Consider the following 72,089-nt stretch of genomic DNA (forward strand, 5'->3'; position numbering starts at 1 on the left):
GGAGTATGCATCAGTAGTCTGGAGTCCTCATCTCAAAAAACACATAGACAAGATTGAAAAAGTACAAAGGGCCGCTACAAGATGGGTACCAAGCTTATGGGATCTAAGCTAAGAAGAAAGACTAGAGAAACTGAATCTACCAACACTACAGGATAGAAGGAAAAGAGGTGACATGATTATGCTATATAAGTGGATGTCAGGGAAGGAGAAAATAGACATAAATGATTACATAACCTATGGGGATGCATCAGCAAGAGGACAATGCAAAAAACTGCATAAAAAGAGAGGCGATAAAGACATAAGGAAATTTAGTTTCCCAAATAGAGCAATTAATCAGTGGAATGCACTACCGAATGAAATAGTGTGTGCCAAAACAATTAACAAATTTAAGGATATGTACGATAAATATGGTTTAAGACACGGGACAGTACGAGCTTGACTCATTCCTGTAAAGATAAAATTAGGTAAGAACAATCAGGTAAGAAAACACACACACACACACACACACACACACACACACACACACACACACACACAGGGTAAGGCACAAACACTAAGAAACACGGAACACGGGCAGACACAGGCACACGCAAAGACACACGCACACACACAGACACGCATGCACACAGACATACGCTCACACATGTTCACAGACACATGCACAGAGACAGACAGACAGACACACACACACACACACACACACACACACATACACACACACACACACACACATATGGAAACACAGTCATACGTGCACGTCGAGCAAAATATTATTTTGTTCGCGCTTTCGTTTCCGTATGTGATATCATGAGAAGATGACTAGAGGGGACCCAGTGGGCAAATGTCACATTTTTCACGTGGAAAAGATGTGGACTGGAGATGTCTAAAAGCTGTGGATATCTGATCTTTTTTGATAGTTCGTTTCACGAGAATTTAAACACGTGTAATAGACGTGCTGACATACACGAGTAATACACAGTAATATCTGGTGGAATAAATCACATGCATGCAAATTAGAAAGGCTCTCTAGAAGCCAAATGGATAAAAAAAATATATATACATTCACTCCCTAACTCCAACAAGTTCTTCCTATGCTGAATAAAAGTAATAATTTAGCCAGTATAAATTGTCAAATTCATCAATCATCAAAGCATTGTTAGCTTATAAGTCGATTAACTCATACAGACTATAATCAGTTCAGCTTGGGAAGAACTTGTGGGATCTAGGGATTGAATGTAAATTATTTTTATCCATTTGATTTCTAGAGAGCCTTCCTAATTTAAGTCGTATAAACTTGTCTAATGATAGATTAAATAAACAGTCAAGATGCATCATAATCATCAATGGGTTAATTTTCAATAATGTGCAAACTATATAAATGTCCTGCAAGATTCATATACTGCATACAATACTGTAACTACATCAATATAGTTAAGGAATAGTTAATGGTGAACGGAACCCATGAAACTTGTTGTGACTATAAGGTGCAATACATCAATAGTCTGCTCAAGATTGGACACTAATGAATATAGGTATGTTTTAAATTAATACACAGAGTAGTTGTTTAATTTATATATTGTGTGTTACAGAAAAATCATTCACATTGCTATCTTAAAGAGTTGATGAGGTGCAAAGCTTTGGATTCCACCTTCTGCAGAAGAGCTCAATGTGATAAAAAGAAAGTAATTAATCAGAGATATTAATTGAAGCAACTCATTAGGAAAAAAATAATATGCCATAGGGGAACTTAACGGTATACTAAAGGTTAACAGGGGATCAGATAGGACGGTAAGGATAGCAGACAACCAACAACCATCAGCACATTCAGCAGCGTGTTCGTTTCAGTAGCCAGATCCATTGCTCCTCGTAGAGTACAAAAGAAAATATAAAGACTACAAACAATTAATCAGAAACCCTGGGAGCACAGTGAAAAACAAAACCGTACTTAGGTGCTACCACCAAGAATAATAATGTGCAGTGTAGATTCTGTGTGACAAATGGAGAAGCTGTCCACCATCCTCTTACAGTATTGGCTGCGTGGTATGTGTGTAATGCCACAAATTTAGAATTCATGTACTATATGTTTAGAGGTACTGTAATTTCTAAGTTAGAGTGTAATCTGAATACTAGTCTATAAGGCTCCTGTTCTAAGTAGTAGTTCATGTGTTAATAATCGATATAGGGGCAACTTTATTTTTGTATGTATATATCTCTGTATCTATGCATAGGTAGTGTAACTGGAAGTGTTGAGCTATGGGAGTTCCCCCCCATCTGGTTGTTAACGAATAACAGATGCGGGCAACGTCCCCCCTTTCTTGTGGTGCGTCGTTGCTGGGCTCCAAGTTTAAACCTTAAACAGAATAATAACGAGTATGCAATTCTTTCCGTATCATTGTTGTGAAATGCTTACTAATGAAGCTGCTAGAACCCAAATATGTGAAATTAATAGTCAAAAAGGCCAAGATAATGTAATTTGTGAGGACCAAATAGTCCCGCTTGCCTTAGCCGTCACTATGTGGCATGAGCTACCCCAAACTCAAGGCGGGATGGCAGTAAATTCAGTATTTAAATGTAGTAAGGAATGAATCTCAAATTTTCCCCAATTCAATCAAAAGTCCTAACGTCATGTGTACTCTACTATATAAATAGTGAAGAGAATTAAAACCCACCATATCGCAAAAGCACAGTCTCATTTGATCTAGCAGTAGCGTCCCTACGTGCCCGACAAGCCACATTGGCTACCCAGAAGTTGTGGATAACAGACTTTGATTCAGGTGAGCTGTATACATTCCTCCTTTCTTCCCCCCTTGCTTGTTTTAATTCTTGCTTGTCGTGAACAATATGAAGTAATGTTGTTGAAAGCTTAATGTAAACATTGGCTACCCAGACGTTGTGGATAACAGACATTGATTCAGTTCACAGACACCGTGACTTTGGGGCGTGCAGGAGGCCATCATGTGATATTGCCCATAGACTTGATGTACACACACACTTACACTACCCATGAATAATTTTATAAACTGAATGTAGTAGAAATTGAATTATGAATCAATCAGGTGAACCTTTTTTTATAGTAGATAAGATACAGAATTTTGAAAGTTAATGTGATCATGTAACGGAAAGACGAATTCAAACTCTTCAACCGTTTTCTTTTCTCTTTTATCAATAGGTTAGGTATATTGGGAGTGTTGAAATGAATTTAGTGGTTGTAAGGAAATGTAATATTGAGTTGTTCCTCGAGGCTAAACAAGCCCGAGTGATTATGAAATATTAGTGAATTGTGTGATGAGTTTAGACTGCCCCGACGAAATAGAACAAGAGTGAATATTTTTGGTTCGAGGCTATGCCAGCCCGAAAAGACAGTTCATGTCATTAAATGTCCCAGTCTTGAGGCTACTGACGAGCCCAAGAATAACTGATAACAAAGAATGGAATGTGATGAACTCAGGAGTCACTGTTAAATATTCAAATTGTTTCGCTTGGTAACAGTACTGTATTACTTTCGCCCAAACTGTTACTTAATTTACAACTCTTTTACATATTATTAAAGGTCATGTAATTCGAAAAAATGTCTGTTGATTAACAAGTATGGAATTATTAAAGTAGAGTAAGGTATGTGCAATTTTGATACCCAACCAAGGGAATTATGTCCTCTCACACATAACTCACTCCCCTTCCAGTTCAAGATTCCTCCGCTTTGGGAACGACTAACACACGTGGTACTGACTTATTCTCGACTCGGCCAAAAAAATACAAACGCTACCAAAAATATCCTCTAAGCAATCAACCTTTATCATTCAAAGTCGAAGTTACTTCCCCCCCTCTTTGTTTTTTCTGAGGTGAATACTTTATCAGTCATTGAGGGGAGACTAAGTTGAGTACCATTTGTATTATCAATGAGTAAGGTAAACAGAACCACAACGGTGGGATAAAAAAAAAATCGCTGGCGTTACACTGGTGGCAATAGCGGTGGGATTCATCGTTCCCCAGTTAGTGGCGTTGGTGAGAAAGTGAAGGGAAGTGACTTGCAAAGAGAGTGAGAATGTTAAGGGTAGCATTGGTTGGTCATTCCCAAATACCTCCGCAACTCTATGTTCAGGACGTGGAGATTAGAATCTTTCGGGCAAGTGGGGGCAAGGTTAGGAATTTCTTTCAGGACCCCCAGTTAAATTCTGCATTGGAGTGGGAATGTGACCTTGTATTTTTATGGATTGGAAGTAATGATATTGACCAAAATACTACCCCTCAAGAAATTTTTCACAGAATAAAGACTGTTACCAGGGAGCTAGAGAAACAATGCCGCGCCAGGGTGATTGTTTGTCAAGTAGAACCAAGAGTGTACCAGGGAGCAAGTGCCCCTATTTCATGCGAGGACTATAAAACCTTAAGGAACTCTGTCAATAAGAAAATTCGCCAACGCTTGCCTAATCAAAACCTGCAATTTAATAGGGCTTACTATAGTAATAATCTAGATGATGGAGTACACTGGAGAGGCGCAGTTAGAGAGCGAGTGGACGCAAAATTTATCAAAATTATTGAGGCCTACAGAGACGATGTAAATGACTAGACCTACTCAAAGGTAATGAAGGTGTTCACAAACATAATCCACAATTCTTTTACAAACACCAAAAGAGAGAAAGCATTCCAAAATCTAATTTTTCTGAGTAAGGGTAGAAAAGAAAATTAGGGTCACCATGTCTCTGTATGGACAATTATTTGGACAGTCGCAGCCGGAAGCTGATCGTCCATCCCAAGCAATGAGAGATCACGTAACTATCCAATTAGATGAGGCAGATGAGCAATTCGGTACTGCGAATAGAACGTTACCTTCACACTCGACCCCTTGTTCGCACACCATGACTTCACGGGTCTCTCACACAAAACCGCGCGATATTCCAATCTTGGAATTAAATCAGCTTCAAGGGATAGAGGCCACATCTCGCCTCGAAATGTTTTGTGAGGCGGTTGAGCAAGTTGATACCAGTATTGCGATCAGAATCCAATTTGCCAAAAGTCGAATGGGTTCCAAACTGGCCACTTTCATCCATAATTACCAAAAGAAACATTTTGCACTGTCATGGCCCGAACTAAAAAAATTCTTGAGCACGGAGTTTACCATTGAACTGAGTGTAGATCGAGCATGGCAAGAGCTAGAAAGTATGACTTATGACTGGGAAGAATCACCCCAGGCGTTTCTACATAGGTTCATGTGTAAGCATGCAGCTCTTGAAACGAAGTTTCCAAAAGAAAGGTTTCCCTCGCGAGATAAACGAATTAAGAAGAAACTGTGGTATGGTCTTCCGCTCGAGTCCAGGGAAAAATTGGAAGGTTACCTTGATGACAGATATCCACTCCGTAAATTCATGGACAGGATCGAAAATGAGAGGCAGCTTCTCGAAGAGAGGTACACCACCCGAGTTAATGCAATGGCGGATAGGGACAATAAAAGTGAAGATCCCTTAAATACAAATATAGTGGATACTCCACCAAGTCCATCCCATGATAACCATCAACCCGAGTCAGACAAGGAAGTGACTGAATTGAGAGCTCAATTAAGGGATTTGAAAACAAATTTAGAACAACTCAACCAAAAACAATCTACTCCTCCTGTAACACCGAGGCGAAAATACTGTAGTTATTGTCTGAAGAGTTCACACATGTTGCAAGAATGTTGGGCAAAACCACCACCAGGCCACTGTTTTGATTGCCGTAGGTTGCGATGTCATAGAGGCAGTCATGATTGCCCAGGTCGCATGAACCACAGCACAGCGACGCGGAGCAATAACAGATTTCACCCACCCAGCCCCAATGTGAGGCAGACCGCCAACCAAACAAAGTTTCCCCATCAATCTATTTGACTAACCGCAGGCATAACATCGCCCACGATAAGTGTCAGCGTGAATAATAAAGTAGTGGAAGACGTAGTTGATACAGGGAGTGGTTACACCTTACTCAAAGAGGCCACCGTGAAGCGGTTAGGAACAGAAATAAACATGAGGAGAAATCCACCAAGATTACAGGGAGTCACAGGAGCGCTGCTCCTTATCCTGGGTATGGTCAAAGTAGAGATCAGAGTGGGAGATGAGAAAGTTCATCAACAGTGGTGTCCAGTCGTTCCGAACGCCTACTTGACCACTAAAATGTTGTTAGGATGTGATGTCCTCGGACAATTTCCGTTGATCTGGAATGGTGCGCAACGAGCGCTGATGTGGGGAGGAGCCCCGTACGTCATAAACTATGTTCCGTGGCGGAAAGGAAAAGTTGAGCGAGTCCAGGCCACACCTATCAGGGCCGTCAGGTACCCTCAACAGTTGAAACAGATTAATCTCTTAACAGTAGAGAGGCTCACCCCATTTCAAACCAGATTCATAGCCATGCCAGTCAGTGAGGAGCTTAAAACCACTTTACTGCTCTACCCACAAGCGCGTTTCAGTCATAATAGTCACCCTTACATATTACAAGTGAATTCAGAGGGTTTAGTCTATTTACCCCTCAATAATGGAGCTAAACAAGTTAAACTGTTTCGGAAAGGTACCACTCTAGGCTCATATGAAATTATTGACGACCCTCCTGAAAGTACAGTCAGCTCAGTTACCAAAATTCATAATGACCTGATATCCCTACCAGTGATCAAAATGATGAAAGCGGAACTCGCGTTCAACGACTCCGAAAGCTAACTGACGAACAGACATGGCCTCACTTAGCTTTAGCTCAACAAGAAGAACTAGCTAACGTAATTCTGCAGCACGATCCCCTCTTCATTTTGGAAGAAGGAGAACTAGGAACCATCAGCGGTCCCCCCATTCACATTAAAGTAGCAGATCCACAGCCCAGCCGTGGACCGATCTATCGATATCCTGAACAAGCTAAACAGGTGATCGCTGAAATGTTGCAAGACATGGAAGAGAGAGAAATTATTGAAAGATCAACAGCTGCCTGGTTATCACTTATTGTATTAGTTAACAAACCGGACGGCAGCAAGCACATGTGTTTAGATTATCGTCACTTGAATCAACATCTAGCCACGGATATCTATCCACTGCCCAGACTAGAAGAATTAGTCGAGCAGGCCGCTGGTCATAATTACTATGTGACTCTTGATATGCGTGAGGCATATTTTCAAATCATGTTGGACGAGGAGAGCCGTGATTTAATCACATTCAGTGATGGAGTCACCCTTTACAGATTTATGCGCTTACCATTTGGACTAAAATGTTCACCAGCCATATTTTCCCGACGAATGCAAGACATTCTTACTTCATTGTTGAAACAAGGCTGGGTAAAGAATTATTTGGACGATTTAATAATTTGGGCTGATGACTTCCCCATGTTGTTGAGTCGCTTACAGCAACTATTCACTTTACTGACACAGAATGGGGCCAAGCTAAATTTAAGCAAATGTACTTTTGGATTAAAAGAAGTAACCTTTCTTGGCCATAAAATCTCAGCAGCCGGGAGTAAACCAGACCCAAAAAACATAGAGGCTATCAACAAAATGAAAAGACCCACAAAAGTCAAAGAAGTCTGGAGATTCCTTGGGATGTGCAGGTTCTACCGAAAACACGTACCTTCGTTCGCGAAAATAGCAGCTCCCCTTACTAACTTAACAAGATCCGGAGTAGCGTTCGAATGGTCAGACGAGTGCCAATCCGCGTTTGTTCAATTGAAGTCGTGTTTAGTGAATGCGCCAGTATTGGTAAGAGCTTGTGTGACTCGACCATTCATTGTAACCACCGATGCAAGCAACACCCATATTGGTGGCGTATTGAGCCAGATACAACCAGACAACTCCAACTTACCTATTGGTTACTTTTCCAAAAAGCTCAATCACTGGGAGAGAAAATATTCCACAACTGACAAAGAAGCATTGGCAGTCGTTCTCATATGCCGCAACTTCCACCATTACTTGTGGGGTTCCCACATTACTATCTTGACAGACCATCAACTGCTTACCAGCATTTTTAAGTGAAAAGCAAAATCCCCATGTATGAACCGTTGGATTCTCGAGATGCGCGAGTACGACTACAACGTGCAATATGTCCAAGGTAAATATAATGAAGTCGCCAATCAGCTTTCTAGACCTGTCAGAGTGATATTCCACCAGTCAGAAACCAACTGGCTTGGATTTATCTGAGACGAAGTGAGAGATAAGCAGCGAGAAGAACCCATGTGGGATGAGTTAGCTAAGTACTTGCGTAGTGAGAAGCTTCCTACTAAAAGACTACTGAAAGCCATGTTGAGCCAGTTTGCATTGACTGACGAACTATTATATTTTGCTCAGGAAACAAATGGTGGTAGCATCCAATATTGCTTGGTGATTCCCAAGTCATTAATAAAAGAAGCTATAAAACATGCTCATGAAATCTCAGGACATCTGGGTCCAAAAAAAAAAACATCAAGAAGGCAGAAGAGCTATTCTATTGGCCAAAATTAAAAGTAGATGTATGCGAGTATGTGAAACTAGCCAATGCTTGTCTAAAAATAAAGCTGTTAAAATGTAAATTTTGATTAAAGGAAATTATATTCCCAGGCCACAGACTGTATGGAGAAGGTATCGACACCTCAGAAGATAAAATAACAGCAGTGACACACTTCCCTAAACCAACAAATGTAGATGAAGTAAGACAATTTCTAGGTCTCACAGGTTACTACCTTGGTTTTACGCAAGGATCTGCTAAACTATCAGAACCTTTACTCCAAGTACTGAAAAAGCAAGCTCCATTTCACAGGAGAGAGGAACACAATTTAGCAGTTAATGAGTTATAATATAAACTTACATGTGCACTGTGATTGACCTACCCTAATTAAAAATAAAAAAACATTTATACATTGCACAGTTGCATCTCTTAACCCCTTAACCGCAGGGCGTCACTTTCATGACGCTTGGGAACAAGGGATCATACCACGGGGCATCACTTTCATGATGCTCAGGAGCAAGGGATCATACCGTAGGGCGTCACTTTTGTGATTCTGTTATTTTAAATTCGCCCTGGCTTTCAAGTGGTGGCTTGTATCATCTATCAGTACTGCCAGGGTCCAGCTATACTCAGTTCTGCTAATGACCTGTACTCCCATCCACTGTTGAATATTTAGCCATTTTTCTCTTGTCCTTGACTCCCCTCCTCCTTACCTCCCCTCCATTACCCTCTCCTCCCACCTGACCAGCTGCACTGTGCTACACAAATGCTGGACGGATTTTTCCACTTATTTTATCCATTGAAATGTGCCCTTTGCCCTATTCTTATACAAAATAATATATAAAAGAAAGAGAAAAGGTAATTGATACTGCCATACATCTGGAATGGGCTAATTATCACCTGGCAACACCTCACGTGCACTCGTTCGCTAATTTTCCCTGTTTATTTCCCCTTGAAATATGCCGTATGACCTGTTCTCATGATAAAAATATATATAAGAAAGGAAGGGAGAAGCCTAGGTGATATTTACATTCACCTGGAACTACCTAATTTATTATGTATTGTCTAGATTTCCTGCCAATCATTTCATAGCATATATATTAGCAGCTGTCACCACATTCACATTGGCAGCCCTTCACTGCCCCTAGGCAACAACATTCAGTTTACTGTCGTCTTTCAAGGTGAAACCATGTTGGATTCGCGCCTGTCAAATTCCGCCACTTTTTAGCCCCATGCAAAGGGCCCTGTGACCTCTACCCCTACTAAACCTCATGTGGAAAGGGGTAAAGGGCTAAGTGACTGCTGTGGAACGTGAACTGGCTAATTTATCAATGAAAATGATTGACAGTGACTACGATCTTTCTGGTGACTCTAAAACAGTGCAAGTGGAAATGTAAATAATGTGTTCTGCAAGTGACAGGGCATAACATAGTGTAAATAAAATAGAAATCTAAATTATGTAAATAAAATAGAGAATGTAAACAGAAATGTAAATGAGTAGTAATATAAGAATACGAGTATATAGGCTATACTAGGAGTAATGAAAGTGAAAGTTTCGCTCTAGCATGTATGAATACTATGAGTTATGAAAGTGAAAATGACATATTCGCTCTCAACGCTAGTATACAGGACGAGAAAGTGAATGCCTGGAGTGAAAATAAACAACTAATACTGAAAGAAACTTATAGATAAATATTGTATATATTAATAAGTGAAATAAAGGAGAAGGAGGGAGGTGAAAAGACAGGAAGAAATCAGTAGGATAGAAGTTCTGGAAGCAATGAAGAAAGTTAAATCGGGGAAAGCCCCAGGAATTGATGGAGTGTGTGGTGAAATGCTGAAGCATGGGGGAGAGATAGTAGTAGAATGGATGTGGAAGATGTGCAGATTGGCCTGGGAGGAAGGTAGAGTGCCGGAGGATTGGAAGTCAGCTATAATTATTCCCTTGTACAAAGGAAAAGGGGAAAAAGAAGTGTGTGGTAATCATAGGGGCATCTGTCTTCTTAGTATAATAGGAAAAGTGTATGGTAGGATACTTATTGACAAAGTTAGAGAAAGAACAGAGAAATTAGTTGGAGAAGAACAGGGAGGCTTTAGGAAGGGAAGAGGTTATGTAGATCAGATATTCATTCTTAGATCTTTAGTGGAAAAGTTTCTAGAGAAGGGAAAGAAGTTGTATGCGGCTTTCATGGATTTGGAGAAAGCATATGACAGGGTGGATAGACAAGGATTGTGGAAAGTGTTAAGAATATATGGAGTAGATGGGAAGTTGTTGAATGCTGTGAAGAGTATGTACGATGGTGCAAAGGCTGCAGTGCGTGTGGATGGTGAACTAAGTGAATTTTTCTCTTTGAAGGTCGGGTTGAAACAGGGATGTGTCATGTCTCCATGGTTGTTCAGTCTGTACATGGATGGGGTAATAAAAGAGGTACAAGGTAGGGTAGTGGATGTTGGAGTGGCCCTGGTTAGAGAGGATAGTGTTTGGAAACTCCCTGTACTGTTGTTTGCAGATGATACTGTGTTGTTGAGTGAAGACGAAGGGGAGCTGCAAGGCTTGGTGGATGAGTTTGGGAGAGTGTGTAAGAAACGGAATCTAAAGGTGAATGTAGGGAAGTGTAAAGTGATGGTCTTTGAGAGAGGTTAAGTCAGTGAATGGACAGCGAGGTTGGATGGTGAGGAATTGGAAAATGTGAGTACGTTTAAGTACTTGGGTAGTGTGATGAGTAAGGATGGAGGTTTAGAGGGTGAAGTGCTTGAAAGGGTACAGCAGGGAAGAAAGGTTGCTGGTTCCTTGAAAGCAGTGATAAGAAACAGGGAAGTGAGCATGGAAGTGAAAAAGTTACTACATGACAGTATTGTGATACCAACTCTAACGTATGGAAGTGAATCTTGGACGTTGTTGGAAGGACACAAGTCAAGAGTGAGAGCAGTGGAAATGAGTTATTTAAGAGATAGCCTGTGGAGTCACATGGAGAGACTGGCTGACGAATGAGGATATAAAGGAGCGTTGTGGTGTGGATGTGGATGTGATAGGAAGCGTTATGAGGAACACACTGAGGTGGTTTGGCCATGTGGAGAGGATGGAGGGTGAAAGGCTGACGAAGAGAGTGTATGTGAGTGAGGTGGAGGGGGGAAGAGGAAGGGGGAGGCCGAGGATAAGATGGAGGGATGGGGTGGAGAGGTATATGAGAGAGGGGGGTGTGAGTTGGGAGCAGGGCAGTAAAATGGCGGGGGACAGGGCGACTTGGAGGCGATTTGTTTGTGGCCGCCCCAAACGAGATTGAGGCGTCTGGCAATAGATAGATAGATAGATAGAAATAAAGTACTAGGAATATAAAGTGTGAGTGTGTTTATAAATAATAAATGACAGCATTGTCTCAAAATACCATCGGGGAACCAGCACGGGAGGAAAGCTCGTATGTGCTCGTAATTTACATTGCTTTCACAGTTTTTTTTTTTTTGGAATATAGATTCCAAACTACTTGAAATTCATAGAATCATGTTAGTAGTTATAATATCAGGCAGTGGTAACCACATTACAGGGTATCGGGAATGTAAAGTGGAGACTTCGTTACCCAACTTCAGAAGACTCCACAAGTCTTATGGTACTCGACGAAGGCTCAACAAACATCCCAGGAGAAAGCTGAAGGTATGTGCAATATGCATATGTAATTATAATATTCTAGGACTAATAACTGATTTTTGGCAAATATTTTTAAAAAGTCTGTCGGAGCACAAATATCCTAGCGGGACATGCAAGACGAGCCAAAACAACCCCGCAGTTTAGGGGTTAAAGGACAATGGGCTGTATTGATGCAAGAAGTTAACTGTGGAAAACATCATCCAACTGCATTCGCTAGCAGACAAATAAAAGATGCAGAGAAAAATTATGGCACTATAGTCCTAGAGGCTCTAGCAGTGGTGTTTGCATTAAAAAAAGTTTTGTAATTTGGTATTTCGTTACAAAATCCATCTTTTAACTGATCGAAAGCCACTTGTGGGTATGTTTCAGGAAAAACTCCTGTCCAGGAGGAGAGCAGGATTGAAATGTTCAGTTGAAAATTACTATGTACATATTCTTTATATACAGGGCAAAATAAATTCAGCAGTTGATATCATATCAAGGAATCCAGCGACAACTCATGTCGCTACATTAACCCCTACACCGCGGGCTTGTTTACCAATTACTTGCGTGTGCCGCGGGGTTATTTGGGCTCCGACAGACTCTCAAAAAATATTTGCCAAAAATCAGTTATTAGTCCTAGAATAATAAAATTACATATGCTTATGGCACATACCTTCAGCTTTCTCCTGGAATGATTGTTGAGCCTTCGTCGGTTACCGTAGGACTTGTGGAGACCTCTGAAGTAGGGTAACGAAGTCTCCACTTTACACTTCCCAACAACCCGTAATATGATTACCACAGCCAGATACAAACACTATAAACACTATTCTACAATTTTCAAGTAGTTTGGGATCCATACTAAAAAAAAAAACACTGTGAAAGCAATGGAAATTACGAGCGCGTCTGATCGTTGCACTGGCACTAGTTCGCTCATGGTAGTCTGTCATTTATTATTCATAAAACCCCTCACACTTTATATTTCTATTACTATATAACACTTATATATATCTACAGTCTTTATCCATAAGTTTCCTTCAGTAGTATTAGTTTATTGTCACTGTAGGGATTCAATTTCTTTCAGTAAAATACGTAGCATTCACTTTCTCGTCCTGTAGGCTATACTGGCATTGAGAGTGAATGTCACTTTCATCTTCACTCTCATAACTCATAGCATTCAGACATGCTAGAGTGAAACTCACTTTCATTACTCCTAGGGTATATACTCATATTCTTATAATACTACTCATTTACATTTCTATTTACGATCTCTATTTTATTTACGTTATTTACATTTCTATTTTATTTACAGTGTTATGCACTGTCACTTGAAATAACTTATAAAACTATTTTCCATTGTTCACGTATATTTACATTCATTACTTTCACTTGCTGTTTACACATTATTTACAATTCCACTTGCACTGTTTTACTGAATAGAAAGATCGTAGTCACTCTTTTATCAATTGTCAGCCCTTTACCTCTTTCCACACGAGGTTTAGTAGGGGGTAAAGGTCACAGAGCCATTTGCATGGGGGTGAAAAAAGGCCTTGAAGTCAGCAAGATGAAACATACGTCCTCTCACTTCGGAAGATGACAGTACACTGATAACGCAGGGGCAGCCTAGAGGCCTGCTTTAGGGGTTATTCAGAGTTACCAATATTACTTCTTGAAACAGCTAAGTCTAGCACTGATATGATTGGCAGGAAATCTAGACAATACATTATAAATTTGGTAGTTCCAGGTGAATGTAAATATCATTTAGGGTTCTCCCTTCCCTCCTTACAGGTATATTTATTACGAAAATAGATTAGAGGCCTACTTAGGAGATATATAATCAGAGCTACCAATGTTAAATCTTGAAACAGCTTTGTGTAGCACTGATATGATTGGCAGGAAATCTAGACAATACATTATAAATTAGGTAGTTCCAGGTGAATGTAAATATCACTTAGGCCTCTCCCTTCTCTCCTTACATGTATATTCATTACGAAAATAGATTATACGGCATATTTCAAGGGGAAAAAAACAGCGAAAATTAGCGAACGAGTGCACGTGAGGTGTTGTCAGGTGATAATTAGCCAATTCCAGGTGTATGGCACTCTCACTTACCTGATTTCTTTCTTGCATATATTATTTGGTATAAGAATACGACATAGGGCTTATTTCAATGGATGAAATCAGTGAAAAATTCCAGGGAAGATTTACTTAGCGTAGCATGGCCGGGCAGGCGAGAGGATAGGGTAATGGAGGGGGGGTAGGGAGGGGAGTCAAGAACAGGGAGAAATGGCTAAATTGTCAACAATGGATGGGAGTACAGATGAGATTAGGAGTGCTGACTAGTGTTGGACATTGTCAGTACTGATAGATGATACAAGCCCCCACTTGAAAGCCCGGGTGAATTCAAAATAACACAGAATCACAAAAGCGACGCCCCGCGGTATGATCCCTTGCTCCCAGGCGTCACGAAAGTGACGCCCCGCGGTTAAGGGGTTAAGGATAAGGGATCCAATCCCCAACCATGACGAAATCTCGCAAGCATAGACACTTGATCCCAGATGGTCTAAAGTTATATTCAAATTGGAGAGTGGCAAGGACAAACAATTACCCAAGCAATATATACCACTCAAGCAATACACAATAAGCAAGAATGCCTTATACTGGGTAAATCCAGGACAACCAAATCATAGATGAAATTAGAAGTGGTACCTAATGAAATGATACCTCACATTTTAAGGACAATACACGATAGTCCACATGCAGGACATCCTGCCAAAGATAAGAAGGTCATACAGACCCGGATGTTATACTACTGGCTATCATTACGAAAAGACATACATGAGCACATTGATAAATGTGTGTCTTGTGTGAAAGACAAAAGTTGTACCTTCACCACTGCAAAATTAGGCACCTATCACGTACCAAATCAACCGTGGGACGTTGTTGCAGTTGACTTATTTTTCTCTTTATCTAATAATAATAACCAATATCTCTTCGTGGCTACTTATCATTTCTCAAGCTATCTGAAATAGCATCAAGCAAAAATCCACATGCTCAGGATGATCCAGGATATCCCATCACTTGGGACTGGGACACTTATGGACACAAACAACATCGCACATACACGTGACAGACGCGATTTGTTCAATCTAGGTGGAGCAATTCTAGGTAACATTCTTGACTGGCTACAGGAATAGATATTGAAGAGAAAAATAGCAAATTAGAAGGATAGCTCAAATCTTGACATATCAACAGAAGCTAGCTGATATGCAGAACACTGCAATGATGACGGTTCTGAAAAAATCTCAGAAAGGCAGAAAAAAACAAATCAAGAAAGTGTGGAGAAAATAAATGCACTGGAAAGGAATATGACACTTTTCCAACACTTATCAGTGGTCATGAAAGATACCGACATAATAATACTTTAGTTAGACAATACCAGGGCTCGTTATCACGCTTTCATGAAACGTATTGCCAATGCTGGTAATGGCAAGATCACCAATAGCTTGCTGCCAATTCACGATTTACGTCAAATAAGCAGTCAGGGCATACATGAACATGGTTTGTAGCCGTTGTTTGAGAAGGAGAATATCGTGCTATATTACCCATACTTAGAAGCAACTCTCATACTGACATCAATAGTAACAGATGATCTATTCACCGTCTGTCAAATGTACCCTTTCCCTTCAAGAAGGATGACACATTGGTCACAGTCATCACTAACACAGAACTCATCATTGTCACTAAGAAACAGGACACTGTTGCCTTCACTAGTGAATTAACAATTAAACATAAATGCCGCACATCATTACAAATTTGTTACCTTTGTCCTGCATACATCTTCACGGTTCATCCAGCTGGAGCAGACCCTTGTGAAATAGCTGTCATAAGAAATCATGACACTCATCAGCTTTGCAGTTCACATTTGCTCCAGATAAACTAAACCATCATTAACGCATTGGTCATTCACAGTTCATCTACTTCACTTTTAACACATTAGTCTTCGAAGTTTGTCCAGATACTTCACCATCTCATACTTAAGCATCAGGTCTATACATAGCACCTGACTATTACACTGTACTTGCACAATCTTTGTCCACCGTCACTTAAAAAAAAAAAAAAAAAAAAAAAAAAAAAAACTTTATGCCCTCATCAATCACACTGATAAGCACTTCCAACCACTACCTAAAATGGATTTAAATAATGAGTACGCATATTAAGTTGACTTGACTTAAGTCTGAAACCATGCAATTGATCAATCAAACAACGAAGCCCTGGGAAAAATATAGCATTAGTATGTTCACTCCGTTTTATGTGTGCAACCCAGCTCCAGTTGTCTTTATAATCATCGTCATCATATTTGCTATATTATTATTGGCTATGCACACAATGCAGGTTCGGACTGCAAACACAGAATAGTTATTCACGGAAGAAAAAGTCATAAACATTCAAGTGGGGCCTCCTGAATGAAAGTTGCACAATGGTTCATTGTGAAAATACTCTAATATAATTTATGTATACAAAAAAAAAAAAAAAAGAAAGAAATTATATTGTCTCTTATATTGTAGTGCATATATAATTAAACTAATATACATGTATACATTTTACATAACAGTATTAATAGTTCTCATATAGACTGTAGCACCAGTCGAGCAGGGCAGTACTCCCAAGGTGGATGGAAAGGTGATGACAGGGACAGCTGGAGCTCCCGTTTCATCAGCCCTCGGGACTAGTTTCTAACCATCCCCCTTTGCTGAACTTTTTTAGTGTCTCAGTAACACAGAGAGTAGGCCAGTATGTTCTCTAATATAAGTTTCTCTAACTATCAACACCAAACTACATGCACAGTACACACTACACTTCCTTTTCCGAAATTTAAACAAATTATGGCATCTCTAAACATAGCCTGAGAGTCCCCGGCGGAGGGGGGGGGAGATAAATGCCCCCACCATCCGCCCCTCTCCTGCTGACGACTCAAGCTGCCAGGAACCACTGTCTGACTCACTTCTTCATTTCTGCAATATTCGCGGCCTTTCCTCTAACTTTCACTCTCTTGAGCACCACCTCTCCTCCTCTAAACCTCATCTTCTTTTCCTAACTGAGACTCACCTGTCTGAGGCAACTGACAGCAAACCCTTTTCTGTTTCCTCCTACTTTCTCTATACTCATTTCAAAGCCGCAGGTGGCTCTTGTGTATATATATATATATATATATATATATATATATATATATATATATATATATATATATATATATATATATATATATATATATATGCAACGACTTATCGTGCTCTTGTGTTCCTGAACTTGATTCTTCTGAATTCTCTACAATGGCTTTGGCTTTCGTGTCATTGTCTGACTAAATATATCTGGGCTGTTTGCTTATCCCCCAGTTCCACTGATTTTGAAAAATTCTTTGACTATCTTACTTCTATGATGGAACACATTCTATCCATTTCCCCTTTCTCTGAAATCTCTGTTGTAGGAGATTTCAATGTTCACCACCACCTTTGGCTTTCCTCTCCTTTCAATGATCCACCTGGTGAACAAGCCTACATCTTTTCTATCCTTAATGACTTAGAGCAGCTTGTACAGCACCTTACCCATATCCCTGACCGCCTTGGAAAGAGCTCCAACATAACTGATCTCTTCCTTACAACTAATCCTTCTTCTTACACTGTTAATCTTTCCTCTCCGTTGGGCTCCTCTGATCAGAACCTTATTACCTTAACCTGTCCTATCATTCCGGTACGGCATGTGGACCTTCCAAGGAAATGTCGATTGTGGCACTTTGGAGCTGCAGATTGGGAGGCCCTCAGGCAGTACTCTTCTTTGATTTGCCATGGAATGATTATTGCCTCCATGGCCGTGGCCATCTGAGTGTTCCTTGCGCATTAAGGAGGTTACTCTCTTGGGCATGGAAGGATACATTCCCTGCTCATATCCTTTGACTAATGCAAGAAAGCCTTGGCTTAATCCCACTTGTTCTAATGCTGTCTGCAACAAGGAGAGGGCCTATAAAAAGTACAAGAGCCAACCCACCCCTGAATCACATCTTTTTTTATGTTTCTGCCCGGAATCGTGGTAAGTCTGTTCTTCCTACTAAAAATAATTTCATCCATATTAAATGCTCTCAACTCTCCAACTCGAATTCTTCCCGCTCCTTTTGGCACTTTGCCAAAAATCTTTCTAACAACTTTACCTCATCATCCTTCCCACCTCTTTTCTACTCTGATTTTTCCGTAGCTATTTCTTCTACTGATAAAGCAGATCTCTTTGCTCAGACTTTCTCCTCCAATTCCACATTAGATGATTCCAGTGCTGTTCCTCCATCACTTCCCCCCTCTCTTACTTCCTCAAGGCTAACATTTAAATTTCTTCAGTTGATGTATTTTCTGCCATCACAGGCCTCAATACTAACAAGGCATATGGGCATGTTGGAGTCCCTCCTGTTGTCCTCAAGAACTGTGTTTCTGTGCTTACACCCCCCCAATGTGAACTCTTTCACCTTTGTTTATCAACTTGTACCTTTCCTTCTTGCTGGAAGTTTGCTCTCATTCAGCCAGTCTCAAAAGAAGGGTGATCATTCCCAACCCTCTAACTATAGTCCAGTTGCTTTAACATCCTGTATCTCAAAAGTTTTTGAATCAATTCTTAATAGAAAAATGTTAAAGCATCTCTCCTATCGCAACCTCCTTTCTGATCGTCAGTATAGGTTCCATCACGGACGCTTCACTGGCGATCTTCTCACCTACCTTTCAGACTCCTGGTCATCTCCCTTTCGGGAGTTTGGGGAAAGCTTTGCCATTGCACTTGACATCTCAAAGGCTTTCGATCGAGTCTGGTATAAATCTATAATTTTCAAACTGCCCTCTTACGGTTTCTATACTTCTATCTGTGCCTTCATCTATAGGTTCCTTTCTGGTCGTTCTATAGCTGCTGTCGTAGGCGGCCATCGTTCTTCTCCTAGATCTATCAACAATGGTGTTCCTCAGGGCTCTGTCCTAACATCAACTCTCTTCCTCTTATTCATCAATGACCCTCTAAGCCATACATCTAACCCTATCCACTCGTACGCTGATGACTCCACTCTTCACCTTTCCATTTGGTTCCCGCAACGTCCATCTCAGCAATTACTTCAACAAACAAGGGATGAGGCTATGGCACACCTAATGTCTGACTAGGCTCGTATCTCTGAATGGGGTAAAAATAAATCTTGTTGTTTTTAATGCATCAAAGACTCAGTTCTTACACCTATCAACCTGACAAAATCTTCCACGGGAGTACCCATTGATGTTTAACCCGCCCCATACCGATCACTTCATTGCCCAACCCACCCCCAAAACCTGACAACTTTTTTTTTTGCTTAAACCTCTGTTTTTTATGAGAAACATCAAAAATTCATAGAGAAATTGCTCATCTGAGGTTTTAATACTGCTTCAGGTAAGAGTACCCTCACCTGGCAAAGTTTTCAATGGCGTCTGGCTTCTGAGAAAACGAGTTCTATGGGATGGGTAAGTATTCCAAACCACTCATAAGCGGTATTTATTTTTATTTTTGGTGTGAATTTCTATGTAGTACAAGAGTATATTGGTTTTCACACTGTAATATAGATGATATAAGCGTTGTTTCACTCACCAAACCCGACCTTTTTTGGTGACATTACCCACTCATCACTTCTCATCGTTTGTTCCTCTAACGCCATGTAAACTTTGTCTTCCACATTGTAATTGATTGGGGAATCACTCTTGCCTTGAATTTCGTACTGTGGTGCGACACATCTTTACTGGCCAGGTCACTGGTAACAGGTGGGTTGCCAAGACAGTGGCGTGCAGGGGGGGGAGGGAAGGAAACGAGGAATCAGGCATTTCCCTGCCTGGCATCGGGTAGAGGAAGGTGTTCCGTGTATACGTACAAATAATCACACACGAAATTTGAAAAACGTGCAAACGACGGACCTTGCAATAGCAAAACGTTCATCGTACGTTGTGGGGACAGAGCGTGACAAAAAGTTGCAACGTGCATTGTAGTTGTGGGTATGAGGCGGGTTAATAATATTCAGCTTAATTCTGCATCATTCCTGAATTTGCTCGGGGTTTCATTCACTCGGGACTTGTCTTGGAAAGATCATATTACATCTCCTGTAAAATCTGCTTCTAAGAGATTGGGTGTGCTGGGCCGACTATGTTCCTTCTTTACCCCTGCACAGCTGTTGACTTTACACAGGGGTTTTAACCGCCCCTGTGTAGAGTACAACTCTCATTCAGGTTTTCTCAATAGGATGGAGTCAAAGGCTTTTCGTCCTACTGGCTCCCTTCAACCTCTGTCACTTCGCCGCACTGTTGCCCCTTTATCTCTTGTCTATCACTACTTCAATGGTCACTGCTCCTCTGAACTGTCTGCTTGCATCCCTCCAACTCTACAACGGGCGCGTAGCAAACTCTCATCCTTTTTCTGTCCAACTCTCTAATGCATGAGTTAACCGTTACTCCCAGTCCTTCATTTATGCAACAGGTCAAATATGGAACTGTCTCCCTCTGTCTGTATTTCCTGCTAGCTATGATCTCCAGTCTTTCAAACGCATGTGTCAAGGCATCTCGAAATGATCGGATCTTGAATTTGGCTCTTTCTTGTATTTTATTTTTCTCTTGGAAGGAACAGTATTGCGTGCTCGTGGCCTTTGGATCCTTCCTCCTAGCATTAAAAAAAAAAAAAAAAGTACATCACATACAGCTGATTCTTGATACAATTAGCAACTGTAGACTTGTCATTGTATTGCTATCGTATTACCATTGTATAAAAATATATTCATGGGTAAGTTATACATTGACAATTATGCTACTGTAACATATCATTATTATATGTTATGTTTCCATAATGATATTTTGTCACTACAATATTATGATGAATACCATGCATTGACTCAAATGTTGGTTCATTATATTCATATCAGTGTACCATGCTACTATATCCATCCATCCATCCATCATCCAATCCTATGCCACCCCATGAGGAGCGTAGGAACCTAAGACTAGGCAAGTTGGTCCTGACATTGAAGATGAGAGTGACCAGCCTCACTGATCCCCATGTGGCATTATGTGAGCAATAAACCCCAACCATTCCTTGGATATAAACTTGCACAGGCTCAATCTGACTGGAGTACTTTAATTACCCACTAAATCACCAGGCACCATAATTTGGTTATATGGTTACCACCCAGCGTGATAAATGGATTCCTGGTGTACAGGAAACGATTTGGCTTGTCACTCAGTGCAGAGTCACCCATAGGCAGAAGGAAGAAGAAAGAGTGAAGGAAAAAAGGACAGAAGAGGGAGTCTAAAGTCACCCGTAGCCAGAAGGATGAGGAAAGAATGAAGGAAAGACAGATGAGGAAGGAAGGAAGAGAGGAAAGGGCAAACACCCAAAGAAGCACAACATCGAGTGAGTGTACTTTTCTTTATGCTTTGTAAAATTGGAATACAGACGAACATTGTAGGTACGACAGTTTGGCGTGACCGAGCAGTATAGCGACATTAAAATAGTTATTGGCATTCATAATTATGTAACAGTTGTTAACATGTAACAATATGTGATGGACAGGTATTTATGTCTGAGTTCTCCTGGAAGAGTTTACATACACTTCCCCATAGTATCCCAAACACAGGATGAGGTCACTGATCAGGTGATGGAAACGTGGCCGACACACACACACACACACACATATACTTATGCACACATACGCCCACTTGTTAGTTTGACGGAAGTTTCAGCAGCAATATATAATCAGGCAATCAGAGGCAGGAGTCAGAAGGAGCAGGAGAGAGAACCAGAGACATCCAGGGAAGAAGGAAGGAGAAGGAGAGTAGGAGAGAGAGAGAGAGTGGGAAGGCAACAGGTAGCACAAACTGCCCTTGGCAATACACTGGCCTCGTCAAGCTCTTTAACATTTCAGTAAAGCAACTGTCTCACGGTAAAACTCAGTCAACTCCAATCTGCCTATTTCTTCACCTCACCTCACGTACAATACAAAGAGGGTAACGGGACAGAGAAGACAACATTTATTCTCTCTCACTCTCTCTCCTCCTGGGTCTCTCCAATTAACCAGACAAGATAATATACTTTTCTCTTATAACAAAAAGATACAGGCCACATAATCCTGATATCTGGTGGCCTTTGACACACCTATTATTATATATAGACGTGGTGATAATAAATTTGTATGATAAAACCTGATTCATTAGATTTCAGGCATCTATGACTCACTCCTACCGGAATAAAGTCTGGAGTTACATGAAACAGAAAAATAGGGTTCTGATCAAGGGAGGGATAATGATGACATCATTACCGTTCTCAGACTTTTATGAGAATTACTTGCCATTAAATGGAGTTGTTCTGAGAATATTGCATTATTACACCTGTGTATTATATTTTTCATTGACATAGTTTGCAACAGTATGAAGAAGGAAATAAGACTAAATATCTCGCTGATAAAAAGATTATACGAAGCCCTCAAAGGCAGTGAGAACACGGTAAGGCAAGAATGAAGTGGTTTAATTTTGAGAAAAATCATCCAAAGGTCAAGGTCACAGAGCAAGATCAAACTTGTACCTGTTTCCGTAATCGTTAACAAAAAAATTCACTTTCAACTTGATAATATTCTATTCCAGACGTTAACCCATTCATTATAGGGACGTATTACATTATTACATCCGCCAATGAAGTTGGAGGAGGTAATGTTTTCACCCATAATTGTTGTTTGCCGATATCGAAAGATCCGGCAAGCATCTTGGTCAGTTCCGTATGTTTGTTTGTCTGCATCCTACAGGTAACAATTTTGAGCCAGTTGTTCCGAAAAAAAAAAAAAATCAGATGGTAGATATCCATAAACATTTGTTTTTCTTCAAAATCAGTCAAAGGCCCTTGGCTGGGTGGAGGGTTGCAAGTCCTCAATGGCCGTGGGTCCGGAAATAGTCGGGAACAAGTGACCGGGCCAGGCACCATTTTTTTTTTTTTTTTTCTAGTTTTTGAAAATCGAACATTTTTTCCCCCTACCAAAATGAAGAGAAACGTCTGGCGCACCCGACAACGCAATCTTTAGCTTCCTAAACCCATCCTGTGCTTCATAATGAATCGTAAAAAAATAATCGCCAAATTACCTACACGCCGATCAAAAAAAAAAAAAAAAAAAAAAAAAGCAGAGGAGTGAAAAAAAATATCACACTAGGAAATATCCTTCCCGCCCCCCCCCCCCTACCGAAATGGTTTATCGACTTCATATTATTTGGTATGCAGATTCCAATGCAGTCCATCAGTCAAACGCTCTGCCTATGGCAGTTTCTTTGCTTGTCGGAATCGAAAGATTTGACAAGCATGTTGGTCTGTTCCGTACGTCTGTCTGTGTGTCTGTCTGTTTCTTTGTCTGTTCCCTATAGGTCAGTATTTTGTGCCAATCGTTTTGAAAAGAATTAAGAGGGGAAGATATCCAAAAACCCTGGAAGCCTACTGCTTTTCATCAGAATCTGTCAAAGATCTTGGGCATGGTGGGGGACTGAAACTTCTAAATGGCAGTGAGTCTAGAAATCGTCGGGACTCTGTGGCCGGCCAAGGCACCATTTTTTTAAGATTTCGAAAATTGAGTCTTTTGCTTACCATATTCAAGAGAAATGTCTGGCACACATGGCAATCCAATTGTTAGCTTCCTAAACCCATCCTGTGCTTTACAGTGAAGCACAAAAATATCGCCAGATGACTGCCTACACGCCAGTGAAAACTAAGCAGGCAGTCGGATCCATCCCGCAAGCTCTCTTCCTCTGGCAGTTTCATCTGTTTCTTTGTTTGTCCATACGATACCTCCGAAAGTTCTGGATGAATTTCAATGAAATTTTGTGGAAGCGTGGGCCATGGGTCGAGAAAGAATTAATTAAAGTTTAAGAGGGACCCGGATCCGGATCCGTAGTACGAGTATCCCGCACAATAGCCCCAAAAGTTGTCTATGAATTTCAATGATATTTTGTAGATGGTTGGGCATGGGCCAAGAAAGAAATTATTAAGTTTGGGGGCGGATCCTGATCCTATGTATCCCGCACAATATCTCCAAAAGTTCTCAATGAATTTCAATAAAATTTTGTGAATGAGTGGGCCATGGATCAAGGAACAATTGATTAAATTTGGGGGGGGGGGGATCCGGATCCTATGTATTCCACACGGTATCTCCACGGATCCGGATCCTTTTTAATGGTAATGGCATTGGCGGAGGTGCGCGCTGTCTGAGTACTTTCTAGTTATTGGTGTAATTGCTAGGACATTTTGTTTAGCATAAGAGGCACTGCGAATTGGAGGAGTTGGATGAAGCCTTCTTGAACCCTAGAATATAGTACTATCCATAAAGAATTATTAAGGGAAGGAAGCAGAGCTGTAGCATTTTCTCATTCTGCCACTGATCTATTGTACGGTAAATAGGCTGCTAAATGACGAAAATCCCATCGTAATTGGTGACTGAACTGTAGTATGTTAAGAAGTATGGCCATTACCGCTGTGGCTATGAAGAAGGAGCTCCATATTATACTCAGCCATGCCTGACGTTTTCTTAGGAAGGCAGAAACTCACAGTAGTCATAGGGTTATTGGAGGGTGGTTCATGTATAGCACTCCTATACCACTTCACCGGGCGATTTCTTGTGTAATGCGGGAGCGGTTCAGTCAACATTATCAGAGGCTATCCTGCATTTTTCATTCATTCAAATCTCATTGCCACACCTACACCTATACCAGCAGACAAAGGCGTCCCAAGAACTCGCCAGATACCGTGAATTTCTTGTAGAGCGCAAAATATGGACCATGATGTCCTAGTACATCTTTTTATAGCTTACTTTTTCAACTTCCAAACCATTAGATTCAGCTTAAGAAAACCATTAAGTCATTGCTGAAGACAGTAACTAACCCCTTAAGTTTAACAGTTCTATTTAAAGCTGAATTAAATCGTCTGTGGTATGAAAAGTGATTATGACGAGCTCGGGCTGAGCAAGTGGATGGCTGTTCTCATTCTAACGTTGTCATAGCTAGGTGATTTTCTTAAACTTATTGAAGACCTCCCTCTCTCTCTCTCTTTCTCTTCTCACTGTATAATTATAACGTCTATGTTCCATCTCTATTCATAACTAAAGGGGATCCAAGTCAGCCAAAACTGTTGTACAACCCTTCAACAGAGTTATGACAAGCTTCATGGCGAGTTTCAATTTTCCTGTTGTATGTAGTTATGAAGTATTTGTCAGAAATTTGACACTGCTTTTTTCTTACGTTTGAAACTAAAACCGCCTAAGACTTAGGAAGCATAAGAAAATGTCACCTAAATGAAGAGGTAAATCAGATATATTTAAGGAGTAATAAAAGCTTTTCTGTTACCCTATTGCTTATATATTTACTTCGGCTATTTATCTTTAGTTCTCACTCTCTTAAAGGCCGCCTTCGGCCACAAAGGAGTCATAACTCGGAAACCGGTGGCTCGACTGGACTGTAAATTTATTCTTCAAGTCAGACTGAGCATGACAGCGGTACCTTGCTCTGACAAAAATTGCTCAACAATACGTCGTTTTTGTGGGTTACGGTCACAGATGGGCAAACCAACAAACCAACATACAGAAATTGGATCATTATAATATAAATTGTAGTTATGAAGTTATCTCCAACATTTTCTTGGTCCAGAATATTTTTATGAATATTATCAATTCCATAAGACGACTCTTGTCTTATATATATTATTCGCGTAGACGTGTATATAGTGTATATATATATATCTATATATATATATATATATATATATATATATATATATATATATATATATATATTGTACAAAGCTTATCACGGTGCACCAGTAGCGGAGCAGTTAATGAGAGCTGTATCAAACCCATCCAAAAAAAAAAAAAAAATCTCGAAACGTGAATATAATCGCCTAAAGAGAGAGCGAATACAGTAAAAAGTTCATTTTATTGAAGGCATTATACATTAAATATTTTCAGGGCGATGAGGTGTACGGGGTCAATAGCAGCTCCAGAAACAAGAGCAACAGCCCGCACCCGTGGCCGAAGAAGAACAAGAAGAAAGCTCCCTGCAGGTGATCCAAGGTGAACACAACCTGGACAAGAAGAGACACCATTTAACGAGAAGGAAACACTAAGGTATTAAAATATACGCGGTTGTTTTAGGCATCAGTTCAGAGCTACATAATACTCCGAGCCATTAGCTTCACAGCAGAGCCATTCGCTTTCAGGTATCATTTAGGAGTCAGGGGAAATTGTTGCATTATTTACGAACACATATGAACACACTCTATGACTTAGGTCACCACTTTGTTAACAACACGATAATTACCACGCCATAGGAGCCTCCACAAACTCCTGAAAGTTGCCAGTGTCCGCGGGAGCACTAAATTGCATGGGGTCACTACCCTCTCAGAGCTGGTATACCTTCCTTTAAAAAAATTTCTATCGGGATTATTACTCATGCATAAAGCATTATACCAGTCTTATATTCATCGTGGATGTTTTACTGATGCTTTACATGAGATATGCGCTGAAAAGCTCCCCATGGAGTTTACTAAAAAGCGTGAAAGCTTATTGTGTGTTTTTGCATTCAGCAAATTTTTACCAAGTGTTATGAATCTCAGATGTTGGAAAAATATATCATACAGTTTCCAAAGATCGTAATCTTTAATCTGGAAAATCCCGACATGATTCTATCCATTATACACTTAATAATAGTAAGAACTGTACGGCCGAAATCTGACGGGGCCGAAATCAGCCGACCCGAATATTTAAAGGCATGATATTCCTCTTGCTTTGAGAAAACGTCTCAGTTCTTCTACAGTCTATTTTTTCACATATATTTTACCTGCGCAGTGGACCATGACACTATATTTTCCGGAATCATTGGGTAATTTCAAGAGGCGTGGGAGTCAGGTGTGGTATATACACACCATCAGCGCCGCCCTGGGCCCCTGGCGGCGGCCGCACAAACTACACCACGCTACCCATAAGAAAGCGCCTCCATGTGAGCTCAGTGGGTTCATACGATCTTCGATTGTTTAGGTACCATATTTCCTTCATTTCTTGTGTAAGATACAATTTCTTTATACTCAGTTACAAGTTTCCTTACAAATGTAGATTCACCACCTAAAAAATTGACTGTGATCAATACTCAGGCAGCATAATAATCGCCTGTAGACTGTCCCTAAATTGAGATGGATGCAACCTTCCATTTCTATTATATTTTGATAAAGAAGCCATTTTTTTCTCCAGTATTATATGTAGATAACTAAAAAAATATCCTATTTTCAGTAAAGGAACACAAAAATTGTATTACAGAGGGTAATTCAAGTTGACCCCACTTTTGCCTTTTACATTAAGTTATTTGGCGAGCGGTGGCATCTTTTTCCAGTTTGTGGGGCTCCTATTAGTGCCGATGTTAAGAGAGGATGTGGATCTAATGCCATCTTGGCTGGCGCAAAGTATATTGATTTTTTAACGAATAAATAGAGTTATTCTCAAACCTTTGTCAGACAGTAAACTTCCTCAGTTGCATAATACAGTAGCCAGAAGAATGTTAAGATAACAGTCTACCGTACTATGGGATTAATCCTCAACACTCTCTCTCTCTCTCTCTCTCTCTCTCTCTCTCTCTCTTATCTAAACCTTACAAGCCTGGTGTCCTTCTCAACGGCAGTTTTTTCCTCCTCCTGTGATAACTTCTGGTCCTGGTTTTCCTTCACATAACCGGCATACAGGTCATATAGCCACTTGTTCATTAAGCCAGCCTCCACACACCGCCACATCACCGCGTTGAAGTTCTTCAGATAAGGTGTACCCTGAACCAAAGAGCAAAATAATCTGAAGGATGTAAGTCAATGCACGGTTTCTGTGGCCTTTTTCAGATTTTATAATGTGAAAATGATAGAGTTACCTGAATATACCCATGCACACCTAAAATTTTGAATGATAACTCACATACCACTTCTTTCTGCCTCACTTCATTCCAGCTGCTGTCAAAACCACCTCACAGTCTAAACTAGCCTCAACCAAGAGACGGTCCGGTAACCCTCTTGGCTCCCGCTAAAAAACATTCACACCAAGCAACCTTTCCTTTTCTCGCCTCTCAGCAAAGACACACTTCAGCACAGAATACAGTAATAACTAATGTTTTTACATACAAAAGCAAAATAATAGTTACTGGTATTAGACAACAAGGATGCATAAGAAACAAGAAGGATCACATAGGGAGTACAACACTCGTGTCCAGCAATTACCCTGAGGTCCTAACATTTGACTTTGCCTGTGACCTTTATCTTCAACTGATTGCTCTTAACGTCGGTTTAATTAATTCTTATCTGACCCAAAACTATGTCAGGAAATTTGGCCCAAGGCAGTTCTAAGTTGACATTGCCCACTGACCTTGTCATTTGACCTTTTCCTGTGGCCTTGAACCTTTAACAGCTTGTTCTCACAATGGAAGCTCTGTTTCCTTGCCTTTCACTGAAACCTCCCTCAAAGATTGGTTTACATTAACCTTGCCATGTACCCTTGACCTTTGACCTATTGTTCTGTTGTCCTCAACCCTTCCACCAGGGTCTCCCGAAATTATATCAACACTGTTTTAGTTTCTGTTGTTTACAGAAGAACACACGGGATGAACTTTGATCTTGCCTTTTGACCTTAGCCTTTGATAGATGGATATAAAAAATGAATTCCATCACTCTTCTCTTACTCTCAGTCCTTCCCCCACATTTGATCTAAATTGGACAAAAACTAGTTATGCTTGGTCACACTTTGTCTTTTCCCTACGACCTTGACATTTGACCCATTGTCTGACCCTCAACACTTTCATCATGTTTTTTTTTTTTTAATCGGATAAAAACACTTAGAGTTACTGTGTTCACACACACACACACACACACACACACACACACACACACACACACACACACACACACACACACACACACACACACACACACACAGATCAAAATATAACACCCACACTCGCTTTAAGAATGCAGATATTAACCCTCCTGACCACAGGGTTGCTGCACGTGGTATTTAGTGGGGAGGGATTACTAAGCGTACCGCCCTTCGCTTATCGGCTAATAGTTGCAAAACTCATATTTCACTACTTTAGAGTTCTCTTCCTATTAAACATTTGAAAATTATTCAAACCGTCACTTCTGGGTGACCTGAGGCTGTACATGGTTATTATATTATAAAAATTGTATTGATGGTACCATATACAGTAACTGGTTCTTTACACGTTTCAACTGTCCCTGTTATTTGCAATAACTTCACTGACTATCGTGCCGGTCAGGGGCTGTCGTAACACCACAGTGTTTTCAAAATCAGGTACCTTTTCACTCCCCAACGTCCTTGTCATTAACTGATCGAAATCCACCAAGTGGCTCCTCTTTATGTTTTTTACAGTATGTTAGTTCCATATTTACAGCACTGTAGAATTAATGTACCATAACTGTGAATTTCATCTCAAGTTTCTATGTCATTGTCTAAGCAGAGAAAATAATATGAAATTAGCTGGAAGAGAATGCTAAAATTGACTTATACTTCTACTGTCACTTACTTTAGGCAAATACCACACGGATCCGGTTGGAAAGGAATTCTCCTTGGCCACATATAGATCAGTCTTTCTCCTGGGGTTGCTGTTGTGTATCAACATCCTAAGCACGAGGAAGCTGCGGTAGTTTATGTAGGAGAAGGTGCCCTCCATCACCATGCGCATGATATTGTCATAGCTGTAGAATTGCATGTCCCTCCACAGCCTTTGGTAGAGTGGGATGCGGGATGTGGAGAAGAGCTGGTGTCGTGATCCCTGATTTTAAGAATACAGTAGTAGATGAAGTTAAAACTTGTATAATATTAAGTAGCATCGACCATTTTCACGGGAAAGTTTCAAAACAATGCTGAAAACAATGATATGATATCGACAAAAATGATAACACGAGAAGGAGGGATGTGAGAAGAGAGGAAGAAATCAGTAGGATGGAAGTTGTGGAAGCAATGAGGACAATCAAAATGTGAAAGGCCCAGGAACTGATGGAGTGTGTGGTAAAATGCTGAAGCATGGGGGAGAGATAATAGTATAATGGATGTGGAAGATGTGCAGATTGGCCTGGGAGGAAGGTAGAGTCCCACAGGATTGGAAGTCAGGTATAATTATTCCCCTGTACAAAGGAAAGGGGGAAAAAGAAATGTGTGGTAATCTTAGAGGCAATTGTCTTCTTAGTGTAATAGAAAAAGAATATGACAGAATACTTATTGACAGAGTTAGGGAAATAATAGAGGAATTAGTTGGAGGAGAACAGAGAGGTTTTAGGAAGGGAAGAGGTTGTGTAGATCAGATATTCATTCTTAGATCTATAGCGGAAAAGTTTCTACAGAAGGTAATGATGTTGTATGTGGTCTTCATGGATTTGAAAAAAGCATATGACAGGGTGAATAGACAAGGACTGTGGAAAGGATTAAGAATGTATGGAGTAGATGGAAAGCTGTTGAATTCCGTGAAGAGTATGTATGAGGATGCTAAGGCTGCAGTGTGTGTGGATGGTGAACTGAGTGAATTTTTCTAACTGAAGATCGGATTGTAACAGGGATGTGTCATGTCTCCATAGTTGTTCAATCTGTATATGGATGGGGTTATAAAAGAGATACATGGTAGGGCAGTGGATGTTGGAGTAGCCCTAATGAGAGAGGGCAATGCTTGGAAATTCCCTGTTCTGTTGTTTGCAGATTATACTGTGTCGTTAAATGAAGACGAAGGGGAGCTGCAAGGCTTGGTGGATGAGTTTGGGAGAGTGTAAACAACGGAATCTAAAAATGAATAAGGGGAAGCGTATAGTTATGGTCTTCGAGAGAAATGAAGTCAGTGAATGTACAGTGAGGTTGGATGAGGAAGAAATGGAAATTGTGAGTATGTTTAAGTACCTGGGTAGTGTGATAAGTAAGGATGGAAGTTTAGAGGGTAAAAGGCTTGAAGGGGCATATCAAGGAAGAAAGGTTGCTGGTTCCTTGAAAACAGCGATAAGAAACGGGGAAGTGAGCATGGAAGTGAAAAAGTTAGTGCATGACAGTATCGTGAAATCAAGTCAAACGCATGGAAGTGAAGCTTGGACGTTGTTGGAGGGACAGAAGTCTAGAGTGAGAGCAATGGAAATGAGTTATTTGAGAGGAGCATGTGGAGTCACATGGAGAGACAGACTGACAAATGAGGAAGTGAAGGAGCGTTGTGGTGTGGATGTGGATGTGATAGGAATGTCAGGAGAAACACACTGAGGCGGTTTGTCCATGTGGAGAGGATGGAGAATGAGAGACTGACAAGGAGAGTATGTGAGTGAGCTGGAGGGGGGAGGAGAGGGAGGGGGAGGCCAAGGATGAAATGGAGGCATGGATTAGAGAGGTATATGGGAGAGGGAGGTTGTGAGATGTGAGCAGGGCTGTGAAATGGCGGGAGACAGGGCTACATGGAGGCGATTTGTTTGTGGCCACCCCTTACTGGATTAAGGCATCTAGTAATAGATAGATAGGTAGACGATGTTGTAGCGGAGGTGCTGTTGTGTTATTGTAGCCCCAGTGGACCGTAGGCTGAAGCTACCCCTCTCCTGCAGTTCACCTTCCTTCTCTCGTATGAATGGTCAGGATTTTAAGCGTTATCTGACTGATCGGACAACCTTACCATCCTGCTATATCGGTGCCACAACGTGATAGCGTCCCTTTCCTGCACCAGGGAAAGTGTACTTGGGGGTAGCATGAATCTAGAGGATGTAGTGAAAAAAAAAAATATGATGATAGTTAATTGTATGGTGTTCTCGTCCTTGTAGTATGGCAAGATCCGGTACACCCTTAGATACACTGGGATGCGGGATGTGGAGAGTTGGCGTTCCGAGCCGTAAGGGAAAGAAAGGTTGGCAAGTTTTCATCATAGAGAATGTGCCTCTGTGAAGCTGATTTTACTCGCTGGGTCCTTCTCATTGGGTCCTTCTTAATTAGAATTTGTGTTGCCTTCTAAGAATTAAGAATGCAAATAAGTTTCTTTTACTGTCCAATTACTTCTTTAGTACTCTACAATCTCCAGCTACCCCCCCCTCTCTCTCTCTCTCTCTCTCTCTCTCTCTCTCTCACACACACACACACACACACACACACACACACACACACACACACACACACACACACACACACACACACACACACACACGCACACACACACACACACATACATTGCGCTAAGACATCTTCCTTTGATGAAACTGAGCATGAGTGACTTTTCCCCCGTGTTTAAGTTGTCTGGTATTCCTGATTATCTAAAAACTCAATATTGTGTCAAATTATATTAACCGAATGACTTAGAGGTGGATTATGTTGAATATTCAACGAAAGAGGCTAAAAGAATAAAGCGTTTCAAAGACCTTCTTCCTGTACCTGAAATGAATAGGAGTCTTTGTCCATTTGCCGAATACCTACCTTAATTTCTTCCATACCATACTTCAGGTTGGACCCAAGGAGCTGCTGGAGTGTGTCTAGCGGTGGGGGAATGAAGGGCACTGCTAAATTGCTGGTGAGGGAGGTCTTGTAGTGGGTCGTCACCAAGAAGGCGTACAGGAACCAGAACCCGAGAAACACCTGGGGAAAGATGGCAGCTGCTACACTTTTCAGTGTGATGCTATTAATATTGTTCATCACCTCTCATTTTTTCTGTATTAACTTTTTCGCATTTTTTACATGCCAGCAAATCAATGGATAAACATGAAATTAGATTAGGACCGTCCTTAGTCGACATCGTGACATATGTCTTTTTAAATGAACAACAAATTATAATGGTAGTGATATTTGAATCTGCGAGACTTGGCACTGAACAATTTGTAATAATCTTCCTACCATCGATATAACTACAGTATTTTAACTTGTGTGATCAAATATCAGCGTAATTTTTCCAAATTGCCAAAAATGTTAGTATCTATGAAGCGTTTGCGAAATACTGTTTCTATTGCATTATTTAATTAGAAAAATAACATTAATAAGTATCTTAGCACCCGGATGTGGCCCCAGTTTCTTAAGTGACCGTAGAGAGTATGCCGTTGATGGGTGTGTGTAATTCACCTGGTCGGTCAGGATCACTTGATGGTCGTGATGGTCAGCTTTTACCCTCCCGGAAGGGAGCTGAGAGCTTATATAATCCGATCTAAGGGCAAGACTGTGACCTTCACACACGCACTTACCCGTCCCCTTGCTCAAGGGGGACAGTAACCACCCATTTCATCAGTGAAACTTTTCGCAACCTGAGCGAGGCGCGAACTCCCGTCCAGCAGTTGGCAAGCGGGAACGTTACCACTGCACCAGTGAGCGGTGTGTGTGTGTGTGTGTGTGTGTGTGTGTGTGTGTGTGTGTGTGTGTGTGTGTGTGTGTGTGTGTGTGTGTGTGTGTGTGTGTGTGTGTGTGTGTGTGTGTGTGTGATTTTATCCTGGGCACCGGGAAGTCGCAAGTATTGGCAAGTGGAAAAATAAATGCATGCGATCATGGAGGAAAAAAAAAAGTGAGGCTCATCCTCACCCTGCCTGCAGAAAGCCAGAGGTAGCCATAGAGGGACTGGCTGAGGAAGGAAGCCAGGATGCGCATGGAGGCGTGGGAATCCAGAAGGTGGGAGGAGGAGATGGTGGCTTGAATGTGGCAGAAGACATGGTAGAGCAGAACCCCACCACACACAGACACCACCACACACACCCACACCTTCACTGAAAGGGAAGTGTGAAGAGAATCTGGTGTAAAGATAAAGTACGATACCGAAACTTAAAACTGAACACCATCACACAAAAATGACCACATACACTAGTATCTTAACTGTAAGGAAAGTTTCATAGGGTGTACTGTGTAAGTGAAGACTATGATGGTTTCAGTGCGGCAGAAGACTGATAGAGCAGAACCCTACTGCAGAGAGACACCACCTCACTCACTCATACGTTCATTGCAATGGAAATTGAATAAGTTAACATGGAATTAAAAAAAAAAAACTGATATACATAGATAATTTGCTGTGAAAATCTCTTCCTTCTTTGTATACATCACCGCACACATTGAAATATCAACTGCACTTTATGTACATCGAGTTAAATCTGCAGTAAAGGAAATAACCGAGATTAGTTCATGTAAGGGTATCTGGATAATGTAGCAGCGGAAGAGATTCTGGGATATATTGCATTTGTGCAGGAAATTAAATAATGCAACTCAGTGGTCACTACAATGTTTGTTGGGTTGACTTTATTGCTACGAGGAATATCTTTGCCAGTTGATTTCTATGCACAACCACCAGACCATCCTTCTTCTAATATCTGCATATCAAATCCTTCCATATTCGTCTTGGTCTTTCATGGTACTTAGGCGTGGCAGATCAAGACAAAGGTAGTTGGATAGGATGTGCGAATGTGTGACCAGCAGATAAGCGGTGGCTGAAGGTTGCGGCCATGAACCGCTGTCACGTCTAATATGTACTCCCCTGAATTTTGACTCCCCAGTCGTTTTTATACGTATAATTTGCATTCCACAGTCATTATTATACATACAATTACACTCCCCCAGTGTATATTACACACTTCCTCTGAATAATATGCACTCCCCAGTCTTGACCTCATTTCTAATTTGATAACTTTTCGTTTCGATTCTGATATTCTGAAAATGAATTCCCTACTACTATCTATTTTCAATACCATGTCGAATCAGTCTCACGAAACACTGAAGAGTCTCTACAGAGATGACTTTGTCCGAGCTTGTCCTTGTCCAACACTGGGGTCAGTCGAGCAGGATATATCGCTCAGTGCACTCCTCTCATTCTGCCCTAGGTTCGTACACGTAGTATCATACTTTCAAAATTACTGAGATCTGTGGTGTATTAAATAATAGAATTCTAAAGATATTGTATATTAAAACAAAGAATCCTTCATTGAATAACATTATGTCTGTAGTCTTATTATCTTTTCCATAGTCTCTGTGTTCTCCACAGGTTGGGTGGCCGAAACAGTCACGGGATCACCAATGAGCATGGATTTGCACAGCAGCAAGCACTATGCATTTGATGATATTTTTATCTTCTTAAGCAGTCATGCATATCCTGATGCTTTAGTTGATAAAGAAAAAAGCTTAAATTTCGTCGTGCTTGTAAACCGTTTTGCTCTGTCGATAACAAGTTATGCTACAAAAGAAAGCAGAAAAATGGTGATCCACTGAAGGTGCAAGTTTTGTGGAACGAAGCGGAAGTGAAATGTGTGATTCAAGAAGTTCATGAAGGATCTTGGGAAGGCAAGGAATCTCGAAGTATGCGTGCACATCATGGAATCGCAGCTACATTACATTAGTCAGAAAACGCTTTTATTGGCGCTCTGTTGAAGCTGATGTGTCTGCTTATATCAAGTCTTTTGCTCAGTGTCAAAAAGTAAACCCCAAGCCATCGATTGAAGCACCAGAGCTGCACTCGGTACCTGTTCCTAATACGGTCATGAAGCAGATTGGTATAGACATATGCACATTCCCAGAAAACGATGGCTACAAATACATAGTTGTTGCTATTGACTATTTTTCAAAATGGACTGAAGCAAAACCATTGAAACAGAAAGATGCTTCCAGTGTCGCTGAATTTCCCTTTGAACTTATAACAAGGCATTCATGCTTTGATATACAAATAAATGATCAGGGTCGGGAATTTGTTAACCAGGTTTCAGAAACTTTCAATGAGCTTACTGGAGTGAAGCAAAAGGTGGCTAGTGCTTACCATCCTCAAGCAAATGGTCTTGTGGAACTACAGAATAGGACAATAAAGGACAAATTATTGAAAATACTTGAAAGTGATAACAACTGGGTTTCCTGTCTAAATGGAGTGCTATTTGCTCACAGAACAGCTGTTCATTGATCAACTGGTTACTCTCCATTTTGCCTTCTTTATAACCGTGAACCCAAACTCCCTGTGGACGTCAAGTATGGAATACAGAATCAGTCAGCAACATGTGAGTTTGATGAAGATTATGTGGTGAAAGTGGCACAAACCATGCAAGACATTCGCGAGCACTGCAAAGTAAGTGCTGATGCAAATATTCAGAAAGCACAAGCTAAACAACAACGGAATGACAACAAACGACACAACACAGCTTATAGTTACAAGCCTGGAGATCTTCTCTTAAAAACCTTAAACGTGCGGACAGGAAAGGCGATAAACATTTACTTCCATGGAGTTGTCCCTTCAAAATTGAAAGATTATTGGATAACAATACTTGTGTGTTTTCATCATCAGATGCAGAGCTTAAAAAAAAAAATATGTAATCTAAAGCCATTTGTTCAAAGGAGTGATAATGAACCAGTAAGTGATAGTGACCAACCTGAGGCTTGTACAAAGACTAAGACACTTACTCGAATGTGGATACCTTCTCTTGGACTGACTGACGATGACAAAAAGATAATTATAAATTATGACTGGTTGGATGATAGGATTATAGATACTGCACAGACTCTAATACGTAAGCAGTATCCTGTGGCAGGAGGATTGGACACGACACTGTTTGCACAGAGGCCAAGTGGGTTTAATTCATCTGGTTTTAATACTGTACAAATTCACTTTGATGAAAATCGGAATCACCGGTTCACCTCTACAACGGTCAGAATGAGGATAAAGATAGCAGATAGTATGACACCCCCAAAATTGACTGAATCTGCACAAAAGCAATTGAAATCTCGCTATGAATCTCTTGCCAAAGATGGGAGCCTAGAAATTTATCTTATACATTGTGATCAGCAGCCGAATAGTTATGACTGTGGACTGTATGCAATTGCAAATGCTATCTAATTTTTAGCAGAGGATGGTAATTCAATGTCCCATTATGAAAATAGCAAGATAAGGCAGCATCTCATAGAATGTTTTGAAAAGCGTGTGTTGTTGCATTTTCCTAAATCACTGAAGCGTAGACGAGGAAAGCAGCCTGCAAAGAAGACAATCATTATGTATATCATTATGTAATGATGGTAAACTTTGTAGTTCTGTGATTTGGAATTATTTTATTTCAGATTGTATATTTTCATCTTTGGTTTTCACATGAAAATATTTTAAACAATAAAACTACTATGCAAACTGGCGTAGGCTATCTCTTAATAAAGATGAAAATAAAAGATAAAGCTTAACTCTGCATACACCTTAAATAATAATGACTGAGACAAAAAGATATATTTCACAAAGGGAGTGCTTACTATACACATGATATTGACTGTGGGGGTGCGAATAATTCAAGAGGAGTGCAAATTAAAGGTATAATAATAACTGGTGGAGTGCAAATTATACGTACAATAACGACTGGGGAGTACAATATCTGGAGGAGTGCATATGAAATGCTACACCGCCACCACTCTAAGCAGGCTTGAGGCTCCAGCACCACGAATAAGGGTAATAATATTATAAGCACTCCTGTTATCTGTATTGCTCACGATGACATGTTCAAAATGTATACTTTGACCAATGTTGAAACTTTGTATAACTGGTTCACGATTTGACTGTGATATAATTGTTTATTATGTCAAAACTGCGGCTACTTGACTCATCCTGAAATACTCTGACACGCTTTGGGATCGCGTGCTTCTATTCACCTAGAAATTAAGATGAAAAATTCTCACATTAACTTACTCTGGAAGTATGAAAGAATTTCCCATTTTGACTCTTTCTGGAGTTTCCTTCACTTATCTCAAGTGGGTGTTTCCTACACTGGATTAACGTTGCAAGTCCTATGCAGAGGTACGCTAGCACCTCCTACACCGATTTGCAATGGAATTACATACCGGTACATGAACTTAAATATCATACACTAAAATAATTTACATTTACGTTAAATTTTCTTGCAATGACTTACGTTGGAAATCTGACACTGACTTACACTGGAATTTCCCGTACTGACTTACACTGAAAAATCTAACCCTGATGCGCTGGAAAAATCCTACTGTGAATTGTACAGGAATTACTTAGACTAAATTATGCTGTCATTGGGATGAAATGGCCTACTGTAGTCTGCCACACTTTGGAAATACTGATTTTGCCTCATGATGCAGTTGAACTGCTTTCTTTGACTCACGCGACTGACAAGGATAGGACCAGAGTACTGTGAGACTTGTGCTGAGCATTAAGAATGACGGAGGATAGAGGAAGAAATAGCTTGCAACGTAGTGAATTCCATGAGGGATACAAGTCGGGGCACAACGCATCATATTACGTATGTTGAAATATTCTACTTTAACTCACTCTGGAAAGGAGTGATGAGCTTCTGCCAGGGCGCACTCGGGGGACTCTTGGCTGTGATGAAGGTGATGGAGTCCGTGAAGAACATTATGGTATGATCCAGTGAATTGGCTCGCTCCTGCATGATGACTAGGCCTAAGGTGACGTTGGCTCGCCCATGTTGAACGTCACCCATTATCCCAATCCAGTGGCCCTGGGAATGGACGAGACAGTAGGGAACGATGGAATCAATATATATTTTTACTTAAACTTGATTAAAATTGCCATGTGTTTATTTCGAGTGCTGATTTATAATAACAGATTAAGAATGAAATACGTGGCTCTTCACGAAGTAGTGCAATGGAAAAGCATTGTGTTGTCTCCAGCAACTGAGCTACATGATATAAGTCGACAAATGATGTAGATCTGGGCCATGTTAAGTCAAATTAAGTGTGGTGAATTCCCAGCTATCATTCCAGGCACAAGGAGTAGTTGGCATTCAACATCATCCATCACGCCAATCCAATGGCACTTCTTGATGGGAGTCAAGACTGAACTGGGCTCCTCCGATCACAACCTTATCACCTTAACCTGTCCTATCGCTCTGGTACGGCCTGTGGACCCTCCAAAGAAACGTCGTTTGTGGCACTTTGGAGCTGCAGATTGGGAGGCCCTCAGGCAGTACTTCCTTGATTTTCCCTGGAATGATTGTTGCTTCCATGGCCGGGAGCCATCTGAGTGTGCCTCGTGCATTATGCAGGTTATTCTCTCGGGCATGGAAGCATACATTCTCTTCTCATATCCTTTGACTAATGCAAGAAAAACTTTCTTTAATCACACTTGTTCTAATGCTGTCCGCAACAAGGAGAGGGCCTGTAAAGGGTATCAGAGCCAACCCACCCCTGTATCGCATCTTGCTTATGTTTCTGCCCAGAATCGTGCTAAGTCTGTTCTTTGTTCTGCCAATAATAATATCATCCTTACTAAATGCTCGCAACTTTCTAACTCGAATTCTTCTCGCTCCTTCTGGCACCTTGCCAAAAACCTTTCTAACAACTTTACCTCATCAACCTTCCCTCCTCTTATCTACTCTGATGGTTCTGTAGCTGTCTCTTCTACTGATAAAGCAGATCTCTTTGCTCAGACTTTCTCCTCCAATTCCACCATAGACGATTCCGGTGCTGTTCCTCCTTCACTTCCCCCCTCTGACTTCTTCATGGCTGACATAAAAATGTCTTCAGCTGATGTATTTTCCGCCATCACATGCCTCAATACTAACAAGGCATATGGCCCTAATGGAGTCACTCCTGTTGTTCTCAAGAACTGTGCTTCTGTGCTTACACCCTGCCTAGGCAAACTCTTTCGCCTTTGTCTGTCAACTTGTACCTTTCCTTCTTGCTGGAAGTTTGCTCTCATTCAGCCAGTCCCAAAGAAGGGTGACCACTCCCAACCCTCTAACTATCGTCCAATGCATTAACATCCTGCATCTCAAAAGTTTTCGAGTCAATTCTTAACAGAAAAATGTTAAAGCATCTTTCCTATCACAGCCTTCTTTCTGATCGTCGGTATGGGTTCCGTCAGGGACGCTCCACTGGCAATCTTCTTACCTACTTTTCAGACTCCTGGTCGTCCTCCTTTCAGGACTTTGGGAAAGCTTTGCCATCGCACTTGACATCTCACAGGCTTTCATTTGAGTCTGACACAGATCTTTAATTTCCAATCTGCCCTCTTACGGTTTCTATCCTTCTATCTGTGCCTTCATTGCTAGCTTCCTTTCTGGTCGTTCTATAGCCGCTGTTGTAGACGGCTATCGTTCTTCTCCTACATCTATCAACAGTGGTGTTCCTCAGGGCTCTGTCCTGTCACAAACTCTCTTTCTTTTATTCATCAATGACCTTCTATGCTGTACATCTAACCCTATCCACTCGTACGCTGATGACTCTACCCTTCACCTTTCCCGCAACGTCCATCTCAGCAGTTACTTCAACAGACATGGGATGAGGCTATGGCACACCTAATGTCTTGATTTGGCTCGTATCTCTGACTGGGGTAAAAATAATCTTGTTGTTTTCAATGCATCAAAGACTCAGTTCTTACACCTATCAACCTGACAAAATCTTCCACAGGTGTACCCACTAATGTTTAATAATAATCAGCTTAATCTTGGATCATCCTTGAACATGCTTGGGGTTTCATTCACTCGGGACATATCTTGGAAAGATCATATTACATCTCTTGTAAAAGCTGCTTCCACGAGATTGGGTGTGCTAAGCTGACTTCGTTCCTTCTTTACCCGTGCACAATTGTTGACTCTGTACACGGGTTTTATCCACCCCTGTTTAGAGTACAACTCGCGTGTGTGGGGAGGTTCTCTACATACAGCTCTTCTCAATAGGGTGGAGTCAAAGGTTTTTCATCTCATTAACTTTCCTCCTCTTACTGACTCCCTTCAACCTCTGTCTCTTCACCGCACTGTTGCATCTTTATCACTTCTCTATCATTATTTCAATGGTCGCTGCTCCTCTGAATTGTCTGCATGCATTCCTCCACCTCTACGACGGGCGCATGGCACCCGTCTAGCAACAAACTCTCATCCCTTTTCTGTCCAACTCTCTAATGCAAGAGTTAACTGATACTCCCAGTCTTTCATTTATGCAACAGGTCAACTCTGGAACTGTCTCCCTCTGTCTGTATTTCCTGCTTCCTATGATCTCCAGTCTTTCAAACGCAGTGTGTTCAGGCATCTCGATATGATCAGATCTTGAATTTGGCTCTCTCTTGTATTTTGGTCTTCTCTAGGAAGGAACAGTTTTTGCGGGCTCGTGGCCTTTGGTTCCTTCTTCCTACTGTAGGATAAGAAATAAAAACATACTTAAAACTTAAACAGTGAAACGGAATGCAAGCTTTCTAAATGAGAGATGAGAAACAACAGGCTAAAAAAATGATTTTGATGAGAGAGATACATTTTGCAGACCAGTGTAATGAGAGAAGGGAACATACAGGCTGAGAAGGATGGGGTTCACTTACAAGGTTTGCTAGTACTTTATGGCTCGAAATTCATAGCAACTTACAACGTTGATCCATTGACCCAGAAAATGAAGGAAGAGACTGGATCAGGACTTATGGCAGTTATCTTTAACCCGCCCCGTCCCGTCGACGTATGCGCATGTTGCAACGATTTGCATTTGCCAGTCCCGGCGACGTACCGGTACGTCGTGCAATTGCAATGTGCATAATTTCGACAATTTTCAAAATTCGTGCTTGATTTGCAGTATGTACCCTCGCATGACCTTCCCCTACCTGCCACCAGGCGGGGACACTCGGCGACCCCGCACGACCAGCGCTAGCCCACCACTCGTCCACTCACCTGGTAGCCACGGTCCTGCTCAGACATGGCTAAGAGAGGTCTCTCAGACAGCGAAATTCAAGTCGCCCTGGACACCTTTACCGGTGACAGTGATTCCCCACTGGACGACGAGGATATGGACAAGGATTATGTGCAGCCAGAGGAGGAAGAAACCACCAGCAGTGACGAGGAAGTTCCGTCTCCCAGGAAGCGGCAGTACGTGACTTACCGTGCTGCTAGAGAGGGGCAGCAGGCAAAGAAGGCATGTGCAATATCCTATCCCTATCCCCAGCGTGATTTGGAACCAGAATTCGAGGACGAGGACGAGGACGAGGACGATGACAGAGCCGTGGGACGTGCTGCCACGTAGTATGGACGTGAGGTGATAACACATCGTGGCCCAGAGCTCACACCACGTCGTATGAGCAGGTATGGGCCTAGCATTTTGTTTGGAGAGTTAATAAGTCAAGTGGAGGGAGTGGGAAGTGAAAGGGAAAGTCCAGGGAGGATTAGGGAAAGTGAGAGTGACGTGAGTGAGTCATTGCTCTCCCTATGTAGTGTGAGGCGGCGTAGTGGATCACGTGGGCCAGTGCGGGTGCGTTCCTTATCACGTGGGGTTGTGAGGGAGGGGGAAGGTGGGGAGGAACCACTCCAAAGCACGTCTTATGCTCCCCAATATCCCCTAACACGTGGTCGAGCTAGGGTGCGTGAGAGAGCACGTGGTGTTGTCATGGAGGGGGAAGGTGGGGAGGAACCACTCCCCAGCACGTCTTCTGCTCCCCAATATTCCCCTATTTCATCCCCACAGCCCCCTAATGTTCCTCAAGGCCGTAAGGGTAAGGGAAAGGGAAAGGGTAAAGGCAGAGGGAAGAGGAGTGACAGTGGGGAAGCCCTCCGCACTCCTTCTCCCCCACCTCCCCAACCAGGATCTCCTCCCCACCCAGACGAAGGCGGTGATGGGGATGATGGGGATGAGGGATTGGGAGGATGGGAGTGATTTTTCTCCCCTCATTCACCCCTTCACTGAACAGGGGCGATCTGGCTGCATTGCTCCAGGAATTCACTGTAATTCCACCAGGTTGGATTTTTTCCACCTGTTTTTTAGTGAGGCATTTGTGGAGCAGATTGTATACCATACCAACCTGTTTGCAAGCGCCCAGCGCCTAGAGAGTGAAAGATTGGGAACAAGGAGTAGGCATTCTATCATCTATGATTACCCTGTCTCCCTTCCAGAAATGTTCTTATTTTTTACCCTGGTCCTTTTGATGGGTATTATAAGAAAGAATAGAATTCCTGCTTACTGGACTAGGGACCCTGTTATGTTTACCCCAATATTTGGTCAAGTGATGACGCGTAATCGGTTTCAACAAATTCTAAGTCGCCTCCATTTCTATGATGCTCATGACCCTGCAAATGCAAACAACACTGATAAAATGAGGCGAATTAGGTTGGTCTTTGAACACCTCAGGCAAACCTTTCGTTCCTCATTCTATCCCTATAGAGACCTCGTCATAGATGAGAGTCTTGTGTTGTGGAGAGGCAATATTTCATTCAGACAGTATATACCCAGCAAAAGGCACCGTTTTGGGTTCAAGATCTTTGTTATGTGCGACTGTAGGACTGGATACGTGCAAGACATAGTCTTGTACACCGGTGCACAGACAGACATAATAGAAGATCGAAGTATTGGACTGTCGGGAGCAGCGGTAAAGACGATGATAGAAGACTACCTTCATCGTGGTCACGTTCTCTACCTGGACAATTGGTACACTAACCCTCTTCTCGCTAGTGATCTTCACACGCATGAAACGGGAGTCTGTGGAACCGTAAAGGTGAACCGGCGTCACATGGCCAAGGTAGGGTGGAAACTTGCAAGGAATGAGGTTGTCTTCTTCAAAGCCAACAACATCCTTGCAACAATGTGGAGCCACAACAGAGAAGTAAGCCTCTTGTCCACGGTTCACCGCCCTTTGATGCACCGTACTGATTCTGTTGATTACCATAGCGAGAACAGGCGTCGTGTTTGGAAACCTGAGTGTGTCATGGATTACAATATAAACATGCGCCTCGTGGACCAGTCAGACTCCATGATATCGACGGTAGAGTGTGCCAGGACCACGATGAAGTGGTATAAGAAACTGTTCTTTCACTTGCTAGATATCACTGCTCTGAATTGCCACCACCTTCACACCATGACAACAGGAGTTCAGGAAACATTTGAAGGGTTTGTGAGGGAGCTCACAAGAGAAATCTTTGCAAAGTATGCTGTTGAAAGGCCCCAACATCGCACCCGCACTGCCCCTATTGCCCAAACTCCCCTGAGAATATCCGGCCGCCATTTCCCCACTCCTATCCCTCCCCAGCCAAACAGACCTAGGCCCCAACGCAGGTGTCACGTGTGCAGTAATTCCCGGGTGAGACTCACGACACAGAGGAAGGACACCCGCTATGAGTGCGTGCAGTGTGACGTGGGTCTGTGTATTCACCCATGTTTTAGTGAATATCACACGTTGATGCAATTTTAGTATGGTGTGAATGCGAAAGGACGCAGAAATTATGAGGTAAATGCGACAGACAGACGCTCAGTGAAATTATCAGTCATGTTGATCTCCAAATATTAGTATAAAGTGCATACGGGTAGAACATAAGTGCAAACATTGTATGTAAGTATATAAATCTGCCCTAAATTGAAACTTACATAGCGAGGGTTTTATTATGCGATATTCTGTCGCTCAGTGCAATAAATACGGCCCGTAATTATATAATTATTATTATTGGAAATTCTTACGGGTATAATATAAGTTCAAATTATTGTAAGTGCTGATATATATTCTAAGTCAAATATTCATAGCGTGTGTATAGAGATGGGATTTTCTGACGCTCAGTTGAATGAATAAGGCACGTATTAGTGAAAATAAAAGTCAGCAAGTGGTAAAGCGTGTAATATATGTGAAGAATTAGTATATAAGTGTGTGAGTATTATGTTGGTCGAAACATTCATTGCGAGGGTATTTTCATGCGATATTCTCACGCTCACTTGAATAAATAATGGCAGTAAGTATGTACAGTGCAGTATAGGGGTGTAAACGTGTGTAATATAAGTGGGAAATTATAATTGGAGTGAATAAATAAAGTAGATGATGAAACATGAGTGTTTGAGATCGTGGTTGCTACGTGAATATGCGCTAGCATATCGCTAAATGCCCTCATAATGAATGAAAATAATTGAAAACCTTTACAGTGGTGGAGGAAAGGTTCTATGTAAAGGGGAAAATAATTGGAAAGTGATAAAACAATTTGGTATGTTGAAATACGAGTCATAGCGAGTGCGCTTACTAAGCTGATGTGCGCTATACTTATGTTGCATGTCATCATAATGAATGAAAACATCTGAAAACACTTACAAACAGTTGTAATTGGTAAAATGTCATTGAAACAGAAGTATACAAGTAGAAAAAATGATAGGTTGACTCATACCAGACACTTAGCATATAGCATGTTACGACTCGGACCAAACTCGCTATGCTCGCGCGATGGTACAATGCTTATTTTTCATATATATGTGTCTGAAATCAATTATATTGTTACTGTTATTGTTTAATAGTTCAAATTCAATAAATATAGAGATGTTGTGTGTTGTTTCTCCCATTATTCCTTATCATAGAAAATGTAAGTGCATATCCTGCCCATTACAAAACACCACAACTGCCGGGGGGAACCGCACCTGTACGGACCACTTCTAGACCGTGGGAACCACTTTCTTTGTGATTTTCCTTTGTTTCTCGACCTAAGCGGAAGTTTTAGCAAAAAAAAAAATTTTCCAAAAAGGCTCGGGACTGGGGGATGTCATAGGTGCGGAAAACCTCGGGACGTGATGGGTTAAAACTTTGATCGCGAAGAAGACAGGCCTCCAGCATTTTGTAAAAACTCCCAAGTTTATGTTGAAGACAGAACATCATCAATAACCCAGATACGATCCAATGAATTTGCTCGTTCCTATACCTTTATACAAAAAAGTATCTTTCCACACGTGAACCCAAGACTCCACAATGATTGGAGCGATTCGAGCAGTGTCGAGATTGTTGGCAATTCTGGCTGTCAGAAACGTCACGAAAGGTCCGGTAGTTCATACCGTGAATCAAGTCTTGAGTCGTGGATTACAGATATCTGATACCAAGTCGATGTTACCTAATCCTGCATTTTATGGTCATGCAGCATGGAAATCTCACGGAAAAAGTATGGTGCTATTGTTGCCCTGCACATTGAAGGGCAAACCAATGCAGAAATCGCTCGACGCATAGTGTAGCGAAGCCAACTGTTGCTGTATGGGTGAGGAGACACCTGGAGACTGGCAACACTGTCAACAAACCCAGGACCGGCCGCCCTAGGTGCATAACACGGGGAGATGAGGTATGAATTACTGCAATTTGGGGAATAAATAATGGAGAAGAGGCCATACTTCCATATATATATATATATATATATATATATATATATATAATTATATATATTTGTACGCTCCTGACTGAGAATCGAACCCTGAACCACTGATACAACTCGACAACGGCGTGATAAAAGCTGTGACAACCTGATTTTTTTTTACGAAAAGGTAAATCCATTTTGGGAGGATATATTTCAATAACAAAACATTAGGATCATTTCACAGCCCCACACAGCTTGGCAAGTGACAGAGCAGTTTTAATCTATCCACAAAACACCACACGAGCGTCTATACTTGTTGAATAGACACATTACACGAATGTGTACAAATATATTTGTATGCTCCTGACTGGGAATCGAACCCTGGACCTTTGGATAGAAGTCAGGCACTGATACCACTTAACCACAGCGTGATAAAATCTATAACACTGATTTTTTTTTTTACGAACCAGGTAAATCTATTATGGGAGGATATATTTCAGTCACAACACATTAGGATCATTTCACAGCCCCACACAACTCGGCAAGTGACAGAGCAGATTTAATCTATTCGAGTGGTATCAGTGCCTAACTTCTATCTAAGAGGTCCAGGATTCGATTCCCAGTCAGGAATGTACAAATATATTTGTAAACACGCGTGTAATGTGCGTCTCCAACATCTATAGATGCTCGTGTTGTGTCTGGGATGGATTAAAACTGCTCTGTCGCCGACTTGCTTGGGGTTGTGAAATAATCCTAATGTGTTGTGATTGAAATATATTCTCACGTTATGAATTTACCTGCGTTGTCAAAAAAATCAGGTTTCACAGGTTTTATCACTCTGTGGTCGACTGGTATCAATGCCTGACTTCTATCTGAGGTCCAAGGTTCGATTACTTGGCAAGAATATACAACTATATTTTACACACGAGTGTTATGTGTGTCTCCAATATATATATATATATATATATATATATATATATATATATATATTTTATATATATATAAAACGGCCGTACCACGGTCAGTACACCGTTTCCCGTCCGATCAACGAAGTTAAGCAACGTTGGGTCTGGTTAGTACTTGGATGGGTGACCGCCTGAGAACACCAGATGCTGTTGGCATAACGTTCTCCCTACGTGTCAAGTGGGGTTGGTGGAGGATTAGTGCCCCTCCCTGTAAAACAATTAACTCTAAGCCTTGGCCACCCCGTTTGGGATACATGGCATCTGGCAATGAATGAATATATATGAATATATATATATATATTCCATCCATCCATCATCCAATCCTACATTGCCCCATGAGGAGCGTAGAAGCCCGGGGCTAGGCAGTTGGTCTCGACATTTAAGATGAGTGACATATATATATATATATGAATATATATATATATATATATCTATATCTATATATATATATATATATATATATATTCCATCCATCCATCATCCAATCCTACATTGCCCCATGAGGAGCGTAGAAGCCCGGGGCTAGGCAGTTGGTCTCGACATTTAAGATGAGTGAGATATATATATATATATATATATATATATATATATATATATATATATATATATATATATATATACTGTATATCATCAACAGTAGCCGTTTGAGTATCCACTGCAGGACCGGCGTATCCCGACCGAAGTCGGGATGATACAGCCAATTTATCTCTACCAAGTGGCTTAGGCTGTCAGGTAGAGACTGTATGTAGGGTAAGAAGCGCTAGTAAGTGTAATTGTAGTGGCTTTGGATGTGTGTGTAGTCTGTGAACCAAGTGTAATCGGCCCGCGCAAGCCAACTGGGTGGAACAGGCTTCGTGAAATGGGACTGCATGCAAGGCGACCAGCTACAAAATAGCATTTAACTGAGACATACTGAGGGAAGGATGGCATATACATGGGAATATTGTGACAAGGGTGAGGCATTCTGGGACTGTTGTGTTCTGTGATGAGAAGACGTCTTGCAGTGCAGGTCATGGTCCTTCACATGTCTGGCGTCACAAGGTGTATTTTTGCATGTCTGACTCTATATGATATTATCTATCTGCCGTAACGGGATTTGCTTCTGTTTTTCTTTTTCCATCCATGAACTACAGTCTCTGCAATAATATCTAATCATCCAGTGATCTGTCTTAGGTATAGAACAGACAACGTGGTCGGCAGCAAGAGAAGTGGCCGTGCACGTGCCTGGTTATTTGGATGGATACGTGCAGGGGACGCTGGGGAGCTGGCTGATGTTGGACCTGGCAGATTTACTGGCTCAAAGTACGTCTAAATCGTGGAGGAGTTTTTGCTACCTTCAGTTAGGGCAATGCTTTTTCCTGAGCCAGAGCCATTTTTACCCCTGCATGATAACAGCCCCATTCATACATCTCAGACTGTGAAACGGTGGCTTCAGGAACACCCGGAGATCAGGGTGTTGTCACATCCAGCCAAATTCCCCGACCTGAACCCCATAGAGAACGTGTGGGGAGCCATGATGATTAATTTGCCATGTGTGGACAACCCAACCAGGAAGGGTGTGGTCACCACTGCTCTCCAGGCGTGGGAAGGACTAAGAGATGTGGTCGGCCAACAGCTGATGTCTGATCTGGTATCATCTATTCCTCGAAGGCTTGACGCCGTCCTCGCAGCAGGCGGTGCTTATACATAGTAAGAAATAAAGACAATATCCTAATTGTATTTCATTTACCGAATCTCTGAGATTACTACGAATGGATAACAGGGGCTCCATCTCTCAAGGCAACTGGTATCAATTACCTGCAATAAAAGAAAACGCCTTACATCTAACCTCCATCCTTCTGTAGGTTAGTAGATCGTTCTGCTCTAAATTAGGTCGTACTCATATGTCCTATGCATCGTAAAATCACGAATACTCCAATTAATTTCACTTTTTATGCCAGTTGTAATCTCGTAATTTATTTCACAAAGGCATAATAAATCAATAATTGTCAATACTGTATACGTAGAGCACTGCTTCATTTAGAGTAAACCAGGGTTACCAACGAATCCCATGCTCACACAATATTTTCCAGATTTCGTCGTCCGTTGTCTCAATATGGCTCGCTTCACTTTTGTAAGGATCCTTTTTTTTTTTTTTTTTTTTTTTTTATGACTCTACCTTGACCAGGATAAAGGGAAGGTGGCTCTACAAAAGTCGACATCATCCATGGCTAGCCAACTGGCTTCGAGATTAAGAAAGGAGGCAAGTTCAGAACGACAGGATTTTCTTGTTCCATGGCCAACCAAGACATTTGATTTATCCAAACTCAGCGTCATCCATCTTCCCAGTGCAGTAATTTTTTGGACGAGTAACAGAAAAAAGAAAATTATGGAATCAATTGTATTAGCTTGTTTTTGCGTCATGGCCAAAGTACAAGGAAGGGTTGGCTAACCCGAACTCTACATCAACCATAATGTTCAGTGATGATGATGTCTGGTGCAGCTGTTGCTTGTCTGGTGTAACTAAAGTTTAATGAAGTTAATATTTGCTGCAGTTAATATTTGCTGCAGTTAATATTTGCTGCAGTTAATATTTGCTGCAGTTAATATTTGCTGCAGTTAATATTTGCTGCAGTTAATATTTGCTGCAGTTAATATTTGCTGCAGTTAATATTTGCTGCAGTTAATATTTGCTACAGTTAATATTTGCTACAGTTAATATTTCTATCTATCTATCTATCTATTGCCAGACGCCATAATCCCGTAAGGAGTGGCCATTTGACTTTGAGTTATTTGTTTTACGGGGAGGGGCACTAATCCTCCACCAACCCACTTGCTGACACGTAGGGAGCACGTATGATTTGGTTATATGGTTACCACCCAGCGTTGTAAATGGTTTCTTGGCTTACAGGAAACCATTTGGCTTGTCACTCAATGTAAAGCCACCTGTAAAGGAAAGAAAAGCAATAAGTGACAAGTGAGATGGGAGAAATAGGAAGAGAGGACGACAGGCACAGAAAAAGAATGATAAAGGCTAAGGAAGAAGTAGGCAGCACTACATCAAGTTAATATTTGCTGCAGTTAATATTTGCTGCAGTTAATATTATTATTAGCTGCAGTTAATATTTGCTGCAGTTTAGGTTTGCCTCAGTTAAAATTTGCTGCAGTTAATATTTGCTGCAGTTAGTATTTGCAGCAGCTAATAATTGCTGCAGTAAATATTTAGTACAGGTAATATTTACTACAGTAAATATTGTTGCAGTTAATATTTACTGCAGGGGATTTATATTAATTTGGTGCAAATAGTTTCAGAGCAGTTAGATTCTCATGCAGCTAATGCCCATTGTTTGCCTTTCGTGTTTGGTGAGGCTAATGATTTTTGGTGGAGCTACAGTTCGCTTGGTGCAGCTAATAATATGATGCAGCTGCTGCAATGTTTAGCAAATATTTAATATGAGAGGACACTTTTAAGTTTATGCTCATCACTGTCTGTATGGAGATTAAGTATGCAGTGCAAATTACAAAGTAAGCAGAAACTGTACAAGTAAGCCAATTTCTGCTTCAGCATGTCCTGTACAATGCCACGAACCACACCTGTCTTTATTGACGTCATGTGTACTAAATATGAAGAAAAACAGGACTTGCCAGAATTTTTAACTTATTATTGAAATCACACACACACACACACACACACACACACCGCTCGCTGGTGCAGTGGTAACGTTCCCGCTTGCCAACTGGTGGACGGGAGTTCGCGCCTCGATCAGGTTGCGAAAAGTTTCACTGACGAAGTGGGTGGTTACTGTCCCCCTTGAGCAAGGGGACGGGTGTGTGCGTGTGTGAAGGTCACATCCTTGCCCTTAGATCGGACTATATGAGCTCTCAGCTCCCTTCCGGGAGGGTAAAAGCTGACAATCACGACCATCAAGTGATCCTGACCGACCCGGTGAATTACACACACACAAGGTTGCTTGAGAAAAACGGCGGCACTATACCTAACGCATATTTAAACTGCCAACCTCACTTGGCATGGAGCAATGGATGGTACTGTACATTTATGCTGTAGAATTTTTGACGATTCTAATATGGTCTTTTCACCTCAGTGTGTATGATTATTTTCATGCAGAGGCAAGCATTTTTTTTTTTTTTTTATCTATTTATCTTGCGACAGCCAGACTCCAAATCCCGGAAAGTGTGACCACAAACGAGTGGCCTCCGCGTCATCATGAGCCCAGTCTTCATTCATCCCTCTCTTCGACCCCTCATCAGTCGTATATCTTTCCTCCCCATCCCGCCACCTCATCCTCGGTCACCCCTTCCCCTTCCCCTCTCCATTTCACACACAAGCATTCTTCATTCTCTGTACATGGCCGGACTATCTCTAGGTACTTCTACTGTTTTTCAACATATCCAGAACCCATACACATCCATATCAACCTCGCAGTTCTCCTTCACTTCATTTCTTTATTTGTTTCTCTGTCTCTCCTTTCATATATCTCATTTCTACTCCTGTCATCCTTGACTTATGTTCTTTCATAAGGTAAATAATTTTTCAAACACTAGAACGTAGGATGGAAGATATTTTGTCCATGTGGGTTGGCCTTATTTTGACAATATTTTTCTTATTAAGTGAATCACTAAACCTGACACTATGCTGTGTGTCATGCAATTACCTCCTAAAAAACTACACATACTGTAAGCCTATATGCAAACGACCCTTCACGTGGGAGACGAAGTGTAAAAATAGTGAACAGTATAACCAGTGCCATAAAAATATCATATATAAATTTATTAACATTTCGACATTACCTCTAGTCTTGTTAAAGTATCAAGCTTAAAAGAAGATTGAGTACTATTAAACGTTAAAATTTAATGACAGTAAAGTTTACAAGTTAAAACTAATTAGAGAAAAGATTAATGGAACAGAGGAATCTGGTACAGAGAGAGAGAGAGAGAGAGAGAGAGAGTCTTTCCAATACTCACATCATCTTTGAGAACACCCCATTCACCATCAGCGGGCATGACGATGTCGTAGGTGAAGTTCAGTTTGTAAGCGATTGTATCCAGAGTGTTAATGTCAATGGATGGTTTAGGTATCACCACGCTGGATCCTTCAACAATCTCATAGTCCACAATTGGACTGTATTGCAATGCGGAGCCTCTAAGTTTGGTTCCGTAGAAATTTATCATCTGGTCCGGGAATATGTTATTAGTATTTGCAAGGCCTGTGTCACTGGACCATTTGTTTACACTGAGAACTATGGGGGATCCTGAAGGGTGCAAGAGCTGGCGGATTAACACTCGCCAGTAGGTATTGTTTTGATTTGTCTGTGGGATGATGGTTGCCACGTTTTGCTCCTTCCCAAGGCGTTGATCCAGGAGGAAGGGTTCAGCCTCAGCCGTGTCTTTAGCGTGAACGAGAAAGTATTGTGTTAGCTTGTTGGAGGAAGCGTCTGTTAGTAAAGCCAGCAACTGGGAGTCTGGTGGTTCTGGCATCATGTACGTTATGCAGGAAGTGGGAGTCACTCTTGCTGGTTGTTTCTTTATGAGTTTCAGTGTTTCTTGATTTTGATGAGAAACTCTCTGACTGAGGACAATTTTCACATCTGTTATTGTTTGGTCCACAACTATGTTCTCCATTGAATTTTTTGCATAAGGGTTGGCCTGTCGGGAGTGTAGTGTATTTTCTGGTTGTACTCGTATACTTGTACCATTATTTAACCAAGAGTTTGATTTATTACCTTCTTCAGGCAGTATCACAGCTCTGAGACACTTTGGAGTGTACTGTCCAGCTAGAAGGTTCATTACAGTTGATGCCTGGATGGCTTCCATATTTCCAAATGTACCCACCTCCGCAGCCACAGTAGCTGTGAGACTTCGCTTCCCCGCTGATGATTTGACCATAAGAAGACTAATCATTAACGCAGCTGCCAAATGAGTAGGCGATCCCATGACGGTACAAAAGCTGAAAAGTGCAGAAAAGTATAGCTCTCTCTATCTGATTACAAATAAAATTTTTACACATTCTCTCTCTCTCTCTCTCTCTCTCTCTCTCTCTCTCTCTATATATATATATATATATATATATATATATATATATATAGATATATATATGAATATATATATTTGATTACAAATAAAATGTTTATACATCCACTAGTGAGCGGTGTATGCAATTTGTTAACAACCACTGACAAATTATGAATCAAGCCTCGGGCAAGAAGGAGTGGTCATCCAATACTCCCTGCAATGATATCCATCAATAAACTCACGACAGATCATTACGTCTTTTATCAAACCTTGTACAGAATCCGAAAAGGAAAAAAAAAAAAAAAAAAAAGAGAGAGAAATGGGGCCATGAGCGAAAAGAGCGTTGGAGTAGGCTGAGAGGGCGGAGTAACTTAACAGGACATTGAAGGAGATGTGTATTGTACCCAAAGGTGAGAAAGTACTGACGATAAGGTGGGGGAGGAGGGGGTGCTTAACCCTTCGTTAGTCCCGTGGAGTATTCAAACGTGGTTAGACCGATGCGGTGTTACAACTCCCCCAGTATCCCTGCTTGTCGTAAAAGGCGACTAAATGGGTTGGCGGAGGGTTAGTGCCCCTCCCCGGAAAACAGCTAACTAAAAAGAAAAACAATAAGCCTCGGACAAGGACTGACCAAAAGATGACGACCAAGGATCGGACAAAGGACATGGTTATCGGAACTTGGAATGTAAGGGGAGCGAATGATGAGGTGAAAGAGAGAGAGATTGTCCAGGTGCTTGAGGGTGCAAAAGTTGATGTATGCGGAATAACTGAAACGAAATGGAGAGGTGAGAGTGTGAGAGAATGGGAGTATGGATGGGGCATATGTGCATGAGTAGGTGAGAATGAGAGGGCGAAAGGAGTATGTATAGTTGTGAGTAAAAGATGGAAGAATAGCTTAAGAGAGTATGGATCAGTTGGGTCAAGGATTGTGTGGGTAAGATTGAAAGTTGGAATACAAATGTGGGCGATTGTGTGTGTGTGTTTGCGCCAACACAAGATCGTGCAAGCAGAATGAGAGAAGAGTTCTGGACAAATGTGGATGTGTGCATGGAAAAGTTTGGAAGGAATGAGAGAGTGTTTTTGATCGGTGATATGAATGGTAAAGTAGGGAATGTGAAGGTGGATGGAATAGTTGGTGAGTGGGGTGTGCCTGCTGAAATAGATAAGAATGACAGTGCTTTAGTGGACATTTGTGCTGGGAGGAGGTTGGTGATAGCCAATACCCTCTTCAGGCATAAAATGATCCACAGGTACACATGGCGAGTGATGAGAAGGGTGGGTGGTGAACTGAATGAAAGGAAAACAATGACTGATTATGTGTGTGTAGATGAAAGGATGCGAAGATGTGTAATGGATGCAAGAGCTTATAGAGGTTGGGGGAGTGGACTTTCTGACCACTACTTGATGGTGGCCAGAATCAAGGTCCAATTAAGATGGAGAAATAGAAGAAGGGAGGGACGGGAAGAAGGAATATTTGCAAGGAGAGTGGAAAGGTTACAAGAGGATGAGAAGAAGGCAGAGTATAAGAGAGAAATGGAGGAACGATTGGGCATATGTGAATTGGATCAGCTGGGGGACGTGGAAGGTGTGTGCAGGATATTTACAGAAGAAATATGTGCAGCATGTGATGTGGTGTGTGGGATGAAGAGAAGACAGAGAGGTGTGCAAGGAACAGCGTGGTGGAATGAAGAGGTAAGACAGGCTGTGGCACAAAAGAAGAAAGCATTCAATGAATGGATGAGAAACAGGGGTGTGTTAGATGTTGAAAGGTGGAAGAGAGAGTTATATGTAGAAAGAAAGAGAGAGGTGAAAAGATTAGTAAAAGAGAGTAAGAAGAGAGCGGATGAGGAATTTGGAAGGAACTTGAATGTAAAGTGGAGGGACTGTAAGAAATGTTGTGAAAAGAGTAAGACAGGGTGGAAGTGACGTTAGCAGGGGAGTGAAAGATAAAAATTGTAGATTACTAGTGGAGAAAGGAGAAAAAGTGAGCAGATGGAGAGAACACTTTAAGGAATTGTTGAACATACAGGATGGAAGTAATACGAGTATAAGTGGCTAGGGAATGGCTGGGAGAAGGAGGGAGGTGAGAAGACAGGAAGAAATCAGTAGGATAGAAGTTGTGGAAGCAATGAAGAAAGGGAAATTGGGGAAAGCCCCAGGAATTGATGGAGTGTGTGGTGAAATGCTGAAGTATGGGAGAGAGATAGTAGTAGAATGGATGTGGAAAATGTGCAGATTGGCCTGGGAGGAAGGTAGAGTCCCGGAGGATTGGAAGTCAGGTATAATTATTCCCTTGTACGAAGGAAAAGGGGAACAAGAAGTGTGTGGTAGTCATAGGGGCATCTGTCTTCTTAGTATAATAGGAAAAGTGTATTGTAGGATACTTATTGACAGAGTTAGAGAAAGAACAGAGGAAATTAGTTGGAGAAGAACAGGGAGGCTTTAGGAAAGCAAGAGGTTGTGTAGATCAGATATTCGTTCTTAGATCTTTAGTGGAAAACTTTCTAGAGAAGGGAAAGAAGTTGTATGCGGCTTTCATGGATTTGGAGAAAGCATATGACAGGATGGATAGACAAGGATTGTGGAAAGTATTAAGAATATATGGAGTAGATGGGAAGTTGTTGAATGCTGTGAAGAGTATGTATGATGGTGCTAAGGCTGCAGTGCGTGTGGATGGTGAACTGAGTGAATTTTTCTCTTTGAAGGTTGGGTTGAAACAGGGATGTGATATGTCTCCATGGTTGTTCAATCTGTACATGGATGGGGTAATAAAAGAGGTACAAGGTAGGGTAGTGGATGTTGGAGTGGCCCTGGTGAGAGACGGTAGTGTTTGGAAACTCCCTGTACTGTTGTTTGCAGATGATACTGTGTTTTTGAGTGAAGACGAAGGAGAACTGCAAGGCTTGGTGGATGAGTTTGGGAGAGTGTGTAAGAAACGGAATCTAAAGGTGAATGTAGGGAAGAGTAAAGTGATGGTCTTTGAGAGGGGTGAAGTCAGTGAATGTACAGCGAGGTTGGATGGTGAGGAATTGGAAAATGTGAGTACGTTTAAGTACTTGGGTAGTGTGATGAGTAAGGATGGACGTTTGGAGGGTAAAGTGCTTGAAAGGGTACAGCAGGGAAGAAAGGTTGCTGGTTCCTTGAAGGCAGTGATAAGAAGCAGGGAAGTGGGCATGGAAGTGAAAAAGTTACTAGATGACAGTATTGTGATACCAACTCTAACGTACGGAAGTGAAGCTTGGACGTAGCTGGAAGGACACAAGTCAAGAGTGAGAGCAGTGGAAATGAGTTATTTAAGAGGAGCCCGTGGAGTCACATGGAGAGACAGGCTGACAAATGAGAATATAAAGGAACGTTGTGGTGTGGATGTGGATGTGATAGGAAGCGTTAGGAGGAACACACTGAGGTGGTTTGGCCATGTGGAGAGGATGGAAGGTGAAAGACTGACGAAGAGAGTGTATGTGAGTGAGGTGGAGGGGGGAAGAGGGAGGGGGAGGCCGAGGATGAGATGGATGGATTGGATGGAGAGGTATATGCGAGAGAGGGGTGTGAGTTTGGAGCGGGGCAGTGAAATGGCGGGGGACAGGGCGACGTGCAGGCGATTTGTCTGTGGTCACCCCAAACGGGATTGAGGCGTCTGGCAATAGATAGACAGATAGTTACTAACATGTAAAATATATTCACACTGCCACTTCAGCATATCTCTGCAATCACTAATGAAAAGATTGAATGCCTGTAGGTGGTGTTTATTAATTTATAATAATAAAAAACAGTAAATTATATTATCAGTAAAGAAAAATAACAAATGGACTTATATCTCTTTTGTCAGGTAAACACGCACAGGAAAATGCATTTTGTGGTTTTTAAAATCAGTATAATGATAAACAATCAATGAATCAATCATTTCCTGTGGCACCCCACGGGATGCAAAGGGCCTCAATGAACTCTCTCCACCAGTATTTGTCTCTTGCCATCTCCTTCAGGTCCCACCAACACTCCTCTCCTGCTTCTTTTTTCATTGTCCTCAACCAGGTTTCCCTCGGCCTACCTCTACCTCTTCTTCCTCTAGCAGTCCACTTTGGCACATCTTGTATTAAACTACCTTCTTTTCTGTATATGTGCCCCAGCCACTTCCAGCGAGACAGTCTCACATATTCATTAACTGGTTCCACTCTCGTAATATCCCTTACTCTTGCATTTGTAACTCTGTCTTGCCACTTTACCCAAAGAATCCTTCTCAGTATTTTATTCTCAAATCCTAATACTTTCTGATCTGTTGCAATTGTACTGTACCATGACTCATGTCCATAAATTAAAATTGCTCTAACCATGGACTTGTAAATTTTCACTTTAGTATGTACCGAAAGCATATTATTATTCCAAATAGATTTCAACATTCCAACTGCTCGCCAAGCCTGTCTAATCCTCTCCTCAATTTCATTGTTTAATGATCCATTAGATGATACAATCGTTCCCAGATATTTAAAGTTTTCTACATTCTTCACCACATTATTCCCAATTACACAATCGATTTGGTTCTCCACGTTCATATTAATGATTTCAGTCTTTCCACAATTTATTACCAATCCCACTTTTTTTCCTTCCTCCACCAGACAATCAAGCACCCTCTGCATCTCGTAAATACTTCCGCAAATCAGTACAATATCATCAGCATAGTCCCAAATCCATCAGCTCCTTATTTTCTTTCCAGTTAATTCCTGCACCTGTTCTCCTTTCAACCTTTTTCATAACATAATCCATAACCAAAACAAACAGCAATGGCGAAAGAACTCCTCCTTGAATCACTCCTGACCTAACTTCAAATGGAACACTCAAAGAACCACCCACCATTACCTTACAGAAAGTACCTTCACGCAGGCTTCTAATAATATTTATAAACTTTTCTGGTATGCCATAGAATCTCATAATTTTCAACATAGCTCCACGTGAAACACTATCAAACGCCTTTTCAAAATCCACAAAACATATACTAAGTGGCATTTTCATCTCATTAGCTTGTTGCATTAGATGCCTTACAATAAAAATCTGATTATTACAACCTCGACCCTTTCTAAATCCCGCTTGTTCTTCTCTTAAAATTTTATCAATTACTGGCTCTATTCTGTTCAACAAGATTTTGGAAAAACTTTTGCAACTACAGGTGTCAAAGTTATCCCCCTCCAATTGCCAAACACACTTAAATCTCCCTTTTTTGGTATTTTTATAATCACTCCATTTTTCCACTCTTCTGGAATTCCACCATTATCCCATGCCACATTAAAAAGTTTCAAAAACGCATTCATCAACTCGTCATTTTCCACCTTAAACATTTCAGGGAATATTCCATCCTCTCCTGGGGCCTTAAAATTTTTTAACTCCTTTATAGAATTTGCAAATGATAAACAATATGCAAATTATATATATATATATATATATATATATATATATATATATATATATATATATATATATATAAATATATATATATATATATATATATATATATATATATATATCACACTATGATCTGAATGGTTCCTTTGATGGGGTGACTGGAAACCCCAGGGGGAAGGGGGCGAAGTGCCCCTCTCTCTCACTACAGCAGAGGCAGGACTAAACCAATCCACATGCTCCCTCCCCTCACTGAATCAGGAGAGTACTGGAACGGAGCAAAATACTCGAATTACCGGCTAGGAAATATGAGGTTTTAAAAAAATTCGGGGTGCCAAAACACCCCACCTGACTAACGAAGGTTAATTCAGTATAAAGAAATGATATTTGACAGAAAATCATCGATAGCTAACTGAGGACCAGTGTGTTGAATGGAATCACGTTGTGAAAGGAAGCGGGTGGAGGCAGAAGAATAGACTTGGCAACCATAATCAAAGCTAGAATGATTAAGGACAAAGTGAAGACAAAGTGTGGCCCGATCAGCACTTCTTGAATAATAAGACAGCGTTTGCAGCAAGTAAAAATGTTGACGAGTAGAAAATTTAATAGATGAAACATTTGCGTTGCAATTTAACCAGGAGTAAAAGATGAGGGAAAGAAAAGTTGTAGACGAGCAGCAGGGAAGGTGGATGTTACATAGGTAAAGAGAAAGTTGGGGTATGTTTCGTGGACAGGTAAACGACAGTACACAGCACATAGAATAATGAAAACCATGAGTCGTGGCTACACTGAGAGAGCATCAGTGACAGAATAGTGGATTGGAAATGAGGTATGTCTGAAACCGAAGCGTAAATGCAACCCTATCAACATACGGAGGCCGAAACTAAGGGGGAGGGAGTAGACAGATGATGACCTTTATAACGTACTAAGGACTCAGCCCTGGGAGACGCCTCCATGATGAAGAAATGCACATAGTAAGTGCTCTTCCATAGGGACGTAAGAAGTTCGAAAGAAAAAAAAAAAGAAAAAAAAAGGTATGTTAGCATGAAGACCAATTAAACGATGATAAGGAAGAATATGATATCTCGAAGTAGTATCGTAGGCATTCATTATATTAAAAAAAATAAATAAATGACTGCTTAGCAAAGTGAAAAGGCAGTATGGATATAATATTTTAGCTGAAAGGGATGATCAAAAGTGTTGGATGCTTCGTAATACCTAACCAGTAAGGGGAAAGAAAACAGCTGGATTCAAGGTGCCACATAAATCGATAACTGATCATCCATTCAAGAAGTTTGCATGAACAGCTAGTCAGGACCATGGGATGGTAATTTTGGGGATGGTGACCAGCTTTACCAGGTTTAAGAAATGCGTGGAGGATCGCTACATGCCAATCAGGAGAAAGGAAACTCTCTGTCCTCATGCGACGAAAGTTTTTCCAGGCGGTATGATTTACATGAAGGGTCCTTGTAGAAGCATAATTGCACCAAAGAACACGTTTGGCAGTGGATGATCAAATATCACGGGCAATGGCAGCGAGGGCAGCACCTAAATATAGAATAAGTATGTAAGACATTCCATCATGTGGCGAGGTAAGAGAAAGTAAGATGAAAATGCACAGTAAGTGAACAAAATAACTCCCAATCAGCAACATGCAACTGCCAATAATGTGGACAAGAAACGGGACTGAAAGAGGTATGAGCGAGTTTATGAGGGAAGTGATCACTTACAAGATTGTCTTCCAACACCAACCAATGGAAAGTGAGAGAAATCCAAGGTGAACAAAGAGACAGATCTAGGCAAGAAAGGTCGAAGTGAGGAGGGGTGCCTGTGTTAAAGACGAAGCTTTCTTGATAAGAAAGAAACTAACTGTTTTAATAAGCCTGCCCCACTGCTAATCGACGAGTCATCTCACAAGGAATGCCGGCACTCTAAGTCACCTAGAAGAAGAATGGGAAGGGGAAGGGAATGAAGGAGGGTGAAGTCTGGAAAATCAAAATGGAATCAACGAGACAAATAGAGACAGCACATAGTTATCCACTGGCGAAAGACACGAGCAGAAGTAAGAGCGATAGGAAAAGAAGTCCAAAGCAGTTAAAGGAGAACATAATACGGATAAGGAGGGTGATGTCATATGAAGTAGGGAATCCACGAAAAGTATAATCAAGGAGAAGAATTGGATAGAACGAAGAAAGGCTGCCTGGACAGAGAGAAAAGGAATATGCGAGAGGAAATAAGAAAATGGAAGTCTGTATGATAGGTACGGATTCCTCTGACATTTCTCTGAAGAAGCGCCATAACAAATAAATAGAAAATTAAGTCCAGATGAAATGCAGTGGTTGTTTACAGCATTATAAGCGAGAGTAATCAGGAAGTAGTGGTATTAAAAAACGAAAACGACCAGAGAAGACAGGGAGGAGGTGGTGAGCATGAAGGAGGAAGAGGGTAACGAGAGTGGAAGAGAGGGAAACAGAAGACGGGGTAAGAGGAAAGGGAGGAAGAGGGACAGAGGAGGAAGGGTAATGTCTTTCTGCACTTAAAAGGGTAGGCAAGAGAGGTAAAGCGAAGGAAATTTGTGATACGCTGCAAGAGTTCAGCTTCCACGGAAGAAGACAAAGGCTCGGTGAAAACCGGTGAAAAATCTCCATGGCACTGCTGTTTGGGCGAGGGGGAGTGTTGGGGAGACATGGCAGTAGATGGAGAGAAGAAGAAACCAGGAATACGAGACGGGTAAGACGCGAGGGTACATTTACGTTTGCCTTCGGGGAGAAAAAGTTCAGGGGGAAGAAGATTGGAAACATACTGAATGGGGATGAGGTCGGGTATAGGGAACACATATAAAAATAGAGGAAAAAGAGGAATAGGAATAAGGGAGGGAGATAGCAGCAGCGAAAGAATTGGAGACAGATATTGAATGTGTCACTGGAAGAGCAGGAGACATGTGACACAACAGGTGTAGAACGGGCCATATGAACACAGATGCCAGGAGAGTGATGTAAGCTGCTCGAAGGGAAAAGCCAATTTTCAGTGAATACAAGACACTTCTGTCTCAAAAATGTAGACTGAATATTTCCTGTAAGACGCTTTATGTCGACCTTTACAGTTCGGCGATCTAGGATGCTTGATGTACAGGCAGAAGAAGAGAGTCCTGCCTGAGCAAAGTTGCGAGAAGACAACCTGTGATCGGTAGTACTTGACTAGATGGCTAAAACGGCACCAGGAAGAGCACCGGTGATGGGGAGAAATATATTTTTCAACAGGAAGGACACTGCCCCCGATGATGACAGAATGGGAAGATTACAAAAATCAATTACACTTTTTGGCGATGTTGGCTAGCTGTTAGCGGCGTCCACGGAGAGGGATAGTAAAACAACGGACAGGGAAAACTGGGTGTTATTGTTCGGAAGAATGAGGCGAAAATTATGGACAGTCAGCAATTATGGACAGTTACCAATGGACAATACAGTTGGAATACGTACTGTGCCCATACGGAATTTAACTGGGCATCTGGAGAGACTGACAGGAAATTACCAAAAGGATCCACCAAAGACTTATTATTTTCAGCTTGAGCTGCATGTAACACCTGTGAGGGTGAGAGCCATTGGGTCACAAAGAGAACGTGACGTCAGTGCCTACTTGGCGAACCAAAGAGATATAAAGGGTAAGGTTATCTGTATGTGTGGTGATGTAAAAAAACTGGGGTCACATCTGGGGCCCAGTGAGTGAGGTGGTAAAGGAAGGGTTAGTGAATAACAAAGAAGGCTGAAGACGGGACAAGGAAACCAAAAACAGGAAAGTAGAAACAGTACTGGATGGAAGCAAAACAGGTTCGAAAGTCATTACAGAAGAAGTAAAAGACGAATAGGTGGAAGGAATCGTGGACATTCGTGAGGTGGAAGGTGGTGTAGTTAAATGTGAGGAAACAGTAGGGGTGAACAGAGGTTTAGAATAAGTAGTGAGAATCTGAGAAGTAGCAGAAAGTGGACCCGTGGTCATCCCACGTCAGAATTCTTGGCCGAGAGTCTACATTTAAGCCACAGCACCCCCGGAATCACAGCTGCAGCCAAGTAGTAAGGCTCGCCTCTGCAGAGGTCCATACACTGGAATAGTGTCCAGTCACTATCTGTCTATCTTTTGCTAGACGCCTTAATCCGTACGGGGTGGCCACAAACAAATCGCCTCCACGTCGCCCTGTCCCCCGCCATTTCACTGCCCTGCTCCCAACTCACATCCCCCTCTCTCATATACTTCTCCATTCCATCCCTCCATCTCATCCTCGGCCTCCCCCTCCCTCTCCCCCCTTCACCTCACTCACATACACTCTCCTCGTCAGTCTGGCCCCTAAAATTTGCCAGATCTACAGTAAACGGGAAGAGTCCAGTCCTTGTTGCAATAATGTAAGGGCAGTAGACTAGAATTTTGATGAATGTGCATAATTCTCCCCCGCATAATGCCAAAGGCAGGATAGACAGGGAAGGAGAAATGGGAAGGAAGAGGGAACAACAGAACAAAAAGACCTAGAAAAAGTAGCGGAGACAGCAAAGGGGGGGGAGGGGAGAAAGCAGAATCACTTGGAGAGACGCAGTTGCTTCGTCCACCCAGCAACTAAACCACCACACACTACCGTGGAGCCCGCCAAATTGCCCGTGAGAGGCTCCCCCACACGTTTTGTCCCAGTCGACGTCTCCTAAGCTCCTCACAACAACAACGAGCAAGGAAACTGAGTGTTTGTGCCACTTCCTTGAATTATTTTTCTTTAATAACAGTATCTCAGTCATATCTTAGAATTTATGTCAAGCGCCATGCCAGGGTTTAATATTTATCATTATTCACAGTCAATAAATAAAAAAAAAAAAAAAAGCAAAATTAGGGCTACGACTCAGATAATACAAGAAGCGGTGCAAAGGCACAGCAAACCCGTCCCCGGCAGTCATTTTAATGCTGACGTATGAACACAATAGGATAGCTTGTCAAAGATGTCACATATCAAGTTTGGAGTTAATCGGGTGAAAATTGACGATTTTATGCTCATTTGAAATTTTAGGCCCGACCCACCTTACGCTGATCCCCCTATCGCTAACTGATGGGTGACCCCCCTGATGTAATAAGGCATATAATAGGATGTGAATTTAAAAATGCACCGTTAGATTTTGGTTTCATGACGATATAACGATTTCGAAATGAGTTATGGCGAGAAAACGATTGTTATTTCCTTATATATATATATATATATATATATATATATATATATATATATATATATATATATATATATATTGCATTATTTGGGCCTACAGCATGGGCCTTGGTCCAGTTTGGCCCAAAATATAATCAGGTGATCAGAACGTCATAGCCCATCATCCCTGTAATTTTAGTCAAAATGACACTAGCAGTTTTTGCGTAAAGTTGTTAAGACAGTCAAACAAACAAACAGACAGATAAACATACAAACCGAGTGAAAACATTACCCGTCCCGGAGCCCCTCAGGGGAAGGGACGGGTAAAAATGTTAAACACATATAGCTGGGTTGAGTAACCGCAATGTAAATATAAAAAATCGATTATCATCTTCCCTTAACACTGAGAACATCAAACACCTACTCTTCTGTGCCTGTATTTCCATCATGCAGAAGTAAACATTACCATTGTTTTCATATATTTTTTTTCATAATATTCCATTGTTAAAATTAAAGATAGTTAGCAACCAAGACGATTTTTGGTACCAATATGAAGGAGGAGAAACACTGAAGAGTTTAAAAAGGCAGCAATAAAAGGTAGTTATTGTAAGACCACGCATTCGTTCAGATAACCATGATGGTTATTCATTCTAAAGGAAATTCAGGCTTGCCACATACTCCTGTTACCTTAACATGGTGACTGGTATCTCAGCCAGTCACTGAACAAGCAGCTATGAACTCCTTTATTCACTTTCAGCATAAAATGCCACAATGGTTGCTGGATTTTCAGGCCACTCTATACTGAAAACAATATTTAGTTTAAGAAGAGGCTGCCATCATTAACGTTCATAACAAATTAGAAAATGTAGAGGGGAAGACGTTTTTATAAGTACTCTTGTAACATAGGTATAATTCACAATAATAATGTATATACAAATTTATATTTCAACGAGAAAATCCTTAAATCTAATCATGTTAGAGCTATAAACATATCTATCTGTCTGAATGTCTATCTATCTATCTACCTACAGTATCTATTTGTCTATATATCTATCTATCTATCTAAATGTCTACATTTAGATTACAAAATATACAATTACGGGATCGTAATGGAGTAATAATTGCAGCTTAAAGAAGATAAGGGGTGCGTTTCTAGTTCATATCTGTCAGGCGTTTCATATAAATTAGATGCTGAGAAGTCATAACACAGCTAGTACATAGGTATTATCTAAATATTTACTTACTTCACATACGTTAACTTTTATTAGGAAGTGTACCGCTGCTTCAAGGACAAACTCCTGAATACTTTTAAGGCTACTTTTCATGGGTCTGTTTTCTGTTGCGTGCGGACATCACACAAAAATCATAACACATCAGATTGGATGTACATTAAACACAACGGTACTGAGAAAAAAATTACTGGTCTTTAACAACAAATTATACTCAAGTTTTTAATCTAGGTTGAGAAGGGGCGTAGCTTTTTATCTTTTCTTTTCTTTTTCTGTATGGTCGCTCAGGGGTTGCCAAGGCTAATTATGAGGTGGACCAAGCAGAACTTTTCAGGGCATATCAAAGGTATTTTGCCAGAATACTGGGATGACCACTGGGGTAGCCAAGGATATTTTGAGAGATATGATCACGCCACAGAGTACCTGAAACTTGAACATGGAATTCATTTACAAAAAACAAAAAAAAAGAAAGAAAATGACTGCAATAGTGTCTATTCCATGCATTTAACTGGTCCATGTTATTTTATATACTGTGTTTTAAGAGCTATATCCCATATTTAAGGAACGTCTACTCAACATTATTTTTTCTATTAGTGACGAAGCTCTCTCTCTCTCTCTAAAAAAAAAAATGTATTACTGTTATAAGAGGACGTAATGTAGCCTTTAACGGATGATTAAAAATGCTCATTATTAATATCTGGTTTGTATGTCAGTTTTCTTATGTTTTATTTGGGAGGGTGGCATTATACAAAAACTTATACTCGGATATCTCGAATGTACAGCTATGTAACACACGATGGCAGAAACACTGTTAAACACCGCACGAAAACATCCAATTTGATGGGATGCACTTATTGACAAGATTACCATCTTCTATTCTGGCTGGATGAATATGTACTGCGGCATAAACGATGACTTCCAGCAGTATTAAACGCCTATATGCCTCTTGGTTTAGGGTGCATGACAATGAAGGTCCCGCAAATATTGCTGCTTTAATACACAATTCAAGAGGCTCATGGCTGAACTGAAGACTGAAAGCCATTGATATACTTTTCACATGGAATACGACTGGAAAAGTTTGAACTGGGTAAGGATTCAGAGCTTGTGTTCCAACCATACCACTGACTGATCTTGCGGTAAGTATAGAAGATGGATTAACTCTGGAGACTTCGTGAGGTATGAGATATCTTCCACACTCCTGGTCAAAATTTGAACTAAAAGATACCAGAAGCTGCTGATGTGCTGCTGCTCCGGGCAGGACTTGGAGAAATTTGACAATTGCTGTAGGGATTGGAAGCCTTAGGTGTTCTACCGCCCCAGAACGCATTTAGAAAAGTTCATTTGGGCCAGTTTTCATTCAGTCGTCCAGTAACAGAACCAGCAGTAAAATCACAAAGGGCGAGGTTAGATCAAAACTGGATGCTGGATCAAATGTGGAGATTTCCCGAACTATAAAACGCCTTTACAGGTCCTGGATTATAATGGGGCTGAACGACACTGAAGGCAGAAGATGTGCTCATATTCCAGGACACGACTGGAGAGGCTCGACGACTGTAGTAAGGATTCAGGGCCAATATTCCTTCCCTCTGCCAGCGTCGGATCCAGCGGTAGACAGTAGAGAGGCTGGAACCAGTCTCAAGGGCAATTTCCCTTGCCGACTGACCTGCCAGTCGCAGCCAGATGATCAGCTTGCGATTCGCCGTCACTGTTTTCCCCCTACTCGCTCGTCTTTCCATCTCCTCTTTGTCTCTGTCAAGATGTACAATTATTATAGCTATAGGAGGGTAATCGTTACAGTATAAATGGTGTGCCTTTAGGAGTACCAGCTCATTAAATACAATGACGTCTCCTTTTTTGTTCTTGACTCATCTCCAGGTAATTTCATTCATCTTCAGACGACTTAGGATATGGTAATAATTTATAAAATTCGGTGACAGATTAAACTAATTCAACATCTACTAGTGACACAGCTTTTTTCCCCATATAATATTGGATTGAGCAACAAGAAATGATTAATCTGCTGAAAGGAGTGTGTTTTAATGTCGACTTGAAAAGTGATGTGAAGATAAAGAAATGGGGTGTTAGAAAGTGATTTTCCGGCTTTCCATCACTATTCGTTCTAAACATTCTATAGCTTTAGTCCGAGATATTATTTTCTAGTTTATTCATGTTAATGCTAAACGATTTTATTCAACTTAGAAAAGACTTCCTAGTTGTAAAGGAGTTAAGAAGGCAGTATCTGACACCTCCAATTTAAAAAGCCCCTCCAGAGCTTGATAAAATCGCCAGGAGAAGGCAGAAATAGACTTATGAAGATTTCCCCTTCCAACTATTCTTTGACTTACTGTATCACGCTTTTGAAACTCTACCGCCTCACCTCACATCAATCTAGAAACAACGTTACTGCCTCTTTGCCATGTCATGAAGTTAATAAGCATAAAGAGCATTAACAGCACTATTTCATACCGGGGTTAGTGACATATAAATTTCAAATACCGTACTCAAAGCGTAATATTGTTTCGCCACCTGAAATTTCTCTTCATAATGGTGAGCTCTTACGGTTTTACTGCAGAATGATTTACAAAAGCAAAATGGTTTAAATGGGTATGATAAAGATTTGGCAAAAATTTATTATATATTCTACTCAAATTTTGAGCCTTCACTATGACAGTATTCGAAAAGAGAGATAGATAGATAGATAGATAGAGAGAGAGAGAGAGAGAGAGAGAGAGAGAGAACTGCAGTGTCATACTACACGTGCTTCTTGACTGTTGGAGAATAAAGAACTTGTCTCCTCCAATTTAAATATGGTGAATCAGCAAACTCTGGTACGATAATGATTTCACAAACATACGAAATATTCTTTGACATGGACAATAATCTCTCTCTGTCATAAATACATACTTAAAAAAAAAGATTGTTTTGATTCCCAGAAAAATAAGATAGTTGTGAAAATAGTCAGAACTGAATAGTTTGAAAAATATAAACTATACTAGAATATGACTGAAGCATTCCCACACTAATTCAGTCATGGCTAAGATGCTGCCGAATTCTTTGATTTACTTAAGTTTTATTTTGCTCTAAATTGTAAATGAGTACCAGGTGGGGTCTGGAATAATACCACTGTATAGGTAAGCCGCAGACTTACCAAAGGTGTCGATAGAACACAAAATCATGACAAGAAAATAAGAAAGCGACATCATGGCAACCCTCCCAGTCAACTAGGCAGCCATGGCCACTTAATGCAGGGGCTTTGTATGGCACATGGCTGGAGTGCATTATTGTTTTTCACGATTTATGTTCTGTTTCAATGTACTTTAGTGAAATTTGGAAAAAAAAAAAAAAAAACTATTTTGCCTACCATGGAGGATCATTATGAGAAAGGGCCACATTTTGGATGATATGAAACAACGTATCATTAGCGTGTTGGACTGTTTAATAAAGATTTATCCAGTCTCATCACCGAGAGGTCTTTGTTATGATGAATGAAATCATAAATTTGTCGGTAGAAAATATACAAAGTAAGAGATGCCAATGGAATGGGATAATTCTATTGAAATTCAAACTGATTGAAAGGACCTAATTTCAGAGAATTATCGAAAGATGGCCATATTCTCACTAAAGGCGCAGGTTCTGTACACTTTTCTTGCTGTTGTTTTTTTTTTTTTAGACTAATCTCATCTGAAAGTGAACCTCGTGGACTGGAAACTTAAGTTGTCCAAGTTATCCTTGCCATCATATGCTCGGGGGATGGGAAAGAATTTAAGGGACGTTAATATAACCGGGTAGTTAGTTGCCCGGTTCTACTGATGCCACCAAATGAAGGCGTCCCTCTCAAGTACCTACACCTCTCTTTTATCAGTTTATATTTGCATAGGCAAACCTATAATGATTTTTTTCATTACTGTCGCTACGGAAGAAACAGTAGCTTACAAGATAATGTTCTGTGTAATGTACAAAATGTAAATTAATATGATAGCATCAGAAATATAACATAAAGGATGTTCTCTCGTTGAAGGAACCAAGAAGCCATTAACAGTGATTTTAGGTAATTCCACCACCTCGGGTGCTAATAAGGCACACCCTCATTTGGTAGCACCGATATAATTAGCAGGCTCCACTGTTGGGTTGTACAAACGTTCCTTTGCCCCCTCACGCGGCCCCGAAGGAAGATGGTAGACTGCACGAAAAGGACAACTTCAGCCTTCACTCTACCGAGTTCACGTCTCGGACAATCCTGGGGCCACAACAACAGCAACTTTCACTGTAAGTCATATCCCTGACACCGACTAAAAGCGTGGATCCGCACAATAAAATCGTCTACCTAAAGTATGAATAAAATATCCGTTAATCGTGTTAAAAGGATACAACGAAGCTGCTTCTACCCTTTTCATCTTAAGATGTTTTCCATAAAAAAATAGTAATAATAAAATAAAGGATGACAGTCATTTGATAGCTTTGTTATCTCATAGAATATTCTCCTGCATCCAGTTCAATATCATTTTTGCTAATTTCTGGCAATTTCAATCTACTTAGGCGAGTCTCGTCGAATTGGTATGGTTAACTATTACCTTCCTCAACCCCTTCAATACAAGGGATGTCCCTTACAGTTATTTATACTGCGGTTTGTGGTAGGTAGTAGCATTCACGATTCATTCATTCGAATGGAACCTTCAAGTGACTCTACATTGAGTGACACGCCAAAGAATTTCTGTAATCCCGGAAACCATATATGAAAAAGAACGTCTGTCGATCTAGTGGAATAAGGCGCTCATAATGGATGAGGTCCGTAAGGGTTTGCATCTGAGGAATTGTTGGGGTTATTGCTGAAATAATGCTACTCAAGGAGAGGCGAGGCTGATCACCCTTGCCTTAACTGATAGTATTGAGTTGCCTAGCCCCTGACCCCTACGCTTCCGGTATGGCCAATGAGGACAGGATGATTACTAGTCAGTTCGGTAGCCAGAACAAAAGAAAATGTAGTCAAAGAAAGAAAAAAATGGTATCTCACACCCTGCCTCCCGTATCATTGTGAAACATGGACGAATCATTGTGATACATGAAGCACCCTGTGATTATAAGTGTAAATATTATCCTTGGTAATTATTTGGACTCGAAATGGCACAAAAGTTCACATATTGGGTGCTGTGTTTTTTAAGGCACTGGGTTAATAGATGCAGGTGTGTCCTACAAAACTCGGTCATTTTCACCTCCATCGTACCCCAGGTGTGCGATACTTTTTTGTTGACTGTACGTCGTCGGATGGAGGTCGGTGAAAACAATACCAGTAAAGGCTGTATTAGGGTCCTATTCTAAGACGTACTGGACGCTTCTCAGCACCTCTTCCTAAGCGATTTATTTTGCATGTTGCACCAGAACAGTTTTCTCTCTACTGGTTACGTTGTTTTTATATCGAAATACTTTGCATGAATGATATACAACAGGATACTAAAATGTAAGGCGCAAAATAATTCGCTGAAAAAAAAAAAAAAATGCTACGGAGCCAACAGTGCTACGCAGAATATGGAGAAGTCTTAGTAGGATCACTTATATAGCGAGATATTTTGCATAGTACGTCTAAACATTCCCTTTACGTTACATAAATAGCGTTAATAACAACATAGTTTGCGTAAAAAAACTATACAAAAAATACTGAGATTTTAATGTGCAAAATAAATAGCCATGGAAAAGGTGTAGCGGTATTTCCAACGAATATTCCATTCCCTTGTGCGTTATTTGGATAACTTTGACATCAACATTTTTTAACATCATCAACTTATAAAAGAATACCGAGTTGTAACGTGCAAGATAAATCACTATTGAAAAGGTGTTACGATATCTCCAAAGCCGCTTGAATCTCGGCCCTTTGTTTCGTATAATTGTTAGGCACTCTTGTTTTCCTGATGGATATTTACAACGCCTTAAGTAGGATGATTTTTTTTTTTCCCCTCGCTGTTATCGGACGATTTCATGCAGTTCTAGGAGAGCTTCCAGTGCAGTAAAGGGGTTGAGGAAAGCCGAAGTTCGTATTGTAGTTTCTAAGCTGAAAAAAATCGTCTGGTAGGAGCAGGAATAAACTAATACGTCATTGCAGTGTAGCTAATGTTATTCGTTTGCTACAAGGACCCGCTCAGCCCAAGGACGTCTTTTTCCTAATATTATTGCGCCTCCAGATTATTTTATTCCGTAATGAGTACTCTTCAGAACTTTTGTCCATATTCTAGTCGGTTACGGAAGCTCCTCAGCGTCTCTTCCTTAGCGGTTTATTTTTGGATACGGCTGGTGAGCACCACTCTGCATGTTATTAATGCCGAATATGGTTGTATTTGAATTATTTAAATGACGCAGGAGAAGGTACTAAGGAGTCTTTTGCAAAATGAATCGCTTAAGAAGAGGTGTCAGGAAGCTTCCTTAACCGACGAGAATACGCTCCTTGAAAGGTTAGATTCCTTCCCTTAATAATTCCGCTGGAGGTCCGTTTTAACCCATCAGTCCTTTGAACATTTTATTCAACCCAGGGGATATCTCTTTTTTGATGGAGTTGATGTCTTTGTCGGCCAAGGCTCATCTGAACGTGAACCCGCTGGACTGTAGAGTTACCCTTCTCATGCAGTCCACCATCCATCTTCTGAGGAATAGGGAAGGTAAGGTGGGTGTGGTTTCTATAACCACGTAGTGGAGTTGGCTGGTCATATCGGTGCCACCACGTCAAGGCGTTCCTATCCAGCACCAAAGAGTTGGTGGTTATAAAAGTCTCATCCTGGGCTGAATAAAATAATTTACATTGAAATAGAGGGCAATGGCTCTCGTATTGATGATGGTGATGAGAGCAGCATCTAACGCTTCTGGATCTTTATTTATCTCTTTTTCACAGTATAATCGCACAGTGTTCGAACAACGAATATAAAATACACCACCTTAGTGACGAGCTTTTAGTATAGTTTTTTTTTTTTTTCGCCATAATATAGCCAATATTTTGATCCTTTAGCTGCTTATTTCACTACTTCAGTGACAGAAAAAACAATGGTGCGGTTCTACATCATTCAGAAGAAAGTGGAACGGTTCTACGTTTTTCCGAAAGACATTGGTGCGGTTCTACAGTACATTGTTTAGAATAAGACATTGGTAACTGTACCGTTCTACATTATTCCGAAAGACAACTGTAGGGTTTTACATTATTCAGAAAAGAGACAATGCTACGGTTCTACATCCTTTCCACAA

General features: G+C 41.0%; 1 protein-coding gene and 1 pseudogene across 1 annotated transcript; one reads left to right on the forward strand and one right to left on the reverse strand.

Moving 5' to 3' along the window:
• Nucleotides 1-26,055: 26,055 nt before the first annotated feature.
• LOC145401671 (glutamate receptor 4-like) lies at nucleotides 26,056-38,439 on the reverse strand. The gene is made up of 6 exons (XM_080273860.1): nucleotides 38,355-38,439; nucleotides 33,644-33,825; nucleotides 32,558-32,716; nucleotides 29,661-29,909; nucleotides 27,736-27,903; nucleotides 26,056-26,175 (listed from the first exon to the last, which is right to left on the reverse strand). The coding sequence occupies exons 1-6, from the start codon at nucleotides 38,437-38,439 to the stop codon at nucleotides 26,056-26,058; spliced, it is 963 nt and encodes a 320-aa protein (XP_080129986.1).
• An 8,661-nt stretch (nucleotides 38,440-47,100) lies between these two features.
• Nucleotides 47,101-47,219, forward strand: LOC145401870 (5S ribosomal RNA; annotated as a pseudogene).
• Nucleotides 47,220-72,089: the final 24,870 nt, after the last annotated feature.

The sequence above is a fragment of the Coenobita brevimanus genome, chromosome 56 (genome assembly GCF_032717465.1).
Source record: "Coenobita brevimanus isolate Jiangsu-jjx chromosome 56, ASM3271746v2, whole genome shotgun sequence".
Classification (NCBI taxonomy): domain Eukaryota; kingdom Metazoa; phylum Arthropoda; class Malacostraca; order Decapoda; family Coenobitidae; genus Coenobita; species Coenobita brevimanus.

Bases quoted from the DNA above. Each gene is read 5' to 3' on its own strand.
- LOC145401671 (XM_080273860.1), bottom strand. From the start codon at position 38,439: ATGTTCTTCACGGACTCCATCACCTTCATCACAGCCAAGAGTCCCCCG. The intron at 33,826-38,354 runs GTGAGTTAAAGT...CTTCCCTTTCAG, and splicing joins GCTCATCACTCCTTTCCAGA to TGAAGGTGTGGGTGTGTGTG. The intron at 32,717-33,643 runs GTGAGGATGAGC...ATCTTTCCCCAG, and splicing joins TCTGGCTTTCTGCAGGCAGG to GTGTTTCTCGGGTTCTGGTT.